The sequence below is a fragment of the Myxine glutinosa genome, chromosome 13 (genome assembly GCF_964187855.1).
Source record: "Myxine glutinosa chromosome 13, kmMyxGlut1.1, whole genome shotgun sequence".
In the NCBI taxonomy this organism is placed as follows: Eukaryota; Metazoa; Chordata; class Myxini; order Myxiniformes; family Myxinidae; genus Myxine; species Myxine glutinosa.
In genome coordinates this window covers 47,940,084-48,004,098 of record NC_136273.1, presented here as the reverse complement: position 1 = coordinate 48,004,098, position 64,015 = coordinate 47,940,084, and the positions used below count along the sequence as shown (strand labels likewise).

General features: G+C 45.4%; 2 protein-coding genes across 5 annotated transcripts; both read left to right on the top strand.

Annotated features, from left to right (window-relative positions):
• The first annotated feature begins 5,604 nt into the window (after positions 1-5,604).
• On the top strand, positions 5,605-16,797 carry LOC137438898 (phosducin-like protein). Of its 4 annotated transcripts, none has more exons than XM_068134352.2 (4): positions 5,605-5,942; positions 8,045-8,210; positions 8,562-8,725; positions 12,976-16,797. In XM_068134352.2, the coding sequence occupies exons 2-4, from the start codon at positions 8,057-8,059 to the stop codon at positions 13,555-13,557; spliced, it is 900 nt and encodes a 299-aa protein (XP_067990453.2). In that variant the 5' UTR covers positions 5,605-5,942; positions 8,045-8,056; the 3' UTR covers positions 13,558-16,797. The 4 variants fall into 4 exon arrangements, with proteins under 4 accessions (XP_067990453.2, XP_067990454.2, XP_067990452.2 ...); XM_068134353.2 differs by having other exon boundaries at positions 5,675-5,957; XM_068134351.2 differs by lacking the exon at positions 5,605-5,942 and adding an exon at positions 6,084-6,250.
• Positions 16,798-22,736: 5,939 nt separating this feature from the next.
• Positions 22,737-49,055, top strand: PSMD5 (proteasome 26S subunit, non-ATPase 5). The gene is made up of 10 exons (XM_068134355.2): positions 22,737-22,937; positions 28,802-28,994; positions 29,152-29,265; positions 29,561-29,689; positions 31,625-31,734; positions 31,832-31,974; positions 33,374-33,565; positions 33,762-33,871; positions 47,828-47,968; positions 48,319-49,055. The coding sequence occupies exons 1-10, from the start codon at positions 22,765-22,767 to the stop codon at positions 48,574-48,576; spliced, it is 1,563 nt and encodes a 520-aa protein (XP_067990456.2). The 5' UTR covers positions 22,737-22,764; the 3' UTR covers positions 48,577-49,055.
• Positions 49,056-64,015: the final 14,960 nt, after the last annotated feature.

Sequence of the window (64,015 nt, the reverse complement as noted above, 5' to 3'; positions counted from 1 at the left end):
GTCCTTCCTTGGTTGCATTGTAACACTCATAAAGGGGTCCGACCTAGAAGACTTATTACATGCTGCGTACAAGGGAGTGTGGAATATGCTCAATGGGAAAGCATTGCCAAAGGCGTTGCGAGGTCCCAGGATGGATGCTACTATGCTTTTGGAAGTATTTGTCCTGAAAGGGAATACAACATTCGAAGAGCTGGAAGGTGCACTTGAGAATGTGCGACAATCACCAGCGGAACGCGTATGGGTGGACCGAGTTGTAATCCCAGTGGTCATTGCTCACTCACCTCTTCACCTGGGCAGAGAATGAAGGAAACTGGATGTTGCACCAACACTGCATGAGAAGAACGGTTCCTTATATGATGGCTGCCGGACACTGGAATTCCGCCAGATACCTTTCCTGGTATGTCCAGCGCCTAGTTGACGAAGAGGCTGACGTTCCTTTCAAATTGGGCGAACATGTGTGTAGGTAAAGAAATGGAGCGTGAAATAGCGTTTTGGCAGACATGTTTGGAGAATAAACATACATAAAGAAAGAGGGCAATAGATGGTCTTGTCGGAATCACTACATCAGTGGAACAGGTTGCTGCATGGATCCTGTGAAGGGGTTTGGCCATATGTGTCAAATTGTATCAACTGCTATGGACAAACTGTCTGACGATGAAGAAAATGATTCGGATGATGGATGACGAGAGGCATGGCAAACACAAGGAAGAAGGTAACAAAATGTTTGAAAAATACACAAGTCTATTATGATCACTATAATTGATTCTAGATTATTTCATTTAAACTCAGATTTATCTCCAATGATGAATGAAGCATGTATTTAATCGTGCAGTAAACATGTGCTGCAATCATTGAATCAATAAAATTGCACATCAGTGAAATATACTAGACTTGATTCATGGTTTTGCAATTCTCATTTTAATAAAAATGGAGTAAAATAGCAAAATCAACAATTAGCAACAATTTTCAGCATATAAATGGCTGCCATTTAAAAGTCTGTAAAAAAAATTTTTTTAGTAAATAATGGCAGCATTGGATTTCTTATGTCTGAAAACGTACAAAAAGATATTTCCTTCATGTTTTTATCATATATCCCAGCGAAGATATGAGAATAAGTAGAAAACTCCAATTTGGTGGTGGTCATCTTGGATTTTCGAAGATATTTTTAAAATGCTCAAAATTGCCAATCTGGTATTCTCTCTTATAACGTTCGAGACATCTCGTACACCAATAATCCGCAAAAAGGTTTGTATATACCCACTTGCAAGGTTCCATCTCATTTGTCACTTGACTATTTGGGGCAGAAACGTTCACCGGCGAACCAAACAAGAACAACGAGGGAAAAATTGGGGCTGTTGTTGTTGTTGTTGTAGTAGTAGTAGTAGTAGTAGTAGTAGTAGTAGTAGTAGTAGTAGTAGTAGTAGTAGTAGTAGTAGTAGTCGTCGATTATGCATTGTGTATGAATCATTAAATGTCTTTCTACAGGGTGAGTCATAAGTCCCAGGACACGGTTTTAGCTGCTTATGCAGTCCTGAGCTGACAATTTGTGACTGCTCTATGGGGGGTACATCAAAGTTAAGGTTGCAGAACATCACATGGCATCTGTTGATGAACTGAAAGAACACATTCAGGAAACAGATGGTACCATAACATGGTATTTTGGTACATAGCACGTGGTATTGTTGTGTAACTGCTCTCAGTTAAGACCGAGGGTGAGCCACGGATGGAAACGAGCGTTATGGAGGTGTTCAACTCAAATCGATGGCGGATGATACGTGAGGAGGAAGAAGAATACCGATTTACCTGGACGGCCGGCGCAGGCGTCTTCACCCTGCAAATTAACTCAAACAAAAACGGAATTAAAATGTACAAAAAGAACAGGTTTATTAAACGGAACCCGAGAACAATGAAACGCGCCAGTTAAATAAATGTCCTAAAAATGGAGCGCTCCCACACCAGACGTATCTCGCGGACAAAAGGAAAATAAATGAAAAGAAACGTGTGTTTTATCATGGGGACTTATCTCAACTCGGCTGCTGTTTCAGGGATCGTCAGGCTCCAGCACACAGTCCGGACGCAGCTCCGCTCTTGGCGGGAAGAAGGCCGCCCTGTCGTTGGCACAAACCTCTCGTTCCGCGCTGCTCGGCCAGCGTACGCTGCAGCGGCAAGCCTTGCTTGTACGCTCATCGCTCGCAGATGAATGCAGGGGAGAAAAATAGTCAGCGCTCCACTGTCTCTCCACCATCCGTCGTCGCCCAACAAGCAAGGGTCCAGGGCAAGCAGGGATCCAAAACGAGAAGAAGGTCCAAATGAGAAGGCCAAGAGAGAGAACATGTCGGTCTCCTCGTACTTTTAATGTCAGCTCATGACGTCACCGACGCTTCTCCTGCAATCAGCGCGTCGCTTCTTGCTCGCCTCTCATGTCCGTGGTCTTTGTCAATCGGTCCTCTGCTTCCTTCTCAGCCTTCCCTCCATCAATCCGCAGGAAGCTTCTTGCCCTGCCCCAGGCCAATCACCAGTCCTTCCTTACTCTGCCAATCGGCGGCCTTCGTCCTGCCTCGTGTCTTCCTTCCACCAATCAGTGGCCAGCTTCTTGCCCCTGCCTTGACCAATCACGAGTCCTTCTGGGCGTGGCTCTCGGCCTGCCTGAGCGATGAGTGTTGCTATGGAAGTTGGTGATGTAGCTGGCTGCGGTTCCATCAGCAGTGCCCCGAACTGGCTTCCGGTGAGTTTTGTTGTGGGGGTGAATTTAATTAGTGTGTGTGCTAATGGGCTAACTACTCTATGTGTCTAGTGCGTTGCCATACGGGATGAAGGATAGATCACAGGTCTCACCAACAGTGGAATTAGCATAATCCCTCCTCTAGTTAACACAGGATCATCCTTGTATGACCACAAATACAACACAACAACATGCATTTTAAAGGCCATTTTCCCTGCTGGAGCGGGGGTTAGCCTTGCGGTCCCCATGACAATCTTCTCCATTTTGCCCTATTTTCTGCATCTCCCCTTGTTAACCCCCTTGCCCGCATTTCTTCTTCCACCATCTTTAGCCAAGTCTTTCTCGGTCTTCCCCGTCTTCTACTTCCTTCTACATTCATTTCCATCACTCTTCTCAACCAGTCACTTTCATCCTTCCTCAACACATGACCAAACCATCTCAACCTGTTCCTCTTCACAGCATCCATCACAGGCTCTATTCCCATCATCTTTCGCAATTCATCATTTGTCTTCTGTGTCATCAAACACATGACCACAAATATACAAACTTAATCCGACATCCGGGATAGACAGGCCCCTGCGTATGTACATCGAGATTTTTTTTCTTTTCTTTTGTATACAAGATCGACCGGCGCTCGTGTAAGAGCTAACATTAATCAAAAAAAAAAAACCGACAGAACATACAATAAGGGGAGCAGGAGACAAGATGGGGAGAGAGAGGGAAGCACACAAGTACAACAGCAGAGAACAGGGACATCGGGAGATCTGTGGGAGGGAGAGAGCTTGGGGGGAGAGGGCATGGGAAAGGGAGGGGGAAGAAGAACAATTAAGATGGTTCTTCTTCTTCACGACAGTCGGAGCAGATACCTACACAGAACTACCTGATCTATACATCACTCTACCCCAAAATTCATAACAGATGGTACCATAACATGGTATTTTGATACTTAACACGGTAATTTGCGTGGGTTTTCACACCGCATGTAGAGAAAGATTATATTGTGCCGTGACAACAGCGGACGTCGTACGGACGTACTCGATGTCTAAGGAGGTGTTGTAATTGTTGGATTATTGTAATACTAGCCGAAACCCATGGAACATCCACGGAAGGGAGGATGTGGTGTATGGATAGAGTGTACCATTATGGATGGCATAGGGGCTTTCCTTGTCCGAGTAAGAGTTAGGAAGAAAGATGAGAATGAAGAGTGCGTATATGAACAACGTATTTATGGCAATCTACTTAAATGACAACGCTACGATATACTTTTGAAAAATGAATGGATTCGTAATAGGAATCGGCATAGCGCCATTCTGGGAGTGTTACGTCTCGCCACCTGCTACACCTCTCTGAGTTACGAGGATTTATGCAACGCACCCCGAGTATCGCAACGTCACTCCATTTAACTTTATTAAAATTACGATAAAGACGTTTCCTTATATATCCTAATTTAAAATGTTCAAGGGAATAAAAAAGCTTCCTTACGTCTCGCCACCTGCTACACCTCTCTGAGTTACGAGGATTTATGCAACGCACCCCGAGTATCGCAACGTCACTCCATTTAACTTTATTAAAATGACGATAAAGACGTTTACTTATATATCCTAATTTAAAATGTTCAAGGGAATAAAAAGACCATTTGGTTCACACCACCCATCACACCACTCGACTGTCCTCAGCGGACGGCTCACATCGCCTTCGCCCAGCAGACGCCAATACGATGGTGTCGTAAGATGGCGTCGTATCGGCCGATAATCGGATGCTTTTGGGTCCCAAAGTCGGCGAATTCAGATTTTTCGAGTATGGCTGTACGTGATAAACAAAGAGCGCGGTTCGTAGATGGAAAATGCATTAGTGCCGTGGGCATCGGGTCACTGGGTGTGGCGTAAAAGGGATAACAAAGTCGAGTCCTTACGGTATTATTATATAGATGTGTGGGGACCGGGTTTTGCAATCACTTCTGCGTCTGTCTGTCTGCATGTATATCCGGGCCGTAACCTTTTTTTATCATTTGAGTTTTGTCATCAAACTTTCACCAAAGCTTTACTATGAGAATATCAAGACAAAGTAATAATTTTGTCAAAAGGTCAAAGGTCAGCATCACCTAAAATCATTAATTTTCATCCAATTGACCAGAACTTTCAATTTACCATTTGAGTTTTGTCATCAAATTTCCAACAAAGATTTATTATCAGAATATGAAGACAAATTAATAATTTTCATTAATCAATTTTCATTAGATTGACCTGAAATTTTAAGAATTTGCATAAAGGGTCACTGAATTGGGTCACCCATCAAAAGCTACAAGTCAATTGGTGTTTTTTTTATTTATCAAAAGGTCAAGGCTGCATAAAATCGTCAATTTTCATGAAGTTCACCTGAAATTTGAAGAATTTGCATATTGGGTCATTGTGGTGGTTCACCAATCAAAAGCTAGAGCCCCAATTGTTTTTTGGTTTTCTTAAATCAAAGAGTCAAAGGTCAAGTTTCCATAAAATCATCCATTTTCATCCGAGTGACTTGAAATTTGAGCAGGGTTTACATGTTGGGGGCACTGAAGCCTATTGCTTTTGAAGTCAAAAGGTCAAGATCGCCTGAAATCGTCAATGATTTGTTATATATATATATATGTGTTATTTTCTTCATGCTCAACATATGGACGAAGACATCTGAATGCAAAGCGGACGCGGATGGGCTTTGCATTTTAAGATGCTTTCTAGTTATTACTCCTGTTATTATGTATTGGTGTTATTACTGTATGTTATTCCTCCTAGTGATTGTGGCTCACCTTGCTAGATGGTATAAAGAAATTTTGTATAAGCGCCAGTATTTAGTTGTTTTACCACTTAGGATGTGACGTCATCTGACGCCGTCTCGCGCATGCTCAGTTGTGCCTTGACCTCACTTGTTCTTCTTCCTCGATTTTAATGATTTCTATAAGCTGGGTGTGTTTTGCGTGAGCTCCCAATAAACTCGAGCTGTTTACAGAAACGACGTAATGTGTGTGATCCGATGGATTGAGAACACGATAAGGTCTATCTCAGATAACTGGCGAAGCAGCTAAAACGGTGTCCTGGGACTTGTGACTCATCCTGTAGAATGTCCGTGTTTGGGTGAGTGGCATATATAGAGTCTCGAAGCTCTGAAAACGCCATTTAAACTCAGAAGAAGAAAAAGGCCGGAAGTGTTGAATGAAGAGGAAAACACAGAGGGAAGCGAAAAGGTGTGCATTGTTCATGTACGACATTTTAAATCAAGGCTTTTGATTAAATCGAGTCCGATTTCACCTTTCGTCTGTGCATGTGTTCTTGTCGCTGTGAAATGTTCTTCCGTCTCTGCCCGATCCCGATGTGAGGATTCGTGTTCGTGATATTTCAGACTGTGTCCCCGCCATTTTCCATCAAGATTCAAGGCGTTCACTTCGTACACGAACTTAAGAGATCTGATCAAACCTTCGTCTTCTCGCTGTATCCGTGTCTCCTCTCCTTGGTTAATGGTTGTTATTATTATCAACATATGGCATTTAAAAAGGTGGAACGGAGCCTGTGTGTGTGTGTGTGTGTGTGTGTGTGTGTGTGTGTGTGTGTGTGTGTGTGTGTGTGTGTGTGTGTGTGTGTTTTTTGTGTGCGGTGTGTGTGTGTTTTTGTGTGCGGTGTGTGTGTGTTTTTGTGTGCGGTGTGTGTGCGTGCACGCGCTGTGTGCGCAATGTGTGCAATATGGCACGCACATGACGCATGCACACAAACACTGTACAACATGGCACAGATAACATGTGCACAATATGTATGTGTGTATAACGCATAAAAATAATGTGTGCACACAATACACAGCATATGATATGCCAAAGCCAAACATGTATAAACCAAAATCTTGCATGTGTACATGCAAACCAATACCCATGCACAAGTGTATGCGCGTGCATCTGTGCATCATCACCACCAGTCCTCATTTTTCTCAGCCCCCCCCCCCCCCAACCCTTCTCAACTCGGGTCTGCGAAATCTCAGGCACCCCCCCCCCCCCCCCCCCCTTGTGTGCATGCTTGTCTTCCTCAACGGGTTAGAGTCGGCAAACCCCATTAAGCCACGGGCACCTCCCTTTTCCCCACCCATGAAGCTGGTGTATTCGGCATGCCACTGTATCTCACAGAGCTCGGTTCCCTGCAGGCATAACATGGCATGTACTTGTGTGTGTGCATGTGCATGTTTATGTGTACGTATGTGCGCAATATGCTGTTGTTGGCTATCTTTGCACGGGTGGATTTAAGGAGATGGAACGGAGACCCACCAGGTCTCAAAGTATCCACCTCCATTGTGTGTCAATGGTGATACCCTGCAACCACATTTTCTCCTAATTACCACCTTGCTTCTTTATGCAATCGGAATAGTTTGGTATATTTTCTTTCACATATTGCATATTTATTAACGCCAATTAAATTCAGGCTCCGACTGATGCTTGTGCATTGATAGACATCGGTGTAATTTTGCATTAAATACAAGGACGTCTCTAGACGAGAGACGAGCACGTGTTGTATGGGATTTTAACCTTGGTTCAGATGGAAGCATAAACAGGCTAACTCTCAAGTGTGTCTGTGTTCTCACTATGTACTGGTTCTCAGCCAATGAGGTTCTCAGAAATCTGCCAACACCACATATCAAAAGAGTTTCCTAGTTTCTGCTTGGCCATGTGTGTGCTCCATTCTTCGTACTGTTGTAGGATGATAGGAAATACGAGACAACTGCCTATCTGAATCTACTTCTTAATCACCGATCTCCAAAAGGTGTTCTGTCTCTCTTTTTCCCTCCAGGAAGTGCAGCGCCCTCCCTCGTCATCCCCAGTTCTGAGCCATGATCCTCATTACCCCCATTAACCTCTCTTAACCCAACAAAATTTCTTCTCTGCCACAAAGCGAGTTAAGGCAGGAAGTTATAATTAGTGATAAACTCGCCTGCTCTTCGCAAAAGACACTAGGGTATCTTTAATGTCCACCATCTAATGCCAGCACCTAGAACATCCGCCTTAATGTCCATCCTAGGGGCAACACTCTTTGCAATGCAGCATCCTGTCTGTGCAGCACCAGATTAAGCTCAAAGGTAAGTGCACTACCTCTCTGCCATATTGACAGTCGCCCCACCCCCTCCCAAAACCATTAAAATTGCTAAAATAGTTGTAACAATCTACATGTTTGTTATGGATTTTACCTGAAGGATACCTGAAGGGCTCGGTTGCAGTGTTGGTGTCATTGAAGGTAATATAATAATGCATTTTCTGCCTCTTGCTCACCTTTTAACCCCCTTGCTCGAAATTGTCTGGTGTCTTGACTTCAGTTAACAGTAGTCATGGCAACATTGGACGACAGGCTGCTTGGTGAGAAGCTCGATTACTATTGCAGCAGCAGTGAGGATGAAGGTGAGGGTCAGGCTGAACATGGCGATGAGGTGAACAATCACCCTGGCAAAGGGCTGAACGTGGAAGGGCGTGCTGTGAACACTGGTACGTTCATCTTGAGGTGTATTTTGGGGTCATCTGTTTATTACATGTCATATATGATGTTGTGGGTAGGGAGAAAGGGAAGGATACATTGAGAGAATTGAAATTGAGAAAAGGTCTGTAGCAAAGCGGTCTTGGCTCAGCATCCGGTGGAAATCTTGTTCCACGTCACAAATGAAGCGAACGTGTGGCTGTGAAAAGGAAGTAGATGCCTTTTTGGACACGGCTACATCAAAAAAAATTCTGCTCTGTTTATCTTGTGTGATCAGTGGTCATGATCGATTCGCAGTTTCACTTTGCCACGATTGGAAGTGTAATGTCACCTCAACGTCGTCGTCGTACGCTGTTGTGCAGGCCCCAAGGGAGTGATTAACGACTGGCGCAGATACAAACAACTCGAGGCGGAGGGCAAAGAAGAGGCAAAGAGGGAGCGTGAACGCTTGTACCGGAACCTGGCACCGACAGTCATGTCACCCGATGAGAAAAAGAAACTCCAACAGCAGAAGATTGCACAAAGGGTAGGTGCTGTGCTTGGCTCTCGTACAAGTTAATTGATATAATCGGCTCAATGAGAATTGCAACTTGGATGGTATTTGTAAAGATTAGTTACCATTTACAGATGGTTATTTCAGTGGGCAGAGACTTAAATTTGAGGTTTTATTTTCTGGTTTTAAATGGTATCTAGTATTGTAAATTGTTGTTCTATTTTCTGGTTTTAAATGGTATCTAGTATCGTAAATTGTTGTTCTATTTTCTGGTTTTAAATGGTATCTAGTATCGTAAATTGTTGTTCTATTTTCTGGTTTTAAATGGTATCTAGTATCGTAAATTGTTGTTCTATTTTCTGGTTTTAAATGGTATCTAGTATCGTAAATTGTTGTTCTATTTTCTGGTTTTAAATGGTATCTAGTATCGTAAATTGTTGTTCTATTTTCTGGTTTTAAATGGTATCTAGTATCGTAAATTGTTGTTCTATTTTCTGGTTTTAAATGGTATCTAGTATCGTAAATTGTTGTTCTATTTTCTGGTTTTAAATGGTATCTAGTATTGTAAATTGTTGTTCTATTTTCTGGTTTTAAATGGTATCTAGTATCGTAAATTGTTGTTCTATTTTCTGGTTTTAAATGGTATCTAGTATCGTAAATTGTTGTTCTATTTTCTGGTTTTAAATGGTATCTAGTATCGTAAATTGTTGTTCTATTTTCTGGTTTTAAATGGTATCTAGTATCGTAAATTGTTGTTCTATTTTCTGGTTTTAAATGGTATCTAGTATCGTAAATTGTTGTTCTATTTTCTGGTTTTAAATGGTATCTAGTATCGTAAATTGTTGTTCTATTTTCTGGTTTTAAATGGTATCTAGTATCGTAAATTGTTGTTCTATTTTCTGGTTTTAAATGGTATCTAGTATCGTAAATTGTTGTTCTATTTTCTGGTTTTAAATGGTATCTAGTATCGTAAATTGTTGTTCTATTTTCTGGTTTTAAATGGTATCTAGTATCGTAAATTGTTGTTCTATTTTCTGGTTTTAAATGGTATCTAGTATCGTAAATTGTTGTTCTATTTTCTGGTTTTAAATGGTATCTAGTATCGTAAATTGTTGTTCTATTTTCTGGTTTTAAATGGTATCTAGTATCGTAAATTGTTGTTCTATTTTCTGGTTTTAAATGGTATCTAGTATCGTAAATTGTTGTTCTATTTTCTGGTTTTAAATGGTATCTAGTATCGTAAATTGTTGTTCTATTTTCTGGTTTTAAATGGTATCTAGTATCGTAAATTGTTGTTCTATTTTCTGGTTTTAAATTTTATCTAGTATCGTAAATTGTTGTTCTATTTTCTGGTTTTAAATGGTATCTAGTATCGTAAATTGTTGTTCTATTTTCTGGTTTTAAATGGTATCTAGTATCGTAAATTGTTGTTCTATTTTCTGGTTTTAAATGGTATCTAGTATCGTAAATTGTTGTTCTATTTTCTGGTTTTAAATGGTATCTAGTATCGTAAATTGTTGTTCTATTTTCTGGTTTTAAATGGTATCTAGTATCGTAAATTGTTGTTCTATTTTCTGGTTTTAAATGGTATCTAGTATCATAAATTGTTGTTCTATTTTCTGGTTTTAAATGGTATCTAGTATCGTAAATTGTTGTTCTATTTTCTGGTTTTAAATGGTATCTAGTATCGTAAATTGTTGTTCTATTTTCTGGTTTTAAATGGTATCTAGTATCGTAAATTGTTGTTCTATTTTCTGGTTTTAAATGGTATCTAGTATTGTAAATTGTTGTTCTATTTTCTGGTTTTAAATGGTATCTAGTATCGTAAATTGTTCTATTTTCTGGTTTTAAATGGTATCTAGTATCGTAAATTGTTGTTCTATTTTCTGGTTTTAAATGGTATCTAGTATCGTAAATTGTTGTTCTATTTTCTGGTTTTAAATGGTATCTAGTATCGTAAATTGTTGTTCTATTTTCTGGTTTTAAATGGTATCTAGTATTGTAAATTGTTGTTCTATTTTCTGGTTTTAAATGGTATCTAGTATTGTAAATTGTTGTTCTATTTTCTGGTTTTAAATGGTATCTAGTATCGTAAATTGTTCTATTTTCTGGTTTTAAATGGTATCTAGTATTGTAAATTGTTGTTCTATTTTCTGGTTTTAAATGGTATCTAGTATTGTAAATTGTTGTTCTATTTTCTGGTTTTAAATGGTATCTAGTATTGTAAATTGTTGTTCTATTTTCTGGTTTTAAATGGTATCTAGTATCGTAAATTGTTGTTCTATTTTCTGGTTTTAAATGGTATCTAGTATTGTAAATTGTTGTTCTATTTTCTGGTTTTAAATGGTATCTAGTATCGTAAATTGTTGTTCTATTTTCTGGTTTTAAATGGTATCTAGTATTGTAAATTGTTGTTCTATTTTCTGGTTTTAAATGGTATCTAGTATTGTAAATTGTTGTTCTATTTTCTGGTTTTAAATGGTATCTAGTATTGTAAATTGTTGTTCTATTTTCTGGTTTTAAATGGTATCTAGTATTGTAAATTGTTGTTCTATTTTCTGGTTTTAAATGGTATCTAGTATTGTAAATTGTTGTTCTATTTTCTGGTTTTAAATGGTATCTAGTATTGTAAATTGTTGTTCTATTTTCTGGTTTTAAATGGTATCTAGTATCGTAAATTGTTGTTCTATTTTCTGGTTTTAAATGGTATCTAGTATCGTAAATTGTTGTTCTATTTTCTGGTTTTAAATGGTATCTAGTATCGTAAATTGTTGTTCTATTTTCTGGTTTTAAATGGTATCTAGTATCGTAAATTGTTGTTCTATTTTCTGGTTTTAAATGGTATCTAGTATTGTAAATTGTTGTTCTATTTTCTGGTTTTAAATGGTATCTAGTATCGTAAATTGTTGTTCTATTTTCTGGTTTTAAATGGTATCTAGTATCGTAAATTGTTGTTCTATTTTCTGGTTTTAAATGGCATCTAGTATCGTAAATTGTTGTTCTATTTTCTGGTTTTAAATGGTATCTAGTATCGTAAATTGTTGTTCTATTTTCTGGTTTTAAATGGTATCTAGTATCGTAAATTGTTGTTCTATTTTCTGGTTTTAAATGGTATCTAGTATTGTAAATTGTTGTTCTATTTTCTGGTTTTAAATGGTATCTAGTATCGTAAATTGTTGTTCTATTTTCTGGTTTTAAATGGTATCTAGTATCATAAATTGTTGTTCTATTTTCTGGTTTTAAATGGTATCTAGTATCGTAAATTGTTGTTCTATTTTCTGGTTTTAAATGGTATCTAGTATCGTAAATTGTTGTTCTATTTTCTGGTTTTAAATGGTATCTAGTATCGTAAATTGTTGTTCTATTTTCTGGTTTTAAATGGTATCTAGTATTGTAAATTGTTGTTCTATTTTCTGGTTTTAAATGGTATCTAGTATCGTAAATTGTTGTTCTATTTTCTGGTTTTAAATGGTATCTAGTATTGTAAATTGTTGTTCTATTTTCTGGTTTTAAATGGTATCTAGTATTGTAAATTGTTGTTCTATTTTCTGGTTTTAAATGGTATCTAGTATTGTAAATTGTTGTTCTATTTTCTGGTTTTAAATGGTATCTAGTATCGTAAATTGTTGTTCTATTTTCTGGTTTTAAATGGTATCTAGTATTGTAAATTGTTGTTCTATTTTCTGGTTTTAAATGGTATCTAGTATTGTAAATTGTTGTTCTATTTTCTGGTTTTAAATGGTATCTAGTATCGTAAATTGTTGTTCTATTTTCTGGTTTTAAATGGTATCTAGTATCGTAAATTGTTGTTCTATTTTCTGGTTTTAAATGGTATCTAGTATCGTAAATTGTTGTTCTATTTTCTGGTTTTAAATGGTATCTAGTATCGTAAATTGTTGTTCTATTTTCTGGTTTTAAATGGTATCTAGTATTGTAAATTGTTGTTCTATTTTCTGGTTTTAAATGGTATCTAGTATCGTAAATTGTTGTTCTATTTTCTGGTTTTAAATGGTATCTAGTATCGTAAATTGTTGTTCTATTTTCTGGTTTTAAATGGTATCTAGTATCGTAAATTGTTGTTCTATTTTCTGGTTTTAAATGGTATCTAGTATCGTAAATTGTTGTTCTATTTTCTGGTTTTAAATGGTATCTAGTATCGTAAATTGTTGTTCTATTTTCTGGTTTTAAATGGTATCTAGTATCGTAAATTGTTGTTCTATTTTCTGGTTTTAAATGGTATCTAGTATCGTAAATTGTTGACATTGTGATGAACTTGCTTTAAGCTGGTGGCTCAGATGGAAGAGCGCGAAGAGCGAGAGAGGTGCAGTGGAGATGAAGAAGAAGAAGAATTCCTACAGCGGTACCGCGCGCGGCGGATGGCGGAGATGCACTGTCGACTGGCCGGAAAGCCGATGTACGGCCAAGTCTATGAGCTCGCCGATGGCGAAGCTTTCGTGGCGGTAGTAGACGGCGCCCCCGTCAGTACCCCCGTGGCCGTGCACGTGTGGGCACCGGGTGTGCCGGCCTGCAAGGCACTCGATGGATGTTTCACCTGCCTGGCTGCTTCTTACCCCAGCGTGAAGTTCTGCCGTGTGCGTGTTGAGACCTGCGGAGCGAGCCGAAGGTTCGAACGGCGTGCCTTGCCCGCGCTCTTGGTCTATCGAGGCGGGGAGCTTGTTGGAAATTTCCCACGCATCTCAGACCAGCTCGGAGAGGACTTTTTTGCCGGGGACCTGGAAGGGTTCATGCAAGAGTATGGGCTTCTGCCGCAACCCGGGGAGGAGGCATTGCAACCAGATGTGACATTGAGAAAGATGGGTGACAACTGTGTGGAGGAGGAAGATGACGACTTGCCCAGTGATTGAGATTAGAGAAAGCCAAGTGAGGGATTCTTATTTGTCTATTTATTTGTTTTCGTGTTTTAATTTGCCTAAAAAAAGTTTAATTAAGTACAGTACTATTTTTATGCACATATCTTTGCTTTAGATCCAAATTATTTTGAAGCAGTACTATGTCTTCATCGTTCAAGCATTTCATTTACCATGGTGTGAATGGTATGGTTCTAGTATTGTACAGTAGCTTCGGCCTCTGTATATCGCAAACGGAGGCGTACCACAGAAAATTGTGTGAATTCATTATCCAGTGCTAAAAAAATTGCATTTGCAATAAATAGATGTTCCTTTGCCCCCTCCTAACCTCCACATCCTGTTTGTTACATTTATTTAACTACACCAAGACTTCTGTACAAAACTTCCAACCTGTAGGTAGAAAAATGACTCGTGCAAAGACGTTCGGTTGTTTATGACGTAATCTGTGCTACGTATCGATTATACCGGAATAATCAGTTTGCTGGAGTCATCATGGAGTTTTGTAGGTCAAAACGAACTTGTGCAGCAAGCAAATGAGTATCTAACAGGTGTGTGGTTTCTCCTCTCCATGAGCAACAGATTCAAGGCTGACATCACATCCGGCCATCTGGTATGTACTGAGTGAGGCGAAAGTCTATACAGTTGTATAGTGATTTTTGCTTCCTCTCTTTTTAACTGTATACAGTTCTAACACTTAAGTGGTGGGTTATTGTGCAGCCTGTGGATTCTGGCTGCATCATTTTCTGGGGGTGCAGCTATGCCGTTGATGCAATGCCCTCTATTACCAGTCAGCTGGTACTCATTTTACCGGCCTCGGAAGGATGACAGGCTGAGTCAACCCACCTGGTGTTAATTCAACGACATGACAGGGGCTCAAACCCAGGGCCCTAAGATCTCCAGTCAGCCACCTGAACCATGAAGGCAACACCATGACAAAACAATTAAGATAAAGAACAACATGACAGTGTGTTCAAGTCATGTGTGTAGTTGACTGTCATTAACCGAAATTGCTTATTTTATGTTACGTTTCAGTTTTATTTATACTAGAATAGAAGACCCATCGCTTCGCTGACGGAAACACCAATCTTTCCTGCGATGGCTAATCTATGGGGGAAGGAAAAAAAAGGATTCCTGGGAGATCCTGCTCTCCGTGCAGGGATAACCAACGCCACGTGTTGTCAGTTGCAGTTTTCACATGTGTGTCCATGTACCCAAAAAAAAATAAACATTTTTTTTGGGCTCGCAAACTCTCCTGTGAGTTTCCCGAATCCACCGTAGTTGCATTTATTGAAATCCGTTAATCCGTTCTGAAGTTATAACACAAACAGACAGACAAACACGGCTCCTTTTATAATATAGATTAATAAAAGTGTGAAATGTATACAGAAGTGACTTTTGCCTCACCCTGTATGTAAAAGCCAGTTTGTTTTTGGACGATGTATGTGTGGACGGACTGCCTTCGTCCCATTGGTTGGCAGCTGACCCGACCACCCACAATTTTAACATGAGGAAAATCATACATCCGCCATTTTGTGTAGGTGTATAGGCCTCAGGTGTCAGTCCATGGCTCAGTGCAATTTAAATTATCTGAGCTATATAACCACGGAATAGAATAGAGAAGAAATAGAGCCTGTGGTGGATGCTGTGAAGAGAAACAGGTTGAGATGGTTTGGTCATGTGTTGAGGAAGGATGAAAATGACTGGTTGAGAAGAGTGATGGAAATGAATGTAGAAGGAAGTAGAGGACGGGGAAGACCGAGAAAGACTTGGCTAAAGATGGTAGAAGAAGAAATGCGGGCAAGGGGGTTAACAAGGAGAGATGCAGAAAATAGGGCAAAATGGAGAAGATTGTCATGGGGCCCGCAAGGCTAACCCCCGCTCTCGCAGGGAAAATGGCCTTAAAATGCCTGTTGTTGTTTTGTTGTTGAGCTATATAACCATGATGTATTATATGTGCACATAAGCAGTACACGTTTTTGCTTCATGTATGTAGGCTGGGTTATTTTTATTTCCGGGAGCCATTGCAGCAGCGATCTTTGGCCTATACACCACCTACATATAAGGGGATGAGGAATTTGTGTAATAATTGAGAGTTTTATACCTAATTTCGGTTTAAGCCTGAGTCTCCAATGCCAATTAGTGTGAAAATACAGAAGGATCACCCGTCATAAGCATTCGGCATGTTTTTGCTTCATGTCTACAATCCAGGTTGCAGTGGTCTATTGTCTATACACCGCTCAAATAAAGGCATGAGCAATCTTTATTATAATGGAGCAAATGTGGATGTCACCGAAACTCCAAAATTGACATGCAGCGGAAATACCGCCACATTTGGTGATGGTATTACAAATAATCTTCCTTTTTCTTGTGATATGGAGTATGATATGTTAGGATCAATAAAATTTCTTACAAAGTTATAAAGTGCGTTTCCAAGAATGTGCCGCAACACTTTTCCCACCAAAGGTGTGCACAGAAGTGTACTCCCACCTGGAGGCCAGGTTTGCCTGCCAATTTGTGTAATAAATTAATGTTTTTGTATGTATTTTTGGTTTTATCCGGGGTTTTCAAGACTAAATTGTGTGAAGATACAGAGGGGTCACCCATCATTTCCACAGGCTTTTCTACTCGTTTAAAAAAAGAAAGTTAAATTAGTCACCCTCCGCCACTGAAGGTGGATGGAGGTTATGTTTTCACCCCTGTGAAAGGCCTAATGGCTTCCTCCTGCATTGAAATTCCTTATAAGGGAACTTGTATTATATTGTATTACAGTATATAATATTATGTTAGAGGTTACACGGCTTGCTATCTAAGAATGTGATTGCTGTCTGGGCAGCAGCTTCCGCACGACAAATAAATTCATCAATGAGTTCACTCCTTTTATGTGAACGGCCTTCTTTGCATACAAGGGGCAATCGACAACTTGTGGGGGCAACTGAATAGTTTCCCAGAGTAAAATGGTGAAATGTGTACCTGACCATCATATCTACTGCACATCCCTTTCAGGTCACCGGTTTGAATTTCATGTGTGTTTTTGAAATGTTGTTGAAATTCAACACCAGTTTGTACTGTACTACTGTCCCTCTTTCGTGCAGTGTTGTGTGTCGCCGCCAAAGTATTCCATGATGTGTTTTGTGATCACTGAAAGTTTTTGTTTTTTTAAGTGTTATTATTATTTTTGACCAGTTTTGGAATGTAAAAGTTTCCAAAAGTAAATAAATTTGTTGTGAAAGTTCTGCATTGGAATGATCTTGCTCCATTTTTTTTCATTATCCTGTACATGTATCCACGAGGAGAGTTGAGGGTGTTAGGTTTTGGAGATGTATGTCTGGGTTTATATTTGTGAAGTGGGTATTACAGCTGAATTATACCTGTTACCTCATAACCTGCTTTTACCACCCATAACCTCCTTTCTCACCCCCATCGTTTCCCTTTAGGCTGCCCAAATACTAAATCCCTACGCGGACATACTGTTAGAGAGGGCATCAGTGGTGGCGGCACTTCCAGAAATTATGGGTTGTCCTGTAGTGTTCCTATCTGAAGTCCTGGTTCTAGATATGGGGAGCCCAAGTTCAAATGCCAATTACCACCTGTTCGACTGTCCTTGAAGTTCATGCGAAAGTACACTGATGTCTCTTAACGTCTGTGTCCTGCGTGTCACTTGTGTACGAACTCCACTGCAACCCTTAGGTTAATATAAAATAGAATTTGACGTGAATGCATCGATGGATGCGCCCCTGTCCACCTTTCTATTACGTTTGATCTCGATGAAAGGTTACATGGAAATTAAAAGATCATGTAGAAGAGAGATATCCGATGGTTCAACTTGTGGTTTTCAAAGTGCACGTGACCATCGACCTTTGAACCCAAATTCGTAACGGTTCATCTTTGTCATATAGTCTATACCTGTGGTATGTTTGGTTGAAATCGCTTCAGTGGTTCACAACTTTTATTGTTGTAACAACATGGACAGCCGGATGCACAAGCAGCAAACATAACGCCTTCGGCCTTCTGCTGCTGCGCGGCAATAACATGTATTTGGCAGTCACGTGCTGTATCTGCATGAATGATCAAACTCTGCACCTCACATGTGAATGCTTGAGTACAATGTTCGACAACACTGGAAGAATCCACCAACATCCCATAGATTATAAAAGGCAAACAAGACGACCATTAATCTTTTCATTTTTTTTTTGTATACAAGATCGAGGCTCCTGAAAGAGCTAACATTAATCACACAAAAAGTCAAACCGACATATAAAACACAAAGTAAGGGGAGCGGTAGACAAGATGGGGAGAGAGGGGGAAGGACACAAACACAACATTTGAGAGCAGGGACATCGGGAGAACTGCTCGACTGTCCTTGAATGTAGAAGGAAGCAGAGGACGGGCCCATGTTGTGGGCTTTTTGGTTATGACAAACTTCCCTGCTAATGTCTGCTGCTCTTCTTCTGCTCCAATCGGTTCTTCTGATCATGTGCTTGTCAAAGTGGACATCTCTCTGGCCATTCTCAGAGAGCCTCCTCAGCGTCGACGAGTCTGGCATTTCACTCAGGCCGACTGGGACGGTCTTCAAGCAGCCATCAATCGTCTGGATTGGTCTCCCATCTCCACTGCCTCTGACATCAATTCTTCCTGGGAATTCTTCCAAAGCAAACTGATCTCTCTCATGCACAGATTTATCCCATCTCGCCTTCAATTGTCTTACCCTTCCTCCCGTCCATGGTACACTGAATCTTGTGGTGAGGCAGTTGCCCTGAAACAACTTGCCTTTGCCTCTTGGAAGGCTAATCCAACTGAAGGAAATCTCAGTTCCTTCCACCAAGCTCGGAACAAGTGTGTGTCTACCCTCAGGAGTGCCAGGAAGCACTATCTCTCCTCACTCAAGAATGAACTCTCAAACCTGTCTCCTTCCTCCAAATCCTGGTGGCGTCTGGTCAAATCCGTTTCTGGTGTTTGTTCCCCCTCCATCCCCTCCCTTACCTCAAATGGCCACACAGTTGACATCGCACGTGACAAAGCCGAATGCCTCAACTCTGTGTTCGCCTCAAAATCCTTAGTCCCAAACCCATCTCTCTCTGTTCCCACCTTTCCCAGTCGAACCCAACTGCTCCTGGACTCTGTGTCCTTCTCTCCTGACAAGGTGGAGGAGTTTTTGTCAAACCTCGACTCTGATTCTGCAACTGGACCAGACGGCATCAGCCCACGGGTCCTAAAATCCTGCTCTGCCGCTCTATCTCAACCTCTCTCTGTTCTTTTCACCCTATCTTTTGCTCAAGGTCATCTGCCAGCATCCTGGAAATCAGCTAACATTACCGCTTTACACAAAAAAGGTGCAAAAACAGATCCTTGCAACTACAGACCAATCAGCCTGCTCCCAATTATCAGCAAAGTCATGGAATCCATCATTGCTTCGGATATGAAATCTTTCCTCTTCTCCAATGGCTTGATCTCTGATCATCAATTTGGTTTCAGACCAGGTCACTCTACTCTGGACATGCTGCTTCTGCTGTCTCAACAATGGATGGAGGTCCTCAATGCCAAACAGGAAATCAGAGCTGTCTCCCTTGACATATCAAGGGCCTTTGATACGGTCTGGCACCCAGCTCTGCTCACCAAACTCTCCTCCTATGGTATCCATGGAAATCTCCATGCATGGCTTGCGGACTTCCTCTCTGGTCGTAGTCAACGTGTGGCCCTGAATGGATTTCTCTCATCTCCCCTTCCTGTTCAGGCTGGAGTTCCCCAAGGAAGTGTGCTGGGCCCTGTGCTTTTTCTGGTCTTTATCAATGATCTCTCTGACTCTCTGGAAAATCCTCTCTATCTCTTTGCTGATGACTCCACTCTCTGCCGCTCCATTCCTCTTCCCTCAGATCGGCAGTCTGCAGCCTCCTCACTCTCTGAAGACCTGGACAAAATCACAGACTGGTCAAACAAGTGGAACATGTCTTTCAATCCTGACAAATCTCACTCTCTTACTATGTCTCTCCGAAAAGATCGACTGGACAACCCTCCCATCTACTTTCTCAACAATCCTCTCCAAGAAGTTCTGTCACTCAAGCTTTTGGGTCTCACTATCTGCCATGATCTTTCTTGGGAAAACCACATTTCCAAGCTGGCCTCCAAAGCCAGTCGCCGACTGGGCATCCTCCGTCGTGCGAAGTCCTTCCTCGGCACACCTGAGCTCCTCACCACATACAAGGCTTTCATCCGCAGCTCAATGGAATACTGTTCTCCCCTATGGGCTGGTGCTCCTGCCTCACACCTGGCTCGGCTTCACGCTGTTGAATCCAAAGCTTTCAAAATCATTGGAATCTCCCGCGATGAAGCTATCTCTGAGGGCCTTTCACTCACTCACCGCAGGCAGGTAGGTGGCCTTTCTGTCTTCTACCGACTCCTCTCCGGCCTTGCTCCCCCAGCTCTCTCTGTGCTCTGTCCCCCAAATATTCCTACAGGTCGCACAAGATCTGCCAGCAACCCTCTGATGGTTAAACTGCCGAAATCTCGGCTCTCTGCTCACCTTCACTCTTTCATTCCTCTTTTCTCCTGCCTGTGGAACAAACTCCCACACTCCCTTCAATCCCTCTCCTCCCTCCAGGTCTTTAAAACAGCTGTTCACCACCATCTCTTATCTTCCCCCATCCATAACCTTGATCTTTTCTACCCCCACTAATTCACCCCAGATCCACCTTGTTTGAAATTCCAACTTCTTTCCTGGAAATCCTGGCAGTGTCCATATGTTTATACCTCTCCCACCCCCCCCCACCCCCCTTCACATGCCTCCCCCCCTTCACATGCCTCTCCCCCAAAGCCCTCTCCCTCCCACAGATCTCTCGATGTCTCCATGTCTCTCGGTCCCTGCTCTCAAATGTTGTGTTTGTGTCCTTCCCCCTCTCTCCCCATCTTGTCTACCGCTCCCGATGTTATTTGTTTTATGTGTCTGTTTGTCTTTCTGTGTGATTAATGTTCGCTCTTTCACGAGCCTCGATCTTGTATACAAAAAAAAAAAAAAAAAAAACTGTGGGAGGGAGAGGGCTTGGGGGAGGTGGGAGATGTATAAAACATATGGACACTGCAAGGACTTCGAGGAAAAAAGTTGGAATTTCGAAAAAGTGTATCGGGTGAATTAGTGGGGGTAGAAAAGATCAAGGTTTTGGATGGGGGAAGATAAGAGATGGTGGTGAACAGCTGTTTTAAAGACCTGGAGGGAGGAGTGGGATTGAAGGGAGTGGGGGAGTTTGTTACAGAGGCGGGAGAAAAGAGGAATGAAAGAGTGAAGGTGAGGAGAGAGCCTAGATTTTGGCAGTTTAACCATCAGAGGGTGGCTGGCAGATATTGTGCGACCTGTAGGAATATTTGGGGGACAGAGCACAGAGAGAGCTGGGGGGGCAAGGCCGGAGAGGAGTCGGTAGAAGACAGAAAGACCACCTACCTGCCTGCGGTGAGTGAGTGAAAGGCAAAATCGTAACGGGTCATCTTTGTCATATATTTGGCTTATTTAGCAACTGTAAGCCCTATCACTGTTAAAGACATTAATTTGTGTGATGTAAAATTTCAGAATGTTCAAAATCGATTCAAATGACGAATTGTATTGATTTATTACAATACCGAGATATTGGGTTTGATGTTTGATGCCCATCGGGTTGCTCGTGTAGTTTCCCATCATGCACTATGGGTAGGAGGAGTTTCGTTACTGTCAACTGTGTCCACAGACCTGTGGAGATGCCAGGCCATCATTGTTTGGCCTTCCCTTCCGCCCCCTCGTGGGACTTTCATCTGCTTTGCACCGTCAGAGGAACCCACACCCCCTTTTCTAAAAATACAAAAAAATCATCGACCTTGGGTCTTCTTGGTTCATGGAAAGAAAGGCTGTTGGTATTTCTCAGATTTGGTCTAAAAATGAAAGTACAGTGCAAGTACTGTATTTGTAGGGTTTTCAGTTCTTTGCTCAGGGAGTGAAGCCCTGAACGCTCACTAAGGGATCTTGCTCTTTCGGGTCCCAAAATTTACTAATTGAATTTACACGTTGAGAAGAGCACGACATGTCGATTCCAGCAGCTTTTCCACGTCCGAATATAAGGTGATTGGCAGGTAGATGGGTTTCAATTTTGACCCAAAGGAATCAATTACATTTGCAACTTTGTTCGATCTCGATATGCCACCTTAGTAATTATTAATAAACTATAACGGCACTCAGTAGCGAGCACACCTCCACCTGGTTGGCCATATCATTATCACTCAATGGTGAAGAATCACTTACAAAATTAAATAATTCCCATATCCGAATCCATATTCAGATCTTCACCAAAATTGAATCGATTCTTCCTTGTCACACACACAACCTGTCCACCAAGTTTCGTCCAAGTCCATCCATAACTTGTTGAGATATCCCGCAATGTATAATTTTTGACCCTATCTCCCAATGGTGAAGAATCACTTAAAAAATTAAATAATTCTCATATCCGAATCCATATTCAGGTCTTCACAAAAATCGAATCGTCCTTGTCAGACCGGTCCACCAAGAATGGTGAAGCCACACACAACAGGGATTTTAAGGCCATTTTACCTGCAAGAGCGGGGGTGAGCCCAAGAATGGTGAAGAATCACCTTCAAATTCTCGTAGCCGGATCCGGATCTTCACCAAAATCTAATCATTTCGTCCTTGTCACGTACGCTACATCTCTGCCAAATTTCGTCCGAATCCGTCCACAACTTTTTGAGATATTTTGTTCACAAACAAACAGACAGGGATGAAAACAAAACCTCCAACCAACCACCTTTGGTGGCGGAGGTAACCAGGCAATTATCGTTATTATTGGACGGTATGAAATCGAAAGAGAAAAGTTTGTATTTTTGCCTTTTTCCTCATTTCCCACGTTGTTTTGCACAACCTGCGACACAACAGGAATCCCCATAATTATCATTTCTTCCCGAGAATGCTTCGTTGCTTTCTCACCCCCACGCTCTCGTGCTCTGAATCCTCTTATGTTTTACCGGAACTCTGCCGAGCGTAATGCATTTTGGGTAATCTTTAAAACCGCTTGCCACCACACCGTTGCACAATGATGTAATGCTCAAGGAAAATTTACGGTATGATGGTTAAAAAATTCTGATTGAAGTATGATTATTTCCACATGTTACGTGGACAATTAAAAAAAAAATTGCGCCCGTGCGTCAACACGCTTTACTTCCGGTTGCGTGCACAGCATGGCGGCGTCCATCTCCGTTTTGATGGAGGAGTTGCTTGCTGGTTCTGACGCTTTGGGGAGCTTGCAGCGCCTGAAAACAGGGGTTTTGTCTCTGAGTCCCTCGGCCCTCTCTGTGGCCGCTACTCAGCTGAACCTGCAGCCTCTGTTTGAGTTGCTCGGCTCAGCGGATCGGTGTGTGACCTGTATTTTTTTCTAGTGATACTAATACTATCCAGTTTTCAAGTTATTCTGTCCAGTGGCGCTGGAGTGCATTAGAACGTACTAGAGTGACGGCGCGGTCCGCGCGCCTCACCACACGTCGTTTCAGAGGGATAGGCAACTTTGACAATTTCGGTGTCCTCAGGGTCTTTTGGGACTTCAGGTGCGTTTGGGTCTTAACGGTCTTTTGGCTCCTCTGGGTCTTTGTGGTCTTCGGGGTGTTTTGGGTCTTCGGGGTGTTTTGGGTCTTCGGGGTGTTTTGGGTCTTCGGGGTGTTTTGGGTCTTCGGGGTGTTTTGGGTCTTCGGGGTGTTTTGGGTCTTCGGGGTGTTTTGGGTCTTCGGGGTGTTTTGGGTCTTTGGGGTGTTTTGGGTCTTTAAGGGTATTTTGCGTCTTTAAGGGTATTTTGGGTCTTTAATGGTATTTTGGGTCTTTAAGGGTATTTTGGGTCTTCGGTGTTCTTGGTGGTTTTAATGGTCTCGGGGGACTTAAAGGGTCGTCAAGGTTCTGAAGGGTCTCAGCAGTCTAAACGTAAATTAAGAGGGTGTTAATTATATCTGAAGAAGAAGAAGACGTTTTGGTCGCATAGAAACATACATACAAACAAACCGACATAACAATATACGTTTACTCTATTACAATAAGATTAAGCCCTTTCCCCCCCCAAATAGAGAAGCCAAACTACACCTATGGTTGTAAGTCTGGATGTGATCGACCCTGCAGGAGTGGCGTGACAAACACACACACACACACACACACACACACACACACACACACACACACACACACACACACACACACACACACACACACACACTTATACATGTACACATAAACACACGTACACATAAACACGTACACACAAACACGTACACATAAACTAAACATGTACACACAAACACACATACACAAACACAATGCACAAACACACGTACGCACAAACACACGTACACACGAACACATAAACACATGTACACACATACACACAAACATACAAACACATGTACACACATACATACAAACACACACACACACATACACAATGCACAAACAAACACGTACACACAAACATGTACACACAAACAAACACACATACGCACACAAACATACACATGCCAGTCCATGAATTATAGTAAGATTGAATTACGCTGAGGTAATGTGAAGGCGTTTTGTAGATCTGAATAAGGCTTACGATATAGTGTTTGTGTACCCAGAGGTAAAATGTCATGTGTCAAGTGATGTGAACGGAGTCGGCAAGCACGATATGTTCCTGTGTGTCATGAGTTATCCACGGATTGCGTTTCACGTCCCAACCAGTAAGGTCGAAAGAAAAAGAAACGTCTCCAGAGGTGTCGGGAAATAACGTTAGGGGGGAGACCAAACCTGAAATTGGAAGATTTGCATTATGCCTATTTTACTGCAGGGGTTCCAGGAATACACACAAAAAATCGTTGCGATCGGTGCAGCCGTTTTTGCGGTACCCGGGACAATAACGTTAGGTGGGAGTCCAAACCTGAAAATGCTGGAGATCAAAGCTGAAATTGGAAAAACAATATGTCCGATTTTACTCCAGGATTACCCACCCAAAATTTTGGTGCGATCGGTTCAGTCGTTTTTGCGGTACCTGGGAACGGACGGACGGACATTTGGTGAAATCTATATTGTAATAGCCGTAGATGATTCTGTCTGTCTGTCTGTTGGGCGTCTGTCCGAGGTGTGGCTTACTCGGTTTGCAGAGTAGCTCCACCCATAGCTCCACCCATTCTGGGAGAGCCTTCGCTTAATGTAAACAAATATCCACCATTTTATTAACTTGCATAGCTTTGAGGCCTGTTTTGTAGGCCCGTGGTGTCTTGCTCTCTCTCCCAGTTTTATTTCAAATCAAATTCGATGTATCATTTCATTTTTCACAGTCGCTAACATAGTTTTAGACTCGGTTGAAAAAAAACGGGAAGAAAATCCGATGAAAGTTGCCGTTTATAGAACGAAATGAATTCTCAAACGCCTGTAACTTCAAGGCCATTGAGTCTCTCTCACGCCTTTATCTCCAATCTAATCTAACTCACCATATGATTTCATTTTTCGATGGTTTTTTTTTTATCGATGGTTTTGGACTCGGTGTCAGCAACGCGGGAAAATGCAGAGATATATTTTTAAAAATACACCATATCACCGTCAACCGCCCAATATGTATCATACACCGCCCAACATGACAGACGGCAACATGTCGACATTATCGCTTTTTCTTTAAACCGAGTGAACCGAGCCGAACCGAGCCGAATGTGGGATATATACATGTGGGACATGTGTACGTGTGTGTGTGTGTGCGTGTGTGTGCGCGTGTATATGTGTGTGTGTGTGTATATATATGTGTGTGTATGTGTATGTCGGCTAACCCCCGCTCTAGCAGGGAAAATGGCCTTAAAATGCATGTTGTTGTTGTATGTGTATATATATATGTCTGTGTGGGTGTGGTGTGTGTGTGTGTGTGTGTGTGTGTGTGTGTGTGTGTGTGTGTGTGTGTGTGTGTGTGTGTGTGTATATATATATGTGTGTATGTGTGTGTATGTGTATGTAGGCTAACCCCCGCTCTAGCAGGGAAAATGGCCTTAAAATGCATGTTGTTGTTGTATGTGTATATATATATATGTCTGTGTGTGTGTATGTGTGTATATGTGTCTGTACGTGTGTGTGTGTGTGTGTGTGTGTGTGTGTGTGTGTAGAGATGTATATATGTGTAATATGTGTATACATATTTGCATATGTGTATATGTGTCGATGTACGTGTGTGTGTGTGTGTGTGTGTGTGTGTGTGTGTGTGTGTGTGTGTGTGTGTGTGTGTGTGTGTGTAAACATGGGCCGGTGTGTGTGTAAAGTGTGAGGAGGTATTGGAGAGGAAAATGCAGAAATATTTTTTTTTAAATCGCGCCATGATGATGAACGAAAATACACCGCCTAAAATAACAGTCGACATATATTTAAAATTCGTCACACACATCCATGCCTGTGGGATTCCCACGGGTGGGAATCCCACGGGCATGGATGTGTGTGACATTTCGACATATTGAGTTAGATGCTGCGCCTGCACATTCAGTTATATAAAATGGTTACTGGCAATTGATCACATCCACAAATGATGTAATCCACACAATTTATGTACTTTACATAACGTTAATAGGAATACATGCCCGTGTAGATGGGAATGACGGGAATATGGGAATATTGCCTGTGATTGATGCTGTGAAGAGGAACAGGCTGAGATGGTTTGGTCATGTGTTGAGGAAGGATGAAAGTGACTGGTTGAGAAGAGTGATGGAAATTGATGTAGAAGGAAGTAGAGGACGGGGAAGACCGAGAAAGACTTGGCTAAAGATGGTGGAAGAAGAAATGCGGGCAAGGGGGTTAACAAGGGGAGATGCAGAAAATAGGGCAAAATGGAGAAGATCGTCATGGGGACCGCAAGGCTCTAGCAGGGAAAATGGCCTTAAAATGCATGTTGTTGTTGTTGTTGTAGATGGGAATGACATATAATTCACCGAAAACGTTGAAGCAACCGCATAATATTACGGTGATGTTTAACTCTGAGTGAGAATAGTTCTAAATTTTAAAAACTTTCTTCTGATATTTGTGATTTATTTCAAACAAACTGTATTTCCCATCTACACGGCCATGTATTCCTATTAACGTTATGTAAAGTACATAAATTGTGTGGATTACATCATTTGTGGATGTGATCAATTGCCAGTAATCATTTTATATAACTGAATGTGCAGGCGCAGCATCTAACTCAATATGTCGAAATGTCACACACATCCATGCCCGTGGGATTCCCACGGGTGACCCCGCTTGTAGTAAGATAATAATTGACCCACATCTGTGATGTCTTTGGTTTTCTTGTACTAATTCCCCACTTTCACAGAAAAGTAAAAACACAAGTTGGGGGTGCTCAACCTAGGTTAGTCGAATGTTTCCATGCACACCCCGAGTACAACCAACATGTTTTAACGCATTTCAAGCCACAAATAACCAAACCAAGCACGCATGTTTCAACACATCCCCCATTTTAGAATGAGCGCTGGCACTTGTAATACACTTTCCCACCAGGAGCGTTGCTACACACTCTACATTTACTTAGACTCTTGGAGAGTCTGCGTCAGCCCCACTCGAATCCCCTACAACACCCTTGCGACCATGACTTTTTAATGCTCAAAACATTCCTGGGCACACCACATGTACAAAAAACCAAATTTCGACTCGTTCCGTCCAGCAGTTTAGGAGTGCATACAAGTGACACACACACACACACACACACACACACACACACACACACACACACACACACACACACACAGTTGGTGGTGAGGGAAGCGGCATGACTTACCGGTCATGCCGCCTCCTCCTCATCTGGGATATAGAGGACCAGCAACTGTGTCGAATAAATCAGTTTCGAAGACAGTAAAAACACCTGAAAACGGCGGTTTTGATGGGAAGGGATGGTGGTTGGTCTCGTGCAGTTCGACGTGCGTTTTGGGAAGCCTGGGTCTGGAGCTTGGTGGTACTTGTGGGCTTGGTTATATTTTGATATAGTAGCACTATAGTATTAATTTGTCCCTTGAGGGACAAAACATCATAATGGCCCACCCTTGAGTCACCAATGGCCACACGATAATTATGCGATGTAGTGGTCTGTCGACTATTCCGTGGTTTCGCAAATGGCAGAGGTACACGAGCATCTAGTTCTGGGGAGCAGAAACCAAAGAAATATCTGTAGCAAAGAGAAAGGGAGCCAACATTGCGGCGTAATTTGAGCGGTTCGAGTTTTGATGTGTCAAATGTGCATTTTATTTGCTAAAGTTAGCTTGAAAGATCTGGAACATACATTTTGCTCGTTTGTCCCACTAGTACATTCATTCCTTACAGGACCCAGGCAGTCATTCCAATTCCTTACAATTCATTCCAGGCAGGAAGGGTCATTCCGCTCTGGGTGTTTAGATTACAGTAGATCTAGGGTCGGACTTCAAGAACGTCGGGGATGTGTTCAGTTACAAGTTTATTGTAGATCGCTCGCCAAGGGGCCGAAGCATTCGAGCAAGCACTCCATTCAAAACTGTTGATAAGGAACAGCTGGCTTGGCAAGCGCTAGCTAGCTGCTTGGTAGCTGAACACACCCTGGATTTCCTCCATTTTTCCACCCTGTTTAGTGTTAAACAGCAGTAGCAACTGTTTAAAAAGTTTTAAAAAGGTAATCAAACGTTTTTGTGGTTTATAATATTTTTCCTTCTGGTAGGAGCCGTTGCTCCCACAAAACGGCACAAAAAGCTACTTATAAATGATAACACGGAGTTTGTCGGAGGAGGAACACTCTTGGGAAGATGGGATATTATTAGTGTTAATATTGTTTTGTAATAACATTAATATTATGCTATTATCATTACTGTTGTTATTACTTTTGTTGTTAGAAGCGGCCCTGGAAAAACGCCACGATAAAGCTATCTTACACGGATGTACACCTCAACATGCAACCTCTTCAAGGGGAAACCCCCCTTAGGGTGGGGGGAGGGAGTCAAACCAGTACAACCTCCATTGTGTGATCCTTGGTCTACATGTTAAGTTTGATTGCGATTGGATAAGTAATGACGGAACGTTTCACGGTCAAAAAAAAATCAGTCAGACATACAGACACAAAATTGTGTATTGTAATATGATTGCCATGTTTACCTGTACTGTGTCAAATACAAAAAAAGGAAGATCGTGTAATTTGTTAAGTGTCTTGTAGAGCAGAAAGCTCTGGTGTAAACATTTAAGAAATGTCAATTGAGTAACCAATGGTATATACAGTGCTCAGGATGGTGTTGGTGAGGAGGAGGATGAGGATGGAGAGGAAGAAGAGCAGGTAGAGACAGCATGTGCTGTGCTGGAGTGCTTGCTTGGAGGGCTGGACCCAGGGAAGGTGGCTGCAATGCACCTGACGAGGTTGCAGATCGGGCTGGCCCATCCTCGCAACTCTGTTCGGCTTTTAGCTCTCAAACAGGTTAAATATTTATTGTGATTTCATTTGTTTTGTTTTTTCCTATTTGCCGTTTACCAAACTTTCTCATGGCTATCACTTTTGAGTCAGGATGCCAGACAGGATGCGCTTCATCGGGTCCCCTGCCATACTGCCACATATGGTGCACCGTGTCCTGCAGATTGGACGCATCATGGAATGCTCCAAGACCACGGATGTGCTGAGAGAAGGTTCAAGTTTACTACCCCAGGTCATCGACTGCATCGGTGCTGAGAGCTTGGGGATAGCCAAGCAGGTAACGTGCTGAGGATTTGAAGTTTGATAACGAGAGTAAAATGTGAGTTTTGGGATAGCCAGATTGATAAAATGTTGAGAGTTTCATCTAATACGGTCATGAAGTGTGACTGGTAAGGTGCCACTTCGGTCGCTTTTCCTCGTTTTCATTTTATTGACGTGATAATATGATCCCAAATGATATAGTGCTGGCCCTCTTTTGTCTAAGTTCCTTGTATATCCTGGTATGAAACTCTTTGCTGGATACATTTTATTGTGCCCTCATTCTTTTCACCGTCTTCTCTCCCTCTGGCCAGGCTCTGCAGAATCTCGTCTGTCTGACTAAATCAAAAGAGGGTTTTGGACTTATTTTTGCACCTCAGCAGTTGAAGCAGCTGCGTAGTGTTATGGACACGAATGATGCCGTCCGATACCGCGTGTATGAGGTGTGTGTACATTGCCCCTTGTTTGCAATGTTGTCCTTACACACCAGGCTAACTTCGTGGTGTTTTATGGTGTGTGCTGTGTTGTACATAAGAAATGCAGCGAGTACTGGTTTGCAGCACTTTGCCCACCCTGTGCGTCCTCCCCTACCACTCAATCCTCAACGCATCCCTTATTAGTCCCCTACCGGTGTACACCGGAGGGGACTATAGGTTTGCACGCCGTCCCTCCGTCTGTCAGTCCATCAGTCCGTCACGCAAAGAACAGCCTTCCGGACTTTTTTTCTAAACCCTTAATGCTAATGATTTCAAACTTGGCACATGGTTTCCTCATAAGTTACAGATCAAGTTCGAACTTCACGAGGTTTCGATCATTTTTGACAAAGTTATGGCACTTTGAACTTTGGGAATTCTGATAATTCTGATGATCCTTAACTCAGTGCCATTTTACGTTTTAATTTCCTTTAAAAACCATTTTCTCTGCAATAATAGGACCGATTGAGATCAAATTTTCACCGGAGGGGGGACTCGGTCTGTAGAATATTTTAATGGTAATTATGATGTCACGTGGTTCGGCCGCCATATTGTTTTTCGTGAAAACACGAAAACCCCTTTTTCTCTGCAACGGCTGAACAGATCGAGGCCAAACTTTGCAGGCAAAATTGCATACCCATGGCGAACAAAAAAGTCAACGAGCATGACGTCATGCGTCACATGGTTTCAGAGTTATGATGTTTTTAAGCATGAACCTTTAAAACCGAGCTCTTCCCTCATTTTTGATCCAATCAAGGTGAAACCTCACAGATCTGTTCAGCATGTCAGTCTACTAAAATGTCCTTTTGGAATTTGCGATAGGGCACGTGGTTTGGCAGATATCATTAATTAAACGAAAATATATATATTTTTAAAGGATATCTCTTGAATCGCGAGTACCTCAGACCGTGAGTTGGTAATTATATAATTCACACAGTGCAATACGTGCAGGCCGCTCCACGGAGCGACTTTGCAGGCTTATCAACGAGGTGAGGCGTGACACACATGTGTCTCAGCATACCTCAGATCAAGTTTGAAAACCAGCATCAACCGTGCATAAATTTGCATATTCGATCATTTTTGACAAAGTTATGGCACTTTGAACTTTGGTAGGTGACATGTATTGCAGCGCAATACTCAGAATGCTTGTTTATTCAGCTCTCCTTCTATTTTGTCCTTCAACCATGCTGTTGGCGTTTCTCCCCTCCCCTCGGCCCCAACCCACCCCCCTTTCTGCTGTTCCTTTTGTTATGTTGCATCCTGATCCCTTCTGTGTTCCAGCTCTTCCATGAGTCGTGACATTGTCTACAAAAAATAAGTTTTCTTTCTTTTTTCTTCCTATTGCTTCGGGCAAACAATTTTTCTTCCAAACTTTTCTTCTTCCAAACTTCCTGCAAACTTGAGGTTTTGGCAGGGCAAAATAGCTCTGATAAGTGCACTCCTTAAAATTCATGTTTAGTTGAGTTTGCCCATGCAAATACTGTATATAGAAAACAGTTTTAAAATATTCGATCATTTCTAACTTTAGAGAAGTGTACTAAAGAGATTCCGATGGAGAATACGTGAGCTGGAGATGGTGTTAGCGAACAATGAATGTGACCATGTGGTGGATTTCAGCAACATGAATGTACACAATTATTTCTGGAGATGTCGTGTACCTCAGGTATTCTGAATTCGACCAATTCAGTTGAAGTGTGCAGCTGGCTTTAAATCCTCACTGCATGCTGAGTAGTCCAAAATCTTTCATTTGGACCCCCATCGTTTGCCAATGCTCTTTACATGGTCAAACCCCTTCTCCCTTTCGGACATGTTGCTTTATCATCGAGCCTTTGGATCTGTGAATGAAATTGATGGTAAATATAACATGGTACATTTGCTTCCCACCCATGTACCGTGCAATCCAAGCTGGTGGTACGCATTGCGTCATCGTCGCCCATCGCCCTCGGACACTGCACACGCTCCGGACTCATCACGCAACTTGTTGGAGAGCTGACCGGTGATGACGTCCTTGTTAGGTGCTTGCCGACCTCAACAGCATTGCCTTATTGTACATCGTCTTTGACTTGCATCTGGAGTGAAATGGTTGTGCAGACTATGATGTTGTTCCGATAGGGCCACGTGTGCGGAGACTATTTCTGGCCTATTGGAGAGCCCACATGGTCGTCAGTTCGTGCTGCAGCAGGGCGTGGCAGATCGCGTCTCAAAGTTGCTCGAATCAGCCTTGAATGATCCATTTGCCGATCTTTACGTGGCAGGTTAGACCACCGTAGCCACTATTTCAACAACTTTACTTTAACTTTACCTTGGGCTTCCTGTGATATGATGCCATTTATCTTCGTTGATTTATCCTTTCTTTACTTATTTGGTTAATCACTTTTGAAGGTATATTGATATCGGCCTTTTGTTGGATGTTATCATCACATCGCATTTGTTCAGTTTGCATGCAACATGTCGGGGTGCCTTGTGTTTTTTTTTCTTTTTTTCTTGTATACAGAATCGAGGCTCGTGAAAGAGCTAACATTTATCACACAAACAAATCAAGCAGACAAACAAACAAAGTATATAAAAAGGGGAGCGGTAGACAAGATGGGGAGAGAAGGGGAAGCACATAAACACAACATTTGAGAGCAGGGACATCGGGAATGTGTGGGAGGGAGAGGGCTTGGGGGGAGGCGGCGTGGGAAGGGGGGGGGGGGGTTTGGAAAAGTATAAACACAAGGACACCAAGGACTTCCAGGAAAGAAGTTGGTATTTCAAAAAAGTGGATTTAGGGTGAAATTAGTGGGGGTAGAAAAGATCAAGGTTTTGGATGGGGGAAGATGAGAGATGGTGGTGAACAGCTGTTTTAAAGACCTGGAGGGAGGAGTGCGATTGAAGAGAGTGAGGGAGTTTGTTCCAGAGGTGGGAGAAAAGAGGAATGAAGGAGTGAAGGTGAGCAGAGAATCTTGATTTTGGCAGTTTAACCATAAGAGGGTTGCAGGCAGATCTTGTGTGACCTGCAGGAATATTTGGGGAACAGAGCCCAGAGAGAGCTGGAGGAGCAAGGCCAGATAGGAGTTGGTGGAAGACAGAAAGACCACCAACCTGCCTGCGGTGAGTAAGTGAAAGGCCCTCAGAGGTAGCTTCATCGCGGAAGATTCCAATGATTCTGAAAGCTTTGGTTTCAACAGCGTGAAGACGAGCTAGGTGTGAGGCAGGAGCACCAGCCCAGAGGGGAGAGCAGTATTCCATTGAGCTGCGGATGAAAGCCTTGTATGTGGTGAGGAGCTCAGGTGTGCCAAGGAAGGACTTCGCACGACGGAGGATGCCCAGTCGGCGACTGGCTTTGGAGGCCAGATTTGAAATGTGGTTTTCCCAGGAAAGATCATGGCAGATAGTGAGACCCAAAAGCTTGAGTGACAGGACTTCTTGGAGAAGAGAATTGTTAGAATGCATAATAACTCCTTTTCGTGGCAAGGAGCTGTATGGTAAATGTGGTGTATAGCTTTTGCTCAGAAAACATCGGCACAGTACTTCCCTCTCATGATACAATGTGCAATTGGAAATTGTGGGATTTAGTGCTCTTTCCTTGTGAGATACCTTGCCAAGTCTTGACAATACCATATATGACGTCCCTTCTCAACCCTCGCCGCTGTCTTCCACCTACCCCCTCAGGTCTGGTGAAGTTCTTTGGCAAACTGGCGATTGCCGATGGCGCACAGATGGTTTGCGAGCGCTTTCCTGTCTTCCTGCGTACAGTGCTCGACACGGCAACTAACCATGAGGCCAGTTGTCAGGCTGTGGCGCTGGACACACTGAGTGTGCTGGGCAGGTCTTTGGAGGGAAAGCTGGTTTTGCACAAGGAAGGTGTGTGTGTGTGTGTAGGGCAGCATTGTTTTCTCATCATGTGGTTGGTCATGTTTTGTGACAGTCTTGCCAATGACCAATTTGGCAAGGCAGTTTGTGGAGTAGACCACCTAAATCGTAATAAGGGTCATTCTGTGGATTTTGTGTTCAAAGTTGACAGGCTAGGTGTGATCGTCTGGTGCACTTGTCATTGTAGGAGACCGCTTTTTGAGAGTGCTGAGGGTGATGGGAAAAATTGCAGTCGAGGCCCCAACAGAGCAACGCATACGATGTCTGGATGCAATGGCCTCCCTACTCCACCTCTCGGTAGGTATATCTCTGTGCTGCCTGTAATTGTAGAGTTGGTAATTATTGTGGTAGTTGAAGTGTTATTGACATCAAGAGATTGGTATCTTGCTTTGAGTGGGAGTGGGGAAGAGAAGGGGCGGCAGGGCAGAGGGTGAAGGGAGAGGTAGATGAAAGTGAATTTCAATGCTTTTATAATTAGAGAGCTCATAGAATACCTTACCCCACAGTATTCAGATATATAATTCAATGGAAATAAATTGATTTTAAAGGTCGTATAAAAAATTCCATAAATTTAGCACCATTGATGCCGTCTTATACAACAGGCATTTTAAGGCCATTTTCCCTGCAAGAGCGGGGGTTAGCCTTGCCGTCCCCATGACAATCTTCTCCATTTTGCCCTATTTTCTGCATCTCTCCTTGTTAACCCCCTTGCCCGCATTTCTTCTTCGACCATCTTCAGCCAAGTCTTTCTCGGTCTTCCCCGTCCTCTACTTCTTCTACATTCATTTCCATCACTCTTCTCAACCAGTCACTTTCATCCTTCCTCAACACATGACCAAACCATCTCAAACTGTTTCTCTTCACAGCATCCATCACAGGCGCTATTCCCATCATCTTTCGCAATTCATCATTTGTCTTCCTCTCTCTCTCAACGATACTCCACACATCCACCGAACCATTTGCATTTCCACTCTTTCCAGCCTTCGTTGCTGCTCTATGTTCATTACCCATGTGTCGATCCCATAAATCACAACACTTCTCACACATGCAGCATACACCTTTTCCTTCGGCTTCAACGACACTCCCCTCCTCGTCGGCGCGCCACTCAGTTCCCGAAACTTCTTCCACGCACATCTCACTCCAGCAACCGTTGCCGAGTCTGATCCACCTTCTCCATTCAGCATGTCTCCTCGGTAACAAAATGTTTTCACACCTTCCAGCTTCACGCCGTCTCCAAGATCCAACTCAACATTTCCTCCATCTGCAGCTCCCTCTGTGCACACCTTACACTTGAATGTAGCTGCCACACTGGTTAAAGACCCTCTCAAACCACAACATTTTTGATGAACCCACTCAGCGCACATTGTACATTGAATGGAATTCACTCCGACACCCTTCCTGCACACAGCACTCGGCCACTTCCCAGTTCTATCCACCTCACCACTTGCTTTACCACTTGCCATCACCTTCCTTTTTCCGATATTCACCTTCAGACCTTTTGGCTCCATAGATTCCTTCCACTTGTTCATCTTCTCCTTCAGTCCATCCATACTTTCTGCAATCAATACCAGATCTTCTGCATACAACAACTCCCACGGTAAACCCTCCTTTACGTTCCGAGCCAGCACCTCCATCACAGCTACAAATAGTAGTGGACTTAGTACCGACCCCTGATGCACTCCCAAATTCACCTCAAGCTCACCACTGTTCCCGTCCTTCGTCCTTACAGCTGTGCGCGCTCTTTTGTACATTGCCATCACTACTCTGATCAACCATTCCTCCACTTCTAACTTCCTCAATGCCCATGTCACTACTTCATGCGGAACCCTGTCGATTGCTTTCTCCAGATCAACAAACCCAAGAAACAACTTCTTCCTCTTCTCCATGTACTTCTCCTGCAACTGCCTCACAATAAAAAGCGCATCTGTCGTTCCTCTTCCTGGCATAAATCCAAACTGCATTTCGTCAATCTTCACTTTCTTCCTTATCCTCCTCTCCAACACCCTTTCCAATACCTTCATTCCATGCTCCAATAACTTTGTCGCTCGATACGAGCCACAGTCCAGAGGGTCACCTTTCCCCTTGTATAGAGGGACGAGGGTACTCAGTTCCCAATCCACTGAAATGCGGGCTTCTTTCACCACCAGATTGCAGATCTCTGTCATTCTCTTCACACCCCAATTTCCCGCTGCCTTCAGCATATCTCCCACAACTCCCATCGGCCCTCCCGCTTTTCTACTCTTCATTGCTTTTATCGCTTCCTCAACTTCCTTCTCGGTTATCTTCTCTGCCGGTCCTAAAACTGGGTTACTCTCTATGTTGCCATCCTATTCATTCTCTGCATTCAACAGTATTTCCATATATCTCTTCCATCTTCCTTTAATTCCATCTGGGTCCACAATGATTTGTCCCACTTCATCCTTCAAGCAACTCACGCCCATCACATCACACCTCTCTTTCGCTATCTGCTTTGCAATCCTGAATACCGCTCTCTGACCCTCTTCCAAATCCAAGCGTTCTCCGAACATTTTCCTGCATGCCTCCTGCGCCTTTGCTACCTCTTTCTTTGCAGCCTTCTTGGCTGCCTTATAACTTTAATGCTTTGCCTTTTCCGCCCCCATACCCTTTGCCTTCTGCCATTCCTTGAACTTCTTCCTCTTCTCGTCAATCCTCTTTCCAACTTCATCATCCCACCACCATGTTTCTGAGTGCCTCGCTGGTCCTTTTGTCCATCCACATACCTCACCAACGGCTCCCAACAGACTATCTTTCATTGACATCCAACCACTTTCAAGCTTATACACCACCTTATTTAATATTGTCGTGTGACTCCGTCAGTTCACACCGGGAAAGTCACGGAAGGCCAAAAGCAAGCTTTAATTCCGAAGGCGATGGTCAAATGCCGATTTTACTATATATGCGCGGGAGGAAGAAAGAGAAGAAGAAGAAGCTGAAGCTCACCTATTGCGATCACCGGCAGTCCCAACCTGCAAAAAGTAACTCAAACCGGGGCGGATTTAAAATGTACAAAAATAAACAGGTTTATTAAAATGGAATGCCAGGACAAAGAAAAGCGTGACGGTAAACTAAGTTCCTAAATCGAGAGCTCCCTCACACCAGACTTGAACACAGATGAAGGGAAAGGATAACTGAAAATAATTGTGTGGTGTGTAACTTAGCTCCGATCACTGGTGAGGTCTCGTCAGGGTTGTCAAAATTGTCCGGGGCGCTGGCGACGTTCCGCGCGGAGCACGCGTGTTGGTGCGAAACAGGCCTCACTCGGCCTCCCGCACGGGGCGAACGAGCCGCGTGCCTGGCTTTGTCCACCCGTCCTCTGCACGGAGAACTGCAGCTCCCGGTGGCATCTCCGAATACGGTCGGTCCGACCATTTCCTGGAGCCCTTCGTCCACGCACAACCGTCTTCCCCCAGAGTCCGGAACCAAGAGAGAGGGTCGATGGCAGAGGAAGGCGTGAGGGGCAAGCAAGAGAGGGCAAGAGCGGAGGGTAAGAGAGAAAATGTCGGTCCTAGAGTTATTTTAACGTCGGGTCGTGACGTCATCACCCCGCAGGCCATCACTGCCTACCCAACTCTCCACCACTCAGCGTGCCGCTTCTTGCTCACCCTTCTTTCACCAATCGATGAGTGCCTTCTTGCTCCGCCCTGGCCAATCAGTTCGTCCTTTCTTACCCCGGCCTTCCTGTTGGTCAACTCCCGCTCAATCACTGACTTCAGCATCTCTGCCCGAGCTATGTGTGGCAATGTAGATGGTGGTGTCCATCGGCAGTGTTCAGAACTGGCTTAAAGTTGGTTTTATTGTTATTATTTAGTGCAATTACTGGGCATTTCCTCACCAGTGTCTATGGTGCGGTGCCAAAAGAGAAAGGATAAATTACTGAGGATTGACGAACAGGGAAATTAACATAATCCCTGTACTAGTTAACATGCCCCATTCCACATAATGGAGACGAAGATACACCTTACTCCAACATTCGGCTAAACAAAACTTATTACATGGTGATGGTTCTTACCCGACATCCGGAGTATGTTAATTTATACAAATCTACCTGACTCTACATATCACTGCCTACCCCACAGACATAACAATATGTTCAAGTATTGTAAAACTGAAGGTTTTTGGAAGCAATAAGAAGGTGATTTGTGTTCTCTAGTGTTCAGGTATATAATTAAATTGAAATAAAAGGATTGTAAAATTCGTATAAAATTAATTCCAGCTTAAAATTTAAAAATTAAATATAAAATTTTTTGAAATACCAACTTCTTTCCTGGAAGTCCTAGCAGTGTCCATGTGTTTTATTTCCCTTCCCATGCCTCCTTCCCCCAAGCCCTCTCACTCCTCCAGATCTCTCGATGTCCCTGTTCTCTGCTGTTGTACTTGTGTGCTTCCCTCTCTCCCCCCCATATTGTCTCCCGCTCCCCTTATTGTATGTTTTGTGTGCCCGTTTTTTTTTGTTTTTTTTGTAATTAATTGTAGCTCTTACACGAGTTTTGATAATGTATACAAAAAAAAACCAAAAAAACCTGCAAGTTTACTGCCGTTGACACAGTGTCTGACACCACCTTATTTAACACGTTACATTAGTTATTCGTGCCTGTTGTTTGTGTCTTTTACAACATCCTTGAAAACAGTAAGTTTCCAGTTCGGAATGATTTTCAAATTTGTTTGACTGCCAGACATTTTTATCTCATTCCTCACTGCATATGTGAATGGGATAATTTCAGAGCCAATTACTGATGAACTACAAGTTTGATTAATAATTCATGTTCTGATTCGTGCTCAAAGTATAACATTCATTTGAAGTTAATTTGTTCCTCGATCATAAACTGACATTTATAGACAGACGGACGGACAGACAAAGTGAACTAAATGCTTAACCTCGCTTTTTGCTTCACGTGCGCGTGTGGTCACTACAAAAATATTAACTTAGACTCCAGAGAATGAGGTCTGTCCCCAACGTTGGATAACCAGGAGGTATGGAGATCAGGATGAGGTGTAAACTTGAGGGATTATACAGTGCCTTCAGAAAGTATTCACAGTCCTTGAATTTTTCACATTTTGTTGTGTTACAGCCTTAATTTAAAATAGATTAAAAATAATTTTGTCACCGATCTACACATAATACCCCATAATGTCAAAGTGGAAGGTTTTTTTAGACATTTTTACAAATAAACGAAAAAGGAAAAGCTGAAATGTCGTGAGTCGACAAGTATTCAGCCTGTTTGCTATGACACTCCAAATTGAACTCAGTTGCATCCAATTTCCTTTGATCATCCTTGAGATGTCTCAACAACTTCACTAGAGTCCACCTGTGCAAATTCAATTGATTGGACATGATTTAGAAAGAAACACACCTTTCTATACATGGTCCCACAGTTGATGGTGCATGTCAGAGTGGACACCACTACAAAGTCCAAGGAACTGTCTGTAGAACTCCGAGATAGAATTGTGAGGAGACATAGATCTGGGGAAGGGTATAAAACAATTTATAGTGTTGAAAGTCTCCACGAGCACTGTGAGCCCCATCATTAGGGAATGGAAAGAATAAAGCTGGCCATCCTAGAGAGACTCCTATAATTGGCCGTCCAACCAAACAGAGCAACCGGGTGAGCCGGACCACCATGACAGAACTACACAGTTCCTTGGCCGAGATGGGAGAACCTGCTGGAAGGACAACAGTCTCTGCAGCACTTCACAAATCTAGGCTTTATGGGAGAGTGGACCAGGCAGAAGACACTCCTTTGAAAAAGGCACATGACAGCATGCCTGGAACTTGCAAAAAGGCACGCGAAAGATTCTGAGATCACGAGGCAAAACATTATGTAGTCTGAGGAGACGAAAATTGAACTCTTTGGCTAGAATGCAAAGCGCTACGTGTGATTAAAACTGAGTACAGCTCATCACCCATCTAACACCATCCCTACCATGAAACATGGTGGTGGCAGCATCATGCTATGGAAATGCTGTTCAGTGGCAGGGACGAGTAGACTTGTAATGATAGATGGAACAATAAATGGAGCCAAATACAGGCAAGTCCTTGGGACGAACCTGCTTCAGAGTGCAAAATACTGTCGCGTAACCGTGATTAACACCACAGTTACGGATGACCGATTTGCGAGACTTTAACTCCCGAGGCGAACACTCAATGGCGGACTCAAGTTCAACACCAACGCGCGGAATGGCGGGCCGCAGCGAAGGCTCCGCAACCTTATCTATTAAAATCAAACACCCAGGAAAACTGCGTTCAGATATTATGTACAAAAAGTAATATAAGGGTTTATTAGGAAAAGTAAAGCCAGTGAAAAAGCCCGCCGGTAAATCTAATAACTCTAATAAACCTAAATCGGGACGTCCCCACACGACTGACAGCAAACACAAACGAGGGAGATTAATCACGAAAATAACACGTCCCGTCGTTCAAAATATACGCGGAGATCGGGCTTATCTGTCTTTGTCGTCTTGTATTGTTGGTGTCCAGCACCGCTCCTTCCGGCCCGATCGCACACCACGAGGCCCCTCGCTCCAAGCACCACGCGTCCGACGCAGGCCAGCGGCTCCACTTGACCAGGGACAGGAAGGACTCCTTTCAACTCCACTCGACTCGATGACGCGGGAGTGCTGGCAGCCAAGTGCCAACGAACTGCTCAGTGCCAACTGGGTGTGCTCTCGTGTGTCTCCTGCGACTCCCTACAACCCGAACTGCACTCGAACTGCGACTGGAATGGCGTGTCCTCTCCAACTCTCCACCACCGCTCAACTCTCTGGTGCCTGCCTGCGTCTGCCAGTGCCTGCCACGAACTCAACTCAACTCCGCGAACTGGCGTCCGACCGTCGCCTATATTGGTGGCCGATGACGTCACATTGCGCACTCCTCAGCCAATCAAAGCCTCCCGCGACTCCTGACATCTCCCCCGTTACGCGACCCTGCGGTCCTGGCATAACACGTGCCGGCCAGGTTTGTAGGCCTTTGGAGGTGTACACGGTGGCGGCCAATCATGGCGGTGTTCTTGACCTGGTTTCCTGTCAATTTAATACGAAGTCCTTGTCAGGGAAAGGGGATTATTTAATGTTGCGCTAAGGACCTAACTAATGTTTATGTGGTTTGCAGTGCCATAAAGGACAAAGGTTTGATTACTAGGTGAGACTCACAGGGGCGTTACCTTTAACCCCTCACTATTTAACACTCGAATCTCCAGGTAGATCCACACTCATACATCTTACCCCGACAACCGCCTAAACATCAAGAACTTATTACATGTAGAGTCCCTGTCACGACAGCCGAATACCTACCTATTCAGTTCTACCTAGCTCTAGATATTGCTCTACCAAATTCATAACACAGCCCCCCCCCTGGAACCGTAGCTCCTGCAAGGTTCACCGCAGGCGCTACCATTCCAGCCTTAACACTTACTGTCACACACTTAATTAACCTATGAAATAAATCAGGAAGGGCTGTGGGAAGTGAGTCGGACTACCTACCTACACTTCCTTAACATGCTGAACCCCTTAACCATCATGCAAGTATGTACATCTTCTTCGTTGTTCCTGTGGAGGGAGGAAACAACAACACACAACACTAACTTAACCACAAAACTTAACCATCTTTCCAAAACTCAAAACTCTAACCTTTGTACATACCCCGGTCTACAGACCGCGTCCCCCGGTGGATGCCACAAGACACAACCTCACCTGCGGGGCCATCCCCAATGCATCCCACTAAATTTCCACGGGCCCTGTCCAGATGTTACAGGTGAGTGACACGGCTCGGTGGATTTCGCCCACATTCATGCAACACAGACCCCTTAACCACTCATTCTCATTCCATAGGTCATCAAGGCATTTCAAAAATCAACAAAGCACTTATTCCCAATACACCCCCTGCAGGACCATGGCATTGATGTCATTCACGTGTGTGTGCATTCCTCAACTAGGCAGCGGGGAGGTACCGCACAAAAGATGGTGGGGGCGCATCAGGCTGTGGTGCCCGCAGTCCCAAAACCAAGTCAACCGACTTACAAATTTATTGCCCCCCCCCCTTCACCTCTTGGCCCCATGACAGCCCAACAGCCCCTTTCCGCCGTTACCTCGCCGGTGAGGGTCTCCACACACACCAGGCTCCTTTGCCTCCTGCTTTCGCGCAGCAACACGGGTCACCGGGGGACTTCCTCACCCCGCGGCGCCCAACCAGACCCTCCACCGACGAGCTCCAATTTCCAGTTACCACCGGCTGCCAGGGGTAATTGCCGCAGAGGGGGGCCCGCAGGCATCGCTCCTCAGAGCTTGCTCTGTACCTGCGGACACACACACCTTCCCCACCCACAAGACCCCAAAACACACTTCCTCCCCCGCTGCCATTCAATTCTCCACACAACTCAGCACAATTCAGTACAATTCATAGATGGTGTAAAAGGTGTTACAAGGCTTGCCATGGCCTGCCACATGTGAAATTCCCCCAGTTCACATTTAAACCATCACATCTTCCCAAAAGCACATTTCCAAAAGCACAATTATCACCCCTCATTATCTCCAATAATCATCACACACTCTCCAGGTTCCACTCTCACGACCACATCAAAACACCTAACCACAACACAAAAACATACGCCACCCACAAGACACTGTGGCTCCCATTCCATCCCCTCACCGGCCATGTCATCACTCGCTCTCACCTCCCAACTCCAAATTACATGTCCCCAATTTCCCAAAGCAAATCCTGAAGCCTGGGACAGTACTCCTTAAAGCACTCACCTTAAGTGCAGGTAGTTGCAGGTTGGTCAGGTTCAAGAGTGTCATCCACCCATACAATTCCCAAAATTTCACATTGGGCCTACCAAATACTTCCAAATTTCTCTTTTGTCCCCACTACACTGGCAGGTATGTGGATCCGCATCCAACGGTGATCATCACTACACAACTACCTGTGGCCACGACAGCTCTGCACCTCTACCGTGCAAGGGTCACCGGGACAAGGTGAGCAGTCAAAACGCCAACATGGCCCATGAGTGTCCATAAGGGTGCGACCCACCATCCATCCTTCGGCCCCCCTGCGAGGAACACAGCTGCAGCAGCCCCAGCTGGCCAATGTGGTGAGCACTTGCTGCCACAACACACACTACCGCACACACAACCTCGGCCCTGGGGGGCACGGTCGCAGTGCGTGGCATCCCTACAGCCACGTCCCCTGCACCTCCCCATCATCCCCCAGTCCGACTACAGAACTGCAGCCCCCCAGTGCTCACCCACACTTGACCACACCAAGGTCCAGTCAACAGCCATGCTCCACCAGGAGACCCACCCAGAAGACATGGTCCACACACCTCGGACACGCACAGCACCACGTTGACCCTCAGGCTACACAACTACATCCCCATCATCCCGCGTCCCAAATATCAGCACAGTTGCCCCCGCAACCAGTTGAAAGCTGTGTCTTGCTACCCTATTAATTTCATCACAGCCTCCAACACTTTGGTCTACACACCTGGATCAATAATGGCGTCACTATACAGTGTCCACCATGGCATTTCACAATCCACCCTTAAATTTGCATCTAACCCACAGATTACCCATGCCAAACATTTGTCACCTTTTACTAACCTCACCAAAGAAGGATGCTTTGCCATACACATGCCAGCCGAGCATGGCCCATAGGCTCGGCTCGCTCTAGTTTCCCGCACACTCTACCTCTATTGGCCCAGGCGGAGGTGGTGGTCCTCTGTCTGGCATCTGTGGACCTACTGGGGGCCCCCTCCTTTCTGGACTGCGAAGCCTGTCAGGAGGTGGGGGCCCATATGGTTGCCGACAATTCCTCTGACTGTGCCCTCTTCTCCCACATCTAAAACAAGTCCCCAAGAACGGACCCCTCTGGTAGCCAGGTGGAGCCCCCCTTTCTCCCGGCCCAGCCCGATAAAAATCAGGCCGTCCTGATGGCCAACCTGGACCACCCTGTCGTGACTCGCTCCCTGCAATTTGTCCCCCCATCAAATTTGTCAGCTGGCGGCTGATTCCCCTTAACATTCGCCCGATGTCATCCTCTGGCTTTTCCCGATCCCGCACCTCGGTCTGCCGTACCGTCACAGGTGCCCTCTCCGATGCGCGGTTCGACCTTCTCAAAAAGGTCAGTCTCGCCGCGCATTCCGCTGCCCGGTGCACCGTGGGTGGGTCCTGTAACTCCACCAACGTCCGGACCTCAGGATCAGGGAGAGCCGCCATAAATTTTTCTATCGCCAGCTTGTCCCACGCCTGTGCTGGTAGGTCCCTGTATGCTATCCTCACAGACTGGTATATATCCTGGGCCAGCTCCTGCAACGTCTCATTAGGCTTTTGCCTGCGATGCAGCAGCTGTGCCCTGACCAGGTCGCACCTTGCGCCTGTCCCGTACCTGTTATTCAAGGCCTCACAAATAGCCTTGCTGGTCAATATTCCCTCTGGGACTACGTTCAACACGTCGGCGGCTGACCCACGCAGTGTCGCCACCAGATTCCCCATGCGCTCCCGCTCTCCCCAACCATTGAGCTGAGACACGCACTCAAATTGTGTCAGGAAAGCCTCGAGGCTCCCTGATCCGTCAAAATGTACGAGGGGGATTGTTTTTCCAGAGACTCTATTCCCCGATTCCTCTCTGTCCAAATCCAGTCCGGGGCCAAAACACCCCCCCAACTGGGTATTCCGTTTCGGAGCCTCTGGTGTCCAAATGTGGCTCGTGGTGAGGGTCTCCTGGGTCACTTTAATCTGGTCCTGAAGATGTTTAACCGACCTACTCACCTCTTCCTTCAGGCTCTCTTGAACCCGACCAACCTCCTGCTTGATGGTATTGTCCCAGATCTCCAGTCGCTCCTGCATAAAATCACTCACCCTTTCATTATCCATTAGTGGCCCCCACAGGCCTTTCTCAATTAACCCTTGCTCCTGCTCTTTTATGCGGGTTTCCAACCCCCTCACCTCCTCGGCCAATTTGCCCCCTTGTCGGTTGAGCAGTCCCCATTCCTCACTCTGCTGTAGCATTCTGGCATCCACCCGGCCCCGATAGCCTTCCAGGTCCCCATTTGCTTTATCAATTCGAGCATTTGTGGCACCAATCTGACCCTCCAACTTTTCCCCCATTTGGACAGCCTGCGTCACGCCCTCCTCTATTTTTGACATTAATTCTTCCCGTTTCAATTCAATTTCCACCCCTATGGCTTTTTCCATCTCCCCCATTTGAGTTTCTACTTTACCCTCAAATTTTCCCAGTCTGTCCGTAATTTGGTTTTGCACTCTCCCTTCTATGCCATCGATTCGTTCCCCCAGCTGCTGTGCCATTTCCCCAATTTTTTCTTCCAATTGTTCATTCCTTTCCTTTATTTCATTCCTCCATTCCTTCCCCTGGGACTCCATTTTATTTTCCATCCCTCTTTTCATTTGTCCCATCTCATTACTCATTTTATTTTCCAGCCCATCAATTTTATTTTTCAATTCCCGACTGGCTCGCTCACTGTTCTTTTCCATCCCTTCAATTTGTTCCTCCAATCGATCACTCATTCCCTTCATTCCTTCCCTACATTCCTTACTCATTTTATTTTCCAGCCCGTCAATTTTATTTTTCAACCCACTTTTCATTTCTTCCATTTTTCGAAGCAATTGACCCAACATCTGGTCGGTTGTCGGGGCCGTTCCTACTACTCCCGACTCCCCGGTGGGGGAGGGGGATAAGTTGGTGCTCGGGACGAGGGAGGTTCCAAGGCTCACCTCCACATCTAATTCCCCTATTTCCGGCTCACTCCCGACGCTGACGGAGGCCTCGCTGCGTACTTCCATCTCATCAATTTCCGACATCCGCTTTCCGGAAGATTGTTTCCCGCGCGCGTATTTATTTTAATACCAAAAACACAATTTAAATTTGACGAAGACGCGATATCGCGCTCCGTATGCCCAATTGATTATTAAATTTCTCCGCCTCGCCTATACAAATTTTGCGTTCGAACGTCGGACGCAATGTACGCCCGACCGTGTCGATGTCTCCCTGCGGACAAAAAAATTTGTCCGACCGTGTCGATGTCTCGCCACGGACAAAAAATTTGTCCGACGGGTTCAAATCCTACACTCCTGACACCACTTGTCGCGTAACCGTGATTAACACCACAGTTACGGATGACCGATTTGCGAGACTTTAACTCCCGAGGCGAACACTCAATGGCGGACTCAAGTTCAACACCAACGCGCGGAATGGCGGGCCGCAGCGAAGGCTCCGCAACCTTATCTATTAAAATCAAACACCCAGGAAAACTGCGTTCAGATATTATGTACAAAAAGTAATATAAGGGTTTATTAGGAAAAGTAAAGCCAGTGAAAAAGCCCGCCGGTAAATCTAATAACTCTAATAAACCTAAATCGGGACGTCCCCACACGACTGACAGCAAACACAAACGAGGGAGATTAATCACGAAAATAACACGTCCCGTCGTTCAAAATATACGCGGAGATCGGGCTTATCTGTCTTTGTCGTCTTGTATTGTTGGTGTCCAGCACCGCTCCTTCCGGCCCGATCGCACACCACGAGGCCCCTCGCTCCAAGCACCACGCGTCCGACGCAGGCCAGCGGCTCCACTTGACCAGGGACAGGAAGGACTCCTTTCAACTCCACTCGACTCGATGACGCGGGAGTGCTGGCAGCCAAGTGCCAACGAACTGCTCAGTGCCAACTGGGTGTGCTCTCGTGTGTCTCCTGCGACTCCCTACAACCCGAACTGCACTCGAACTGCGACTGGAATGGCGTGTCCTCTCCAACTCTCCACCACCGCTCAACTCTCTGGTGCCTGCCTGCGTCTGCCAGTGCCTGCCACGAACTCAACTCAACTCCGCGAACTGGCGTCCGACCGTCGCCTATATTGGTGGCCGATGACGTCACATTGCGCACTCCTCAGCCAATCAAAGCCTCCCGCGACTCCTGACATCTCCCCCGTTACGCGACCCTGCGGTCCTGGCATAACACGTGCCGGCCAGGTTTGTAGGCCTTTGGAGGTGTACACGGTGGCGGCCAATCATGGTGGTGTTCTTGACCTGGTTTCCTGTCAATTTAATACGAAGTCCTTGTCAGGGAAAGGGGATTATTTAATGTTGCGCTAAGGACCTAACTAATGTTTATGTGGTTTGCAGTGCCATAAAGGACAAAGGTTTGATTACTAGGTGAGACTCACAGGGGCGTTACCTTTAACCCCTCACTATTTAACACTCGAATCTCCAGGTAGATCCACACTCATACATCTTACCCCGACAACCGCCTAAACATCAAGAACTTATTACATGTAGAGTCCCTGTCACGACAGCCGAATACCTACCTATTCAGTTCTACCTAGCTCTAGATATTGCTCTACCAAATTCATAACAATACCTAAGACTGCAGTGAAGATTTACGTTCCAACAGGGGAATGACCCCAAGCATACAGCCAAAGCAACACTGGAATGACTTCAGAACAAGAACATGAAAGTCCTTTAGTGGCCCAGCCAAAGCTCAGACTTGAATCCCATTGAGAATCTGTGGAAAGACTTGAAGATTGCTGTTTACCGACACTCCCGCATCCAACTTGACAGAGCTTGAGCAAATTTGCAAGGAAGAATGGGAGAAACTCCCCAAATCCAGATGTGCAAGGCTGATACAGACATACCCAAGAAGACTCGAAGCTGTAATCGCTGCCAAAGGCGCTTCTACGAAGTATTGTCTCAAGGGGCTGAATACTTGTGTAAATTAGATATTTCTGCATTTCAGTTTTTAATTATTTTGTAAAAATAACTTTTTTTTTAAATGCCACTAACATTATGGGGTATTATGTGTAGATCAGTGACAAAATAAAATCTCAATTTAATCCATTTTAAATGAAAACTGAAACGCAACAAAATGTGAAGAAAGTCAACGGGTGTGAATACTTTCTGAAGGCACTGTAAGCAAGAGAGACATGCACTAAAAAGCATGGCATAAAGTTGATGCGGTGTGCAATCAGCCTGGATTTTGGAAGTTTAATCAGGCAGGACTACTTTCACTTCAGTTAAGTTAATTCTGAACAATACAATAAGGTGGCATAAAAAGCCCATGAAGTCTGTTGTTCCATCTGGTATCTTGCAGTTGACGACACCTGTAAGTAAAATATCACATGGTATCATTTGCATGCTGCCTATAATTGGGTAATACTGCACTTGTCTGTCGGTTTTGTACACTTTTCCTTGAAATTGGCACCAAGATGAGACTGATGATGGCTTTTGCAGGAAGAAGAGCAAAATGAAGATGTCCTGGTAATGACAGAGTCATGGTTTTCCATCCTGTCTGATGAACCCATGATTATGCTGTGGAGGATAAGCACACAGCCCTTCTCTGATCTTCACTGCACAGCTTTGAGGGTTTTCATGGTACATTTGGCACTGTCGAGATGCAATGTTTGTATTAATTTTAATTTGTTGTTGATTGAGAGCAAGCTCCAAGCTTATGACCTCAAAGGTAAAATGAATTGCTCGATAGTGCAACTCCATCGCTGTACCTGTAGATGGTGTTTGAAACACTTTTGGTTTGTCGGTGAGTACAAGAAGAGTCTGTGATGAAAATGGCAGAGAAATGTTTTTCTGTTGAGGAAAGGAATTTCACTTTACACAGGACAGTGTTGTCTTCATAATTATGGTTGGAGAGCTTGCGGAAGCTGGAGAGGCTAACTATTCTTTGAGTGCAATGAATTTTGACAAGTTTCTGCTTTTGTGCTTCTCAGGCAATTTCCGACCAGCCCTGGGCACAACGCCACATGGCTAACACTCCGGGATTTCCGGAATACCTTACCGATCGATCGGTAGAACCAGACAAGTTTGCCAAGGAATTGAAGTTCGAGCTCGTATCCATTCTAACCGCTTCACGTACGGCCTCTAACATACTCGGCGCCGTGACTTACCAAAGACTGAGATTATACATGCAAGAAGGACCTTACTATGTGCAGCCCGTGACACAGGTCGCCATCGAAGGCTCCGAGTGAGTCGTATTGCAATTTCTTGGCATTGGCAGTAAAATTGGATGGACGCATTGTCGTACTCGTACTGATGTTGGAATCTTTTTTTTGTTGTTGTTGTTGGAAAAGAAACTTTCTGCAGTGTCAGCGAATGTCTTCTGAGTTGGGAAATCTGTATTCCGGTGACGTCATATAGAGTTTTGAACACAGTGCCATTCCTTGGATGGAGCATCTAGTTTGTTGTCTTAGCTGTTAAAATGCAAACATTAAAGCAGTGCCTTTAGCAAGACAAGTACACAGTGCACTGGTAATTTGGCAAAGGTTCATCTTTCCACCTAGCTTGTTTGTTGATGTTTAGTATGGTATTCTTTTTGAGGGCTTGTTTATAATCGTGGTATTACCTTCTTGGGATTTGTGGCTCGAGAAGGCATCCAGGTTTTCTCCGTCATCAATACAATGAGATTGTCATGCTTCGCACTCTCAATAAACATTCCTGTTGCTTATGATTATGTTCTCTTCATTAATGCTGATAACCTCTTCTTATATTTACCTCCACCACCGAAAGTGGGTGGAGGTTATGTTTTCACCCCTATTTGTTTGTCTGACTGTCTGTGAACAGGAGATCTCAAAGTTGTGGATGGATTCAGACAAAACTTGGTGGATGAGTTGGTTAGGCGACAAGAACAAGCGATTAGATTTTAGTTCAGGTCCGGATCCAGATCCGGCCTGTCGGTGGGATACAAGACTTGTACTGTTAAGCCTGGCGGAGGTACCACTCCTGTTTATCATGGTATTGGAGCTGGTAAGCAGGAAGGTAAACATGAAAGATATTCTGGGGAGGATATTTTATGCGGCTGATCTGGCTGTTGTGGTGGAGAGTGGGTGGGAGATGCAGGAAGTTCTGGTGGGAGCTAGGAGGAGGTGGGAGGGTGGGGATGGAAGGAGGCATTACTTTAAATAAAATAAAAATGTATACAGAATCGAGGCTTGTGTAAGTGCTAACACATTGAACATGAAAACATGCACAGACACATAAAACATACAATGAAGGGAGTGGGAGACAAGAGGGGGGAAGAGAGGGAAGCACACAAGCACAACAACAGTAGAGAACAGGGATGTCGGTAGATCTATGGAAGGGGGAGGAGAGAGGGGTACATGGTATAAAGCAAATGAACACTACTAGGAATTTCAGGAAAGAAGTTGAGGATTGAAAGAGGTGGATTTGGGGTGTTTTAACGGAGTAGAAAAGATCAAGGTTTTGGATGGGGGATAAGAGATGGTGGTTTTGGATCAGAGATGGTGGTGAACAGCTGTTTTTAAGACCTGGAGGGAGGAGTATGATTGAAGAGAGTGAGAGAGTTTGTTCCAGAGGTGGGAGAAAAGAGGAATGAAAGAGTGAAGGCATTTTTGGGCATTTGAGAAACATGGGCTGAAGATGAGTATAGAGAAGATTGAGGTGATGTGGGTCAGGCAGCAGAGAAGAGAAATTAATATCAGGTTAGAGGGGAAAGAGATCAGACAAGAAAATAGGTTTGAGTATCTGGGGGGAACAGTAACTGGGATGGTAAGTCAGAGGCAGATGTGCGGAGGAGGATTCAGGTGGGTGTGAATGTGTGGTGGCCGGTGGGGGTGTAATGACAGACAAAAAGAAAAAGGAAGGACGTTGCAAACCTGGCTCCACTGTGCCTTGTAAAAAGAGTAGGCCATTGTGTATTAGTGTTGATGTCATATCCTTGCCACCTGATGCTTTGTCTAAAGACTGCTATCGATGATGCCAGATGCTGGACCAAAGTCTGACTAACAAGGGCTTCAGTGTGTGTGTGTGTGTGTGACAGACAGACAGACAGACAGACAAGCCAGTAACCGCATTGGACAGAGCGGTAGATAAAGCATTTGCAGGAGGTAATAACGTATACATCAATGTATATCAAAAAAGAGCACACTGGTCTGTGAAGGATATAATCAATATTCACACAGTTTTTCAAAAAGTAAACTCAAAGTATTCGATTTCTCCTAAACAACAGTTTCTTTAGATTTGGCAACAAGATACTCCAGCAGACAGTGGGCATACCCATGGGTTCAGATCCGGCCCCTTTCTTTGCAAATTTGTTTCTGCACATGTATGAGTTTGATTGGGTCCAGAACATGTGCAGGAATTTTATTTTATTTTATTTTATTTTATTTTTTTTTTTTTTTTTTTTTTTGTATACAAGATCGAGGCTCGTGAAAGAGCGAACATTAATCACACAGAAAGACAAACCGACACATAAAACATATAACATAGGGAGCGGTAGACAAGATGGGGAGAGAGGGGGAAGGACACAAACAACATTTGAGAGCAGGGACCGAGAGACATGGAGACATCGAGAGATCTGAGAGAGGGCGAGGGCTTTGGGGGGGGGGGGGGGCGTGGGAAGGGGGCAGTGGGAGAGGTATAAAACATATGGAGACTGCCAGGACTTCCAGGAAAGAAGTTGGAATTTCAAACAAGGTGGATCTGGGGTGAATTAGCGGGGGTAGAAAAGATCAAGGTTTTGGATGGGGGAAGATAAGAGATGGTGGTGAACAGCTGTTTTAAAGACCTGGAGGGAGGAGTGGGATTGAAGGGAGTGAGGGAGTTTGTTCCAGAGGCGGGAGAAAAGAGGAATGAAAGAGTGAAGGTGAGCGGAGAGCCGAGATTTCGGCAGTTTAACCATCAGAGGGTTGCTGGCAGATCTTGTGCGACCTGTAGGAATATTTGGGGGACAGAGCACAGAGAGAGCTGGGGGTGCAAGGCCGGAGAGGAGTCGGTAGAAGACAGAAAGACCACCTACCTGCCTGCGGTGAGTGAGTGAAAGGCCCTCAGAGATAGCTTCATCGCGGGAGATTCCAATAATTCTGAAAGCTTTGGTTTCAACAGCGTGAAGCCGAGCTAGGTGTGAGGCAGGAGCACCGGCCCATAGGGGAGAACAGTATTCCATTGAGCTGCAGATGAAAGCCTTGTATGTGGTGAGGAGCTCAGGTGTGCCGAGGAAGGACTTCGCACGACGGAGGATGCCCAGTCGGCGACTGGCTTTGGAGGCCAGCTTGGAAATGTGGTTTTCCCAAGAAAGATCATGGCAGATAGTGAGACCCAAAATCTTGAGCGACAGAACTTCTTGGAGAGGATTGTTGAGAAAGTAGATGGGAGGGTTGTCCAGTCGATCTTTTCGGAGAGACATAGTAAGAGTGTGAGATTTGTCAGGATTGAAAGACATGTTCCACTTGTTTGACCAGTCTGTGATTTTGTCCAGGTCTTCAGAGAGTGAGGAGGCAGCAGACTGCCGATCTGAGGGAAGAGGAATGGAGCGGCAGAGAGTGGAGTCATCAGCAAAGAGATAGAGAGGATTTTCGAGAGAGTCAGAGAGATCATTGATGAAGACCAGAAAAAGCACGGGGCCCAGAACACTGCCTTGGGGAACTCCAGCCTGAACAGGAAGAGGAGATGAGAGAAACCCATTCAGGGCCACACGTTGACGACGACTAGAGAGGAAGTCCGCCAGCCATGCGTGGAGATTTCCATGGATACCAAAGGAGGAGAGTTTGGTGAGCAGAGCGGGGTGCCAGACCGTGTCGAAGGCACGTGATATGTCGAGGGAGACAGCTCTAATTTCCTGTTTGGCATTGAGGACCTCCATCCATTGTTGAGACAGCAGAAGCAGCATGTCCAGAGTAGAGTGACCTGGTCTGAAACCAAATTGATGATCAGAGATCAAGCCATTGGAGAAGAGGAAAGATTTCATATCAGAAGCAATGATGGATTCCATGACTTTGCTGATAATTGGGAGAAGGCTGATTGGTCTGTAGTTGCTAGGATCTGTTTTTGCACCTTTTTTGTGCAAAGCGGTGATGTTGGCTGATTTCCAAGCAGATGGCAGTTGACCTTGAGCAAAAGAGAGGGTGAAGAGAACAGAGAGAGGGTGAGATAGAGCAGCAGAGCAGGATTTTAGGACCCGTGGGCTGATGCCGTCGGGTCCAGTTGCAGAATCAGAGTCGAGGGTTGACAGAAACTTTTCCACCTTGTCAGGAGGAAAGGACACGGAGTCCAGGAGCAGCAGGGTACGACTGGGTATGGTGGGTACAGAGAGGGATGGGTTTGGGACACAAGATTTAGAGGCAAACACAGAGTTGAGGCATTCAGCTTTTTCACGTGCGGAGTCAGCTGTGTAGCCGTTTGAGGTAAGGGAGGGGATGGAGGGGGAACAAACACCAGAAACGGATTTGACCAGACGCCACCAGGATTTGGAAGAGGGAGACAGATAAGAGAGTTCGGTCTTGAGAACGGAGAGATATTGTTTCCTGGCTCTCCTGAGGGTGGACACACACTTGTTTCGGGCTTTGTGAAAGGAAATGAGATTTCCTTCCGTTGGATTTGCTTTCCAGGAGACGAAGGCAAGTTGTTTCTGGGCAACAGCCTCACCACAAGATTCCGTGTACCATGGACGGGAGGAAGGGTATGACAACTGAAGACGAGATGGGATAAATCTGTGCATGAGAGAGAGCAATTTACTTTGGAAGAATTCCCAGGATGAGTTGATGTCAGAGGTGGTAGAGATGGGAGACCAGTCCAGATGATTGATGGCTGCTTGAAGACCGTGCCAGTTGGCCTGAGTGAAATGCCAGACTCGTCGACGCTGAGCAGGCTCCCTGAGGATGGTCAGAGAGATGTCCACTTTAACAAGGACATGATCAGATGTTCCGATCGGAGCAGAAGAAGAGCAGCAGACATTTTCAGGGAAGTTAGTCATAACCAAGTCCAGAAGAGAAGATGTTCCGTTGACTGAGATCCGGGTCGGGAAATTGACAGATTGTGTCAGTCCCAGTGAGTCGCAGAAGTCCTTTGCTGAGGAGCCATGGCTGGTGAGAGAGGTACCCACACCCAGCCAACTGGCATGATGACAGTTGAAATCACCACATATGAGGAAGAGAGAGTTGGGATGAGTAGATAGAAGTTGGTCCATATCATCAGACAGCGAGATGTAGATGGAGTCATCACTGTTTGGTGGACGGTACAACACACATATGAACAAGAGGTGGGAGCGAAGGGGAAGCCGTAGCCAGAGGTATTCCTGGGGGTGAGGTGGAGAGAGTGCAGTGCAGGGCGAGTGAGGAAGAGAGTTTTTGATAAAGATAGCAACCCCGCCTCCAGGACGAGGCTCAGGTCTATCATACCGGAGGAGGGAGTAGCCCGGGAGAGATACTATGGAATCAGAGACACTATGGAATCAGAGACATCATAAAGGAGGAAAGTTTCTGTTAAGCAGATCACGTCTGGTTTGACAGAAGCAACCTGTATGGAGAGATCGGTTAAGTTTGAACGAAGGCCCCGGATGTTTGAGGTCCATACCGTTAATGAAGAGGAAGGGGGAGCATCAGATACAGAACAGGGGGGAGGAGGGGTAGGGTAAGATGTGGAAGAGGTGGAAGAGGTAGGGAGAGCTGTTGAAGGTGTGTCAGAGATTTCAGAATAGCTCGGAGAAAGGGAAGGATGGGGCGGACAAAAGGTTTGATGGTGATTGGGTGAGCCACAATGAGGTGTTATTTGAGGAGGGGGAAGAGCGAGGCAGAAGGTTGGGGGAGATGGAGGTGAGAGTTTGAAGGGGGAAGAAGCGGGGAGGACGCTTTGAGGAGGGGGAGTGAGCGGGGGGAAATTGAGAAGCAATGAGGGTGGGGAGATTTGAAGGGGAGGGGTGAGGGGGGAGTTTGGGAGGGAAGGGACAAGGGGAGGGATTTGAAAGGGATGGGATATGGGGGAGATTTGGAGGGGAGGGGTGAGGCAGGAGTCTAGGAGGGGAGGGGCGAGGGGGCGTCTTGGCGGGGAGGGGTGAGGGGGTAGTTTAGGAGGGAGGGGGCAAGGGGGGAGATTTGAAAGGGATGGGTGATGGGGAAGATTTGGAGGGGAGGGGTGATGGGGAAGATTTGGAGGGGAGGGGTTATGGGGAAGATTTGGAGGGGAGGGGTGAGATTGGATTTTTGAAAGTGTACGATTTATGGGAAACGAACATTTATTGCAAAATGAGTTTCTTGTGACCTTCGAGTTAAAAATACGTTTAAGGACGCTGGATGGAGGATGGAGTGCAGGAGAGTTTAGGGAATGTAGAACAAAGGCACTATAGGAGATGGATATTTTTTTTGGGATGAATTGATTTGGTGAGCAAGTCGAAAGCAGCCTTTTAAAGAAGAAGAAGAAAAAGGTGTTATAAAATATGACGGAATACATAACTTGAGGGGAAAGTGTAAACATTGAAGGTTAATGAGTGAAAACTATCTGGGGAAATGGGGGAGAAACACGTGGTCGAAGAACGAACGAACGAATAAGAATGAATAAACGAATGAGAACAGAGAAGGAAATGTTTTTTTTTTTTTTTTTTTTTTTTTTTTTTTTTTTTTTGAGTTGAGATTTACACAAGGAAGTAGGCTATGGGTGAAAAGACTGGGAATACAGAGAACGAAAGTTATTGGATCACAAACGACGGACCACTGAGAGAAAAACAAAGCCTCAAGGTTGTACAGTGCACACTGTACAAGGCCTTGCTCGCGACACGGCAAACAGACGATCAATTTATGAAAGATAAACACCGAGAAACAACCAAAGTTGCACACAATAACTTCACACACCGAAAGATAAATACAGTTTCGACAAAATACAATTGTGAACAGACTTAACTTCGAAAAACGTGGAGACCGTGTGGAGCTTCGAAAATCCCTGCCGCCGTCTCCAAGATCTCGCGAGATCTCCTATGGGATCTCCTATGGGAATAAATTAACAACTGCACGAAGATGTGGGAACATCTTCAGATTCATTGATGATTTGTTGGCAATTAATGTGAAACTTCTGATGTGAAACTTCAAAGTAATGTAGTAGTCTTCAAGCGGAATGTGTTTAAAATTTCAACATGATTGGTCTTACGGTCTGGCAGCCAGAAGCTGCTATTGTTTGAAGAAGAAACTACTGTATTGTCGCGCAACTCCGATTAACACCTGAGTTGCGGATGCCGATCACGAAGGCTTTACCTCCCGAGGCGAAAACTCAATGGCAGATTCCAAAACCAAAAGCACCCCAAGCGTGCGGAATGGGGGGGGAAGCGGCGAGAGTCCTGCAGCCTTAAGTGAAAATCAACCACCCCGAAAGCTGCGTTCAGGAATATGTACAGAAAATAATATAAGGGTTTATTGGGAAAAGCAAGGACAGTAAAAGCACGCGCCGGTAATAAATATCCTAATCGAGATCCCGCACACCAGATATCAAAGACAAGACAAGGGGATCTGAATTAAAGAAAAGAACACGTTATGTAAAATGTATACGCGGAGCTCGGCTTATCTGTCTTTGTCGTCTTCTTCTTGTAACACGGCCCCGCTCGGCCGCCAGCAGGCCTTCTTCGACCGCCTCCGAGCACCACAGCAACGCAAAGGCCCGAGCCAACGCCCACTCCGTTCGCACACGCCCCAAAGCAGGACAGCGAGCTCCACTCGGGCTACACCTCAGCCCAACTCGGGCTGTGCAAGACGAAAAAGAGCTGCAATAACGAGTCACTTTTCCTGCGTCTCTCGAACCACTGCCAAAAGCAACTGCTCTGATCAAACTGCGTGCACTCCAGCAAACTGCCACCTCAACTCGGGCTCCAACTCTGGTTATGGCGCTCGTCACTCAACTTCCAACTGCTCCGTTCCGAACTGCCTGTGCACATGAACTGCTCCAAAATGGCGCTTGGCAACTGCTCGTACGAACTGCACTCGTATCAACTCTCGATCACGTTCTCTGTTCCTTGTGTTGTAGCACATGCTATGCGAGGTGGATAGGCCTCTCGGAGGTGTAAATGGTGGCGGCCATTATCGGCGGTGTCCTGGCCTGATTTCGTCTTCGGTCATGTCAGGGGGGGAGGGCGTTATTAGTGTTGTACTAAAGGTCCTAACTAAGTGTCTAAATGGTCTGCAGTGCCAGAAGGGACAAAGGTTTGGCTAACCAGGTGAGACATACAAGGGCTCTACTCATTAATCCCAACACTACCTATCACACGAATCTCCTGGTAGATTCACAAGTATACATCTTAACCCGACAAACGCCTACACATGGACTTATTACAAGGTAGTTTTCCTTACTGCGACACATGAAGCATGTTACCTACTCAGATCTATTCTGCTCTATATATCACTACCCAAATTCATAACAGTATTATCTTCTCCAGCCATATGAGTTTTCAATATATCTATTAAGTATGTATTGTTTGAAGTCAGTGGCATCCTGTCTATTAATTACGTACGTCTATTAATTATGTACTATCAGAATGCACCTTTCAACACTGCAGTTTCATTAGACCTTTGAAGAACCTTTAAGAGCCCCAAGACCCTTAAGATCACCAAGATCCCAAAATACACCAAAGACCCTTAAATACCATAAAGAACCAGAGAATTCTGAGGACCCAAAAATACCCTGAGGACTCCGAAGATCCAAAAGACTCTGAGGACTCAAAACACCCCAATGACCCAAAAGACCACGAGGACCCAAAATACCTCAAGGACCCAAATAGTCAGAGGAGCCCGAGGACTCAAAAGACCTCGATGACCAAAAAGATCCTGAAGACCCAAAATACCCCAAGGACCCAAAAGAGCCAGAGGACCTTGATGACCCAAAGGACTCCAAGGATGCAAACAATTATGGGGAATTCAAAAGACCCCGAAGACTCAAAATAACCTGAGGACTCCGAAGACGCAAAAGATCCCGAGAATAACCTCATTTTAAAAAAAAGTATTTTAAATGCAAAACTGAACTAGAACGGCACTCACTAAAGAGCATTTGTCCTCGCCCTCCACCTGGTTGGCCATATCACTCAATGGTGAAGAATCACTTTAAAAATTCTAGTAGCCGGATCCGAATCTGTATCTTCACCAATATCTAATCATTTCGTCCTTATCACATACGCTACATCTCTGCCAAATTTCGCCTGCATCTGTCCACAATGTTTTGCGATATTTTGTTCACAAACAAACAAATGGACAAACGGACAGACACTACAGGGGTGAAAACATAACCTCCATCCACCTTTGGTGGCGGAGGTAATAATATTTATAAAGAAGATGTCAAGGGTGTCCGATGAAAGTGGGTTTGCAACAAAGCGGGGTTGTATCAAAGCGGGACGGCGTGTGGTACTTGGTCATCACTGCAATTATAAAGTGGCAATTCTAGTTATTAGGTTTACTCTCCATGAAATGGAGAGTAACCTATATATATTTTTTTTTTAACCACCTTTAGAGGCCATTTTTCCCCGCAAGCGGGGGTTGGCCTTTTTCGGGAACTGTGGTTGTTGTTGTTTTTCGGTCCCCTTTTTGAAGCAATGTTTTACGGCCGGATGCCCTTCCTGACGCCAACCCTTTTTGCCGCCTTTAACGACAAGCAGGGAATTACCAGTGAACTGGTACTCAATTTGCCGACCTCGGAAGGATGACAGGCTGAGTCAACCCCCCTGGCGTTAATTCAGCGGGAGTAACCAAAAAGATCTTAATTAATGTTCTCAGAGTAACCTATTATATTACTGCTAGAATTTTTCTTATTATTCTTCCGCCCCATTTTGCACCTCCGAAAACTTCATAATTAATGTTCTCAGCAACCGCTGGTCAGATTGACAGGAAATTTTCATCAAATGATCGTCTTGGCTCCTATAATTTTTTAATGCTAATTATGACGTCATAGGTCACGTGGTATCGGCGCCATCTGGCAAAACACATTCAACTTTGCCCCAATGTATCTCTGAAACGGCTCAATGAAAAAATTTGACGAATGGCTCATTCTAAAGAACTCTTCAACGGGAACAAAAGACATGTGTATCGAGTATATTAAAAATGCTAACGTTAAGAGGTTAGAATTCGTCAAACAAAAAAAAATTTCTCCCCCAAAAATGGGATTTTTTTCCCAGATGCTTAGTTAAAAAAAACTCAGAATGCCAAAAATTTAGAAGTCACACGTCACATGGTTCGGCCGCCATCTTGTTTTTCGTGAAAAAACACAAAAACCCCTTTTCTCCGCAACGGCTGAACGGATCGAGCCCAAACTTGGCATGCATATTCGCATACCCATGCCGAACATAAAATTCAGCAAGCACGATGTCATCCGACATATGGTTTCAGAGTTATGACGTTTTAAAGCTCAACCTAGAAATGGCATCACCTCCATAATTTGTGGGCATATCGAGTGGAAACTTTACAAAAATGTTCCTCATGGGGGGATGTTTCAATGTTACTTGAGACGTTTTGATAAGTCGCATGGTTTGGCCGCAATAAATAATGGAAGTTAAATTTTAAAAAGCTTGTAACTCTTGAACCACTACATGGATCGACTTGAAGTTTTAATGCAATGTAGCTCTCATCAAGCAAAAGAAGTGTGCAAAATTTCAAGACGATTGGACGTACGGTCTCGAAGCTATAAGTCTTTATTGTTGAAAGAAGAAGAAACTTACCGTTGTGTCCTTCCAGAACGTGATCACGATAACGCGATCTCCCACGGTCATTTGAACCGCGGTCATTTGAGGTCATTTGAACCTCAAATAAAATTCCAATTGCAGATTTCTCAATCGATGAGGTCTATTAACAGACAAATGAAACAGATTTGCTCAAATTCTGACTTTTTTTGACATGATCGCATTCGACATAAAGTTGTGAGCGACTAAAGAAGAAGAAGAATCGTTTAGCTTCTCAGATAAAATAAATAATTCTGTCTCTGCAATTTCAGGTTAATTTTCTTTTTTAAATGGCTTTTTCTGCAATCAGTGCATGGATTGACATGTGTGGATGTGTGTGTGTGTGTGGGGGGGGGGGGGGGGAGGGATGTGTGTGTGTGTGTGTGGGAGGGGTTTGGTGTGTGCGTGTGTTAGGGGTGGGGATATGTGTGCGTGGGTGTGTGTGTGTGTGGGGGGGGGGGGGTCTGGGGATGTGTGTATGTGTGGGTGGGTGTGTGTGTGTGGGGGGGGGGGGGGTCTGGGGATGTGTGTATGTGTGTGTGGGGGGGGGGGGGTGGTCTGGATATGTGGATGTGTGTGTGTGGATGTGTGTGTGGGTGTGGGGATGTGCGTGTGTGTGGATGTGTGTGTGTGGGGGGTGGGGGGGTGGATATGTGTGTATGTTGGGAGGTGAGGGGGGGTTGGATGTGTGTGTGTGTGTATGTGTGTGTGTGTGTGTGTGGAGGGGTGTGTGTGTGTGTGTGTGTGGAGGGGTGGAGGAGTGTGTGTGTGTGTGTGTGTGTGTGTTGGGGGTGGGGTGTGTGTGTGTGTTGGGGGTGGGGTGTGTGTGTGTGTGTGTGTAGGGGGGGATGTGTGTGTGTGTGGGGGTGGAGGGATGTGTGTGTGTAGGTGGGGGGGGGGGGTTTGGTGTGTGTGTGTGTGTGTGTTTGGAGGCGTGTGCGTTTGGGGGGAGGGGTGTGGGTGGGGGTAGGGGGGATGTGTGCGTGTGTGTATGTGTTTGTGTGTCGGGGTTGTATCCAAGGGGGTTGTGTCAAAGCATGTCCAATGAAAGTGGAGTTGTATGAAAAGTGGGGTTGTATCAAAAGTGGGGTTGTATCAAAAGTGGGTGCGAGTAAACCGGTCATCACTACCAGCAGTTTTAAAGTGGCAGTTCTAGTTATTATTATGTCTATATAATAATAGCGTAAGGACTCGACTTTGTTAACCCTTTTACGTCGCACCCAGAGACCCGATGCCCACGGCACTAATGGATTTACGATCTACGAACCGCGCTCTTTGTTTATCACGTACAGCCATACTCGAAAAATCTGAATTAGCCGACGTTGGGGCCCAAAAGCATCCGATTAACTGCCGATATGACGCCATCGTATTGGCGTCTGCTGGGCGAAGGCGAAGCAAGCCGTCCGCTGATTGGACAGGCGAAGGCGAAAGCAAGCCGTCCACTGAGTGGACAATCTAGAGCATGCATTTGTGCCGGTGTCGGCGATCGTTGTTCATATACGCACTCTTCATTCTCATCTTTCTTCCTAACTCTTACTCGGACAAGCAAATCCCCTATGCCATCCATAATAGTACACTCTATCCATACACCACATCCACCCTTCCATGGATGTTCCACGGGTTTCGGCTAGTTATTATTATTGTTACAGTATTGTTTTTATTTAGAAATTCATGTTTTACACTGTCTGAGAGTCATGTAAGAGCTGTCACTCAAAGCACAGACTCCACACAACTTGATGGCAAAAATCGCAACCAGTAACGGAGACCTTTGGGGAAGTGATGTAACCACCCAGGGCACTCTGGGTGTCGTGATAATGGATTGTATTGCGTCTGGATTCATTTGCATACATGTTACTATACTGTACTGTCACAATGCTGGGAAACAACAACAACCGGAAGGGGGCGAATCCAAGATGGCTGATTAAACTCTCGGTCGTTCTGGCCTTTGAATTGAGTTGCCCTGCTGAAGGAAAATGATGTGGAAAATTGGGGGAGGGAGGGAAGGATCATTTTGCCAGGAAGTGTAAATGTAAAGCGGATAAATATGGCAAAAATATTCGTCGAGTGGAGGAGAACAGAAACTATGATGATGATCATGAAATTATGAAATGGAAACTGAAAAAACATCGTGCTTTTTCTTTATTCCCAAGAGTCATTTCCTTACACTGTGGCGGACACAAAAGCCCACTGGCGTGGTGACATCATTCCACGCACCAAGTGGGCGGTGGCCACGCCCGAGGGGTAGGCGTGGCCTCATGATATACACCGGGCGACCAGCCCGGAGGAGTTGAGTGTTACAGTGTAGTCTTACAATAAAGACGTTTATATGTTACCGCTTGTCCGCTTCCTCCTTGCTCACAAGCAGCGCGCGTAACGCCGCGCTTTACTGGTGACCCTCGACGTTGGATCTGCCGTAGCGATCCTTCCGAACACGACGCCATTGCAATGGCCAACGACAAGGCAATGGCGATTAAACTTCCCGAATTTTGGGAGGCCCAGGCCGAAGTCTGGTTCGTTCAAGCCGAAGCCCAATTTCAGCTTCGGCGCCTCACCAACGACGACCTGCGCTACTGCCATGTCGTCGCCTCCCTCGGGCCCGGCACGGCCGCTCGAGTTGTGTCCGTCCTTCGCCACCCACCGGACGGCCACAAGTACGAGGCACTCAAGCGGCTACTCCTAGCCACGTTCGGCCTCACGGACGACGCACGGGCCGATCGCCTCCTGGATCTCCCCGAGCTCGGTGAGACGCGCCCGTCGGTCCGAATGGACCATATGCTGTCACTGTTGGGCGACGAAGCCCCCGGTTCGCTATTCCGGGCGCTTTTCCGTCGCCAACTTCCAGCGCAGGTTCGCCTCGCGTTGGCCGGGACCGGGCTAACGGAACCCCGAGCATTGGCGGCCGAGGCGGACAAGTACTTCGCCGCTTCGGACACGCGGGCGAGCGTTGGCGTGGCCGTCACGGCCTTCGACGCTGATGTTCCACAGCATCATCTTCTACAGCACGCTGATGTTCCACAGCATCATCTTCTACAGCACGCTGATGTTCCACAGCATCATCTTCTACAGCACGCTGATGTTCCACAGCATCATCTTCTACAGCACGCTGTGGTTCAGCAGCATGCTGATACGCACCTCGTGAACGCCGCCACGCCCCGCCCACCGCCGCGGCGAAAACCGCCACCGCGGGGAAACCCGTCGACTCCACCGGCCTGGCGGAGCCAGCCGCGCTCCTCCAGCTCCACCACCTGGTGCTGGTTCCACGCCAAGTTCGGCCACAAAGCTCGGCGGTGTCATCCGCCGTGCTCCTTCAACGGGTCGGGAAACGCCCGGGCCGGCGCTCAATTGTGGCGATGAGCGCCGGCCGTTCGAGCAGCCTGCTGTTCATAACGGACACCTTCTCCGGGCGCCGTTAACTGTGCGACACGGGAGCACAGGTGAGTGTCATTCCCGCCGGCACGTCAGACAAGCACGCCGCGGGTGGGGGCCCCGCGCTGCTTGCCGCGAACGGGACGCCCATCCGTACGTACGGAAAACGCTGCCTCTCTCTGCGGTTTGGAGGGCAGGTTTTCCGATGGACGTTCGTCACCGCCGACGTGCCCATGGCACTGCTTGGCGCGGACTTCCTGTGCGCTAATGGGCTCCTGGTCGACGTCAAGCGCAGACGGCTTGTCCAGGCCGAGACGTTCAGCTCGCTCGCATGTGCGTTGCCCAGCTCAACGAGCGGCTTGCCAAGCGGCTTGCCGAACGATTCGGTTCCGGCCACGTTGGTCTGTACGCTTCCGGCAGCGGACGCATTCACCCGCCTCCTCGCTGGCTTCCCGGCCCTCACGCGGCCCACCTTCTCGGCGGGGGCCGTCAAGCACGGGGTGGCCCATCACATCCCCACCGTCGGGCCACCGGTCTACGCCCGGGCACGCCGCCTCGAGCCGACGAAGCTGGCGGTGGCAAAAGCGGAGTTCGCTACCCTGGAGCGACTCGGCATCATTCGGCGCTCAGAGAGCGCTTGGGCATCGCCGCTGCACATCGTGCCGAAGCCCGGCGGGGGATGGCGACCGTGCGGGGACTATCGCCGTCTCAATGACGCCACGACTCCCGACCGCTACCCCGTCCCCCACATTCAGGACTTTTCCGCCCGTTTGGCGGGCAGGTCCTTCTTCTCGAAGGTGGACCTCATACGCGGCTACCATCAGGTCCCCGTCAGGCCGGAGGACGTCCCGAAGACGGCGGTCATCACGCCATTCGGACTCTTCGAGTTCCTGCGCATGCCCTTCGGTCTGAAGAATGCGGCTCAGGCGTTCCAGCGACTGATGGACAGCGTCCTGCGCGACTTGGATTTTGTCTACGTCTACCTGGACGATATCCTCGTCGCCAGCGCGTCCCGCGAAGAGCACCTACGCCACCTCCGCACGCTCTTCGAACGCCTGGGCCAGCATGGCCTGATTGTGAACCCCGCAAAGTGCCGGTTCGGCGCCGCCACAATCAATTTTCTGGGGCACCGTGTCACCAGGCACGGAGCCGTCCCCCTGCCAGCCAAGGTGGAGGCGGTGAAGGGGTTTCCGCGCCCCCGCACGATCAGAGGGCTGCAGGAGTTCCTGGGCATGGTGAACTTTTACCATCGGTTCCTGCCCCGTATCGCCCAGCTCCTGCGCCCCCTGCACGAAGCTCTCCGAGGTAAGCCGGGCAAAGGCGACGTTACCTGGACCGAGCAGATGGACACGGCGTTCACGGGCGCGAAGCTCGCCTTGGCTAACGCCACCATGCTCGCGCACCCGGCGCCCGATGCACCGATCGCCCTCACCACCGATGCCTCGGACTACGCGGTGGGCGCGGTGCACGAGCAATGGGTGCGTGGAGCTTGGCAACCGCTGGCGTTCTTTAGCCGGCAGCTTCGCCCGCCCGAACGCCGTTACAGTACCTTCGACCGCGAGTTGCTCGGACTTCACTTGGCGGTCAGGCACTTCCGCCATCTGCTCGAGGGCCGGGCGTTCACTGCCTTC

Excerpts from the sequence above, each read along its gene's own strand:
- LOC137438898 (XM_068134351.2), top strand. Across the intron at positions 8,211-8,561 it reads AGGGCGTGCTGTGAACACTG|GCCCCAAGGGAGTGATTAAC; the intron begins GTACGTTCATCT and ends GCTGTTGTGCAG. Across the intron at positions 8,726-12,975 it reads AGCAGAAGATTGCACAAAGG|CTGGTGGCTCAGATGGAAGA; the intron begins GTAGGTGCTGTG and ends ACTTGCTTTAAG.
- PSMD5 (XM_068134355.2), top strand. The coding sequence starts at position 22,765 with ATGGCGGCGTCCATCTCCGTTTTGATGGAGGAGTTGCTTGCTGGTTCT. Across the intron at positions 29,266-29,560 it reads GCTTGGGGATAGCCAAGCAG|GCTCTGCAGAATCTCGTCTG; the intron begins GTAACGTGCTGA and ends CCCTCTGGCCAG. Across the intron at positions 29,690-31,624 it reads TCCGATACCGCGTGTATGAG|CTGGTGGTACGCATTGCGTC; the intron begins GTGTGTGTACAT and ends GTGCAATCCAAG.